The sequence below is a fragment of the Nerophis ophidion genome, linkage group LG14 (assembly GCF_033978795.1).
Source record: "Nerophis ophidion isolate RoL-2023_Sa linkage group LG14, RoL_Noph_v1.0, whole genome shotgun sequence".
Classification (NCBI taxonomy): Eukaryota; Metazoa; Chordata; class Actinopteri; order Syngnathiformes; family Syngnathidae; genus Nerophis; species Nerophis ophidion.
Window position 1 is genome coordinate 45,045,277 of NC_084624.1, and position 62,151 is coordinate 45,107,427.

Consider the following 62,151-nt stretch of genomic DNA (forward strand, 5'->3'; position numbering starts at 1 on the left):
GGACTCTCACACTATTATGTTAGATCCACTGTAGACTGGACTTTCACACTATTATGTTAAATCCACTATGGACTGGACTCTCACTATTATGTTAGATCCACTATGGACTGGACTCTCACAATATTATGTTAGATCCACTGTGGACTGCACTCTCACTGGTATGGTAGATCCACTATGGACTGGACTCTCACACTATTATGTTAGATCCACTATGGTCTGGAATCTCACTGTTATGGTAGATCCACTATTGACTGGACTCTCACACTATTATGTTAGATCCACTATGGACTGGACTCTCACTATTATGTTAGATCCACTATGGACTGGATTCTCACACTATTATGTTAGATCCACTATGGACTGGACTCTCACTATTATGTTAGATCCACTATGGACTGGACTCTCACACTATTATGTTGGTTGCACTATGGACTGGACTCTCACAATATTATGTTAGATCCACTATGGACTGGACTCTCACTATTATGTTAGATCCACTATGGACTGGACTCTCACTATTAAGTTAGATCCACTATGGACTGGACTCTCACACTATTATGTTAGATCCACTATGGACTGGACTCTCACACTATTATGTTAGATCCACTGTAGACTGGACTTTCACACTATTATGTAAAATCCACTATGGACTGGACTCTCACTATTATGTTAAATCCACTATGGACTGGACTCTCACTATTATGTTAGATCCACTATGGACTGGACTCTCACAATATTATGTTAGATCCACTGTGGACTGGACTCTCACTATTATGTTAGATCCACTATGGACTGGACTCACACTATTATGTTAGATCCACTATGGACTGGACTCTCACACTATTATGTTAGATCCACTATGGACTGGACTCTCACTATTATGTTAGATCCACTATGGACTGGACTCTCACACTATTATGTTAGATCCACTATGGACAGGACTCTCACACTATTATGTTAGATCCACTATGGACTGGACTCTCACACTATTATGTTAGATCCACTATGGACTGGACTCCCACACTATTATGTTAGATCCACTATGGACAGGACTCTCACACAATTATGTTAGATCCACTATGGACTGGACTCTCACACTATTATGTTAGATCCACTATGGACTGGACTCTCACAATATTATGTTAGATCCACTGTGGACTGGACTCTCACACTATTATGTTAGATCCACTATGGACTGGACTCTCACACTATTATGTTAGATCCACTATGGACTGGACTCTCACACTATTATGTTAGATCCACTATGGACTGGACTCTCACTATTATGTTAGATCCACTATGGACTGGACTTTCACACTATTATGTTAGATCCACTATGGACTGGACTTTCACACTATTATGTTAGATCCACTATGGACTGGACTCTCACTATTATGTTAGATCCACTATGGACTGGACTCTCACTATTATGTTGGTTGCACTATGGACTGGACTCTCACAATATTATGTTAGATCCACTATGGACTGCACTCTCACTGGCATGGTAGATCCACTATGGACTGGACTCTCACACTATTATGTTAGATCCACTGTAGACTGGACTTTCACACTATTATGTAAAATCCACTATGGACTGGACTCTCACTATTATGTTAAATCCACTATGGACTGGACTCTCACTATTATGTTAGATCCACTATGGACTGGACTCTCACAATATTATGTTAGATCCACTGTGGACTGGACTCTCACTATTATGTTAGATCCACTATGGACTGGACTCACACTATTATGTTAGATCCACTATGGACTGGACTCTCACACTATTATGTTAGATCCACTATGGACTGGACTCTCACTATTATGTTAGATCCACTATGGACTGGACTCTCACACTATTATGTTAGATCCACTATGGACTGGACTCTCACACTATTATGTTAGATCCACTATGGACAGGACTCTCACACTATTATGTTAGATCCACTATGGACTGGACTCTCACACTATTATGTTAGATCCACTATGGACTGGACTCCCACACTATTATGTTAGATCCACTATGGACAGGACTCTCACACAATTATGTTAGATCCACTATGGACTGGACTCTCACACTATTATGTTAGATTCACTATGGACTGGACTCTCACAATATTATGTTAGATCCACTGTGGACTGGACTCTCACACTATTATGTTAGATCCACTATGGACTGGACTCTCACACTATTATGTTAGATCCACTATGGACTGGACTCTCACACTATTATGTTAGATCCACTATGGACTGGACTCTCACTATTATGTTAGATCCACTATGGACTGGACTCTCACACTATTATGTTAGATCCACTATGGACTGGACTCTCACAATATTATGTTAGATCCACTATGGACTGCACTCTCACTGGTATGGTAGATCCACTATGGACTGGACTCTCACACTATTATGTTAGATCCACTGTAGACTGGACTTTCACACTATTATGTTAAATCCACTATGGACTGGACTCTCACTATTATGTTAGATCCACTATGGACTGGACTCTCACAATATTATGTTAGATCCACTATGGACTGGACTCTCACACTATTATGTTAGATCCACTATGGACTGGACTCTCACTATTATGTTAGATCCACTATGGACTGGACTCTCACACTATTATGTTAGATCCACTATGGACTGGACTCTCACACTATTATGTTAGATCCACTGTAGACTGGACTTTCACACTATTATGTTAAATCCACTATGGACTGGACTCTCACTATTATGTTAGATCCACTATGGACTGGACTCTCACAATATTATGTTAGATCCACTGTGGACTGCACTCTCACTGGTATGGTAGATCCACTATGGACTGGACTCTCACACTATTATGTTAGATCCACTATGGTCTGGAATCTCACTGTTATGGTAGATCCACTATTGACTGGACTCTCACACTATTATGTTAGATCCACTATGGACTGGACTCTCACTATTATGTTAGATCCACTATGGACTGGATTCTCACACTATTATGTTAGATCCACTATGGACTGGACTCTCACTATTATGTTAGATCCACTATGGACTGGACTCTCACACTATTATGTTGGTTGCACTATGGACTGGACTCTCACAATATTATGTTAGATCCACTATGGACTGCACTCTCACTGGTATGGTAGATCCACTATGGACTGGACTCTCACACTATTATGTTAGATCCACTGTAGACTGGACTTTCACACTATTATGTAAAATCCACTATGGACTGGACTCTCACTATTATGTTAAATCCACTATGGACTGGACTCTCACTATTATGTTAGATCCACTATGGACTGGACTCTCACAATATTATGTTAGATCCACTATGGACTGCACTCTCACTGGTATGGTAGATCCACTATGGACTGGACTCTCACACTATTATGTTAGATCCACTGTAGACTGGACTTTCACACTATTATGTAAAATCCACTATGGACTGGACTCTCACTATTATGTTAAATCCACTATGGACTGGACTCTCACTATTATGTTAGATCCACTATGGACTGGACTCTCACAATATTATGTTAGATCCACTGTGGACTGGACTCTCACTATTATGTTAGATCCACTATGGACTGGACTCACACTATTATGTTAGATCCACTATGGACTGGACTCTCACACTATTATGTTAGATCCACTATGGACTGGACTCTCACTATTATGTTAGATCCACTATGGACTGGACTCTCACACTATTATGTTAGATCCACTATGGACAGGACTCTCACACTATTATGTTAGATCCACTATGGACTGGACTCTCACACTATTATGTTAGATCCACTATGGACTGGACTCTCACACTATTATGTTAGATCCACTATGGACTGGACTCCCACACTATTATGTTAGATCCACTATGGACAGGACTCTCACACAATTATGTTAGATCCACTATGGACTGGACTCTCACACTATTATGTTAGATCCACTATGGACTGGACTCTCTCACTATTATGTTAGATCCACTATGGACTGGACTCTCACACTATTATGTTAGATCCACTATGGACAGGACTCTCTCACTATTATGTTAGATCCACTATGGACTGGACTCTCACACTATTATGTTAGATCCACTATGGACTGGACTCTCACACTATTATGTTGGATCCACTATGGACTGGACTCCCACACTATTATGTTAGATCCACTATGGACAGGACTCTCACACAATTATGTTAGATCCACTATGGACTGGACTCTCACACTATTATGTTAGATCCACTATGGACTGGACTCTCACAATATTATGTTAGATCCACTGTGGACTGGACTCTCACACTATTATGTTAGATCCACTATGGACTGGACTCTCACACTATTATGTTAGATCCACTATGGACTGGACTCTCACACTATTATGTTAGATCCACTATGGACTGGACTCTCACTATTATGTTAGATCCACTATGGACTGGACTCTCACACTATTATGTTAGATCCACTATGGACTGGACTCTCACAATATTATGTTAGATCCACTATGGACTGCACTCTCACTGGTATGGTAGATCCACTATGGACTGGACTCTCACACTATTATGTTAGATCCACTGTAGACTGGACTTTCACACTATTATGTTAAATCCACTATGGACTGGACTCTCACACTATTATGTTAGATCCACTATGGACTGGACTCTCACACTATTATGTTAGATCCACTATGGACTGGACTCTCACTATTATGTTAGATCCACTATGGACTGGACTCTCACACTATTATGTTAGATCCACTATGGACTGGACTCTCACAATATTATGTTAGATCCACTATGGACTGCACTCTCACTGGTATGGTAGATCCACTATGGACTGGACTCTCACACTATTATGTTAGATCCACTGTAGACTGGACTTTCACACTATTATGTTAAATCCACTATGGACTGGACTCTCACTATTATGTTAGATCCACTATGGACTGGACTCTCACAATATTATGTTACATCCACTATGGACTGGACTCTCACACTATTATGTTAGATCCACTATGGACTGGACTCTCACTATTATGTTAGATCCACTATGGACTGGACTCTCACACTATTATGTTAGATCCACTATGGACTGGACTCTCACACTATTATGTTAGATCCACTGTAGACTGGACTTTCACACTATTATGTTAAATCCACTATGGACTGGACTCTCACTATTATGTTAGATCCACTATGGACTGGACTCTCACAATATTATGTTAGATCCACTGTGGACTGCACTCTCACTGGTATGGTAGATCCACTATGGACTGGACTCTCACACTATTATGTTAGATCCACTATGGTCTGGAATCTCACTGTTATGGTAGATCCACTATTGACTGGACTCTCACACTATTATGTTAGATCCACTATGGACTGGACTCTCACTATTATGTTAGATCCACTATGGACTGGATTCTCACACTATTATGTTAGATCCACTATGGACTGGACTCTCACTATTATGTTAGATCCACTATGGACTGGACTCTCACACTATTATGTTGGTTGCACTATGGACTGGACTCTCACAATATTATGTTAGATCCACTATGGACTGGACTCTCACTATTATGTTAGATCCACTATGGACTGGACTCTCACTATTAAGTTAGATCCACTATGGACTGGACTCTCACACTATTATGTTAGATCCACTATGGACTGGACTCTCACACTATTATGTTAGATCCACTGTAGACTGGACTTTCACACTATTATGTAAAATCCACTATGGACTGGACTCTCACTATTATGTTAAATCCACTATGGACTGGACTCTCACTATTATGTTAGATCCACTATGGACTGGACTCTCACAATATTATGTTAGATCCACTGTGGACTGGACTCTCACTATTATGTTAGATCCACTATGGACTGGACTCACACTATTATGTTAGATCCACTATGGACTGGACTCTCACACTATTATGTTAGATCCACTATGGACTGGACTCTCACTATTATGTTAGATCCACTATGGACTGGACTCTCACACTATTATGTTAGATCCACTATGGACAGGACTCTCACACTATTATGTTAGATCCACTATGGACTGGACTCTCACACTATTATGTTAGATCCACTATGGACTGGACTCCCACACTATTATGTTAGATCCACTATGGACAGGACTCTCACACAATTATGTTAGATCCACTATGGACTGGACTCTCACACTATTATGTTAGATCCACTATGGACTGGACTCTCACAATATTATGTTAGATCCACTGTGGACTGGACTCTCACACTATTATGTTAGATCCACTATGGACTGGACTCTCACACTATTATGTTAGATCCACTATGGACTGGACTCTCACACTATTATGTTAGATCCACTATGGACTGGACTCTCACTATTATGTTAGATCCACTATGGACTGGACTCTCACACTATTATGTTAGATCCACTATGGACTGGACTCTCACAATATTATGTTAGATCCACTATGGACTGCACTCTCACTGGTATGGTAGATCCACTATGGACTGGACTCTCACACTATTATGTTAGATCCACTGTAGACTGGACTTTCACACTATTATGTTAAATCCACTATGGACTGGACTCTCACACTATTATGTTAGATCCACTATGGACTGGACTCTCACACTATTATGTTAGATCCACTATGGACTGGACTCTCACTATTATGTTAGATCCACTATGGACTGGACTCTCACACTATTATGTTAGATCCACTATGGACTGGACTCTCACAATATTATGTTAGATCCACTATGGACTGCACTCTCACTGGTATGGTAGATCCACTATGGACTGGACTCTCACACTATTATGTTAGATCCACTGTAGACTGGACTTTCACACTATTATGTTAAATCCACTATGGACTGGACTCTCACTATTATGTTAGATCCACTATGGACTGGACTCTCACAATATTATGTTAGATCCACTATGGACTGGACTCTCACACTATTATGTTAGATCCACTATGGACTGGACTCTCACTATTATGTTAGATCCACTATGGACTGGACTCTCACACTATTATGTTAGATCCACTATGGACTGGACTCTCACACTATTATGTTAGATCCACTGTAGACTGGACTTTCACACTATTATGTTAGATCCACTATGGACTGGACTCTCACTATTATGTTAGATCCACTATGGACTGGACTCTCACAATATTATGTTAGATCCACTTTGGACTGCACTCTCACTGGTATGGTAGATCCACTATGGACTGGACTCTCACACTATTATGTTAGATCCACTATGGTCTGGAATCTCACTGTTATGGTAGATCCACTATTGACTGGACTCTCACACTATTATGTTAGATCTACTATGGACTGGACTTTCACTATTATGTTAGATCCACTATGGACTGGACTCTCACACAATTATGTTAGAACCACTATGGACTGGACTCTCACACTATTATATTTGATCCACTATGGACTGGACTCTCACTATTATGTTAGATCCACTATGGACTGGACTCTCACTCTTATGTTAGATCCACTATGGACTGGACTCTCACACTATAATGTTAGATCCACTATGGACTGGACTCTCACTATTATGTTAGATCCACTATGGACTGGACTCTCACTCTTATGTTACATCCACTATGGACTGGACTCTCACACAATTATGTTAGATCCACTATGGACTGGACTCTCACACTATTATGTTAGATCCACTATGAACTGGACTCTCACTATTATGTTAGATCCACTATGGACTGGACTCTCACTCTTATGTTAGATCCACTATGGACTGGACTCTCACACTATAATGTTAGATCCACTATGGACTGGACTCTCACACTATTATGTTAGATCCACTATGGACTGGACTCTCACTATTATGTTAGATCCACTATGGACTGGACTCTCACAATATTATGTTAGATCCACTATGGACTGGACTCACAATATTATGTTAGATCCACTATGGACTGGACTCTCACTATTATGTTAGATCCACTATGGACTGGACTCTCACAATATTATGTTAGATCCACTATGGACTGGACTCTCACACTATTATGTTAGATCCACTATGGACTGGACTCTCACTATTATGTAAGATCCACTATGGGATGGACTCTCACACTATTATGTTAGATCCACTATGGACTGGACTCTCACTATTATGTAAGATCTACTATGGGATGGACTCTCACACTATTATGCTAGAGACACTTGACGTCCATTGCACTGGTCGACCACATCTGCGGTCCCCTCCAAGGTTTCTCATTGAGCCGAGGATGTCAATGTGGCTTGTGCAGCCCTTTGAGACACTCGTGATTCAGGGCTATATAAATAAACATTGATTGATATATGTGCCCAAGCTGGGCTATAGGCCTTTAGCAGTTAGCTTTATTTGGATTACGCAACTCATCGACGCCTTTTGATGGATGTAACATTTACTTTGCCGCCAGTTTGAACTTGGTTATTGAGCTAAAAGTTTTTGTTGAGCACTAAAATAACATTTGGGCATAGGAATAAGACTAAAAGCAAACCTTTATGATGTGACGCTATCATGCAAGTATCCACATGTCTCCGGGTGAGAATTATACATGTTTCAATATAATTGCTAAGGCTGAAAAAGCCTGTGTGGCCCTAATTAGTTGTGATTTTAAGGAGTGGATACTGTTCCACACGCAAAAATAACACGGTTATGAACAATTTGCCGTTATAAATACGGCGCTAAAACAATCACTAGGATGAATTTAGCCCGCGGGCTTCTTGGGAGGTCCTCTCGCCCCCGGACCGGAGTGCGAGAAAAATTCCCAGTTGCTTATCTGGCAGGGCTGAATCCCCACAAGACGTTATTAAAGTGTGTTCTGCGACAGCTTTTAAGACAACGTGTCAAATGTTTACCTGCCCGGCGAGGTCACGTGACGCCCCGCAGACGCGAAAGTGTGTGTCCAAGGTCGGCTCAATGTAACACTCAGCTCCGGCGCGCTTTAAGATAATATTGTTGTACAGTCTGGAAAAGTCAGGACCACACGCACCACGCTCAGACCCCCCCCCCCTGAGGAAGTCAGTGGCTTCACCTGTCAACGGTCTGCAGGGTGACTCAGCCGTCAAAGGGACCGCCGGGCGACCTGTGCGCACGCGTGCCTGAGGGGACCGGTGGCGTTGACGTCACGCCGGGGGTTACCGGAAGGGTTTCCTCCGTTGCTAGGCGACCTGCAGGTAAACACCGGGTAAGGGGAGTCCTTGTCACGGCACACCTGTTGCCTCATCTGCCTGTGTGTTGAGCAACGCTTATTTTCCACCAGGTGATAACATCTCTTTCTTAACCGTGGACATAAAATCATTTGTGTGTGTGTGTGTGTTTGGTTACCTTGGCAACCAAAGAAGAAGCCTTGATTAGACACCGTGAATCACTCTGGATGATCGCGGTATCTGCTTTTGAAGTGAAGTTAGTCAAAGTGTTGTTTTTTTTTTTTAAAACATAAAACTCCAGGTACAGCAGCATATGATGCAAGCAGCTCAAGCATGGGGTGTAAAAAGGAATAATTTTTTGTTTTTAGTTAAAAAAACTAAACATTCACACACAATTTGCTTTGTACGGAGCCCCTAAAGCAGGGGTCACCAACCTTTTTGAAACCAAGAGCTACTTCTTGGGTACTGATTAAAGGCCTACTGAAAGCCACTACTAGCCACCACGCAGTCTGATAGTTTATATATCAATGATGAAATATTAACATTGCAACACATGCCAATACGGCCGCTTTAGTTTACTAAATAACAATTTTAAATTTCCCGCGGAGTTTCTTGTTAAAGGGGAACATTATCACAATTTCAAAAGGGTTAAAAACAATAAAAATCAGTTCCCAGTGGCTTGTTGTAATTTTTGAAGTTTTTTTCCAAATTTTACCGGTCTCGGAATATCCCTAAATAAAGCTTTAAAGTGCCTTATTTTCGGCTCTCTGCGAAGACACTGGCCATTTCCCTGTGACGTCACACAGTGCTGCCAATGTCAATCAATCAATCAATCAATCAATGTTTACTTATATAGCCCTAAATCACTAGTGTCTCAAAGGGCTGCACAAACCACCACGACATCCCCGGTAGGCCCACATAAGGGCAAGGAAAACTCACACCCAGTGGGACGTCGGTGACAATGATGACTATGAGAACCTTGGAGAGGAGGAAAGCAATGGATGTCGAGCGGGTCTAACATGATACTGTGAAAGTTCAATCCATAATGGATCCAACACAGTCGCGAGAGTCCAGTCCAAAGTGGATCCAACACAGCAGCGAGAGTCCCGTTCACAGCGGAGCCAGCAGGAAACCATCCCAAGCGGAGGCGGATCAGCAGCGCAGAGATGTCCCCAGCCGATACACAGGCGAGCAGTACATGGCCACCGGATCGGACCGGACTCCCTCCACAAAGGAGAGTGGGACATAGAAGAAAAAGAAAAGAAACGGCATATCAACTGGTCTAAAAAGGGAGTCTATTTAAAGGCTAGAGTATACAAATGAGTTTTAAGGTGAGACTTAAATGCTTCTACTGAGGTAGCATCTCGAACTGTTACCGGGGAGGGCATTCCAGAGTACTGGAGCCCGAAATGAAAAAGCTCTATAGCCCGCAGACTTTTTTTGGGCTTTGGGAATCACTAATGTAAACAAACAATGGGAATACCACAGCAAGATATAGCGACATTAGCTCGGATTCAAACTCGGATTTCAGCGATTTAAGCGATTCAACAGATTACGCATGTATTGAAACAGATGGTTGGAGTATGAAAGTATTGAAGAAGAAACTGAAGCTATTGAGCGAATAGCTATTGACGCTATTCATAGCCATAGCATGGCCGAAATAGCTGCGTTAGCATCGCCGGTAAAATGTGCGGACCAAACGATCAGGACTTTCGCATCTTTTGACACTGGAGCAACTTAAATCCGTCGATTGGTAAGTGTTTTTTTTCGCATATGTGGGTGGAAGGAAACGTAATATAGTTGCAAATGCATCTACAGGTTATCCATACATCTCTGTGCCATGTCTGCTTTAGCACCGCCGGTAAATAGCATGTTAGCATCGATTAGCATAGCATGTTAGCATCGATTAGCTGGCAGTCAACATCAACAAAACTCACCTTTGTGATTTGGTTGACTATTGTTGCAAATGCATCTGCAGGTTATCCATACATCTCTGTGCCAAGTCTGCCTTAGCATCGCCGGTCAAATGTGGAGACACTCTGACACATTCAATGGGGGTCTGGCGGCAGACACTTTGGCATCTTCGGGCCAGTGGTGCAACTTGAATCCCTCCCTGTTAGTGTTGTTACACCCTCCGACAACACACCGACGAGGCATGATGTCTCCAAGGTTCCAAAAAATAGTCAAAAAAACGGAAAATAACAGAGCTGAGACCCGGTGTTTGTAATGTGTTGAAAATGAAAATGGTGGGTGTGTTACCTCGGCGACGTCACATTCTGACGTCAACGCCTCCAGCGCGATAAACAGAAAGGCGTTTAATTCGCCAAAATTCACCCATTTAGAGTTCGGAAATCGGTTAAAAAAATAAATGGTCATTTTTCTGCACCATCAAGGTATATATTGACACTTACATAGGTCTGCTGATAATGTTCCCCTTTAAAAAAGGTGGCGGAATGATGACGCGTGCGCGTGACATCACGGACTGTAGAGGACATATTACCGCAGCACCATTTGCGGCTAAAAGTCGTCTCTTTTTATCGCGCAATTAAACAGTATTCTGGACATCTGTGTTGCTGAATCTTTTGCAATTTGTTCAATTAATAATGGAGAAGTGAGAGTAGAAAGATGGAGGTGGGAAGCTTTTAGCCTTTAGCCACACAAACACATGAGGTTTCCTTGTTTAAAATTCCCAGAGGTGAAGCTTTCAATCATTAATCAATCAATGTTTACTTATATAGCCCTAAATCACTTGTGTCTCAAAGGGCTGCACAAACCACTACGACATCCTCGGTAGGCCCACATGAGGGCAAGGAAAACTCACACCCAGTGGGACGTCGGTGACAATGATGACTACGAGAACCTTGGAGAGGAGGAAAGCAATGGATGTCGAGCGGGTCTAACATGATACTGTGAAAGTTTAATCCATAATGGATCCAACACCGCAGCGAGAGTCCCTTTACTTTACTTTACTATGGATCAGAGCGGTCAAGCGAACATGGATCCCGACCACTTGTCAACCGGCAGGTTTCGGTGAGAAAATTGTGGTAAAAAGTCGCCTCTTACCGGATATCAGCTTAGCTTGCGCCGTCCATGCATCTGCCATCGACTTCCCTCAGAAACTGGCGTCAAGACACCCGTGGACACACCCTTCAGACTATCAGGTACTATTTAATCTCACTAAAACACTAGCAACACAGGAGAAAGATAAGGAATTTCCCAGAATTATCCTAGTAAATGTGTCTAAAAACATCTGAATCCGTCCCAATGCAATCACCTTTTTTTTTTTCTAGTCCTTCGCTATCAATATCATCATCCACAAATCTTTCATCCTCGCTCAAATTAATGGGGAAATTGTCCATTTCTCGGTCCGAATAGCTCTTGATGCTGGAGGCTCACATTAAAAACAATGTGAGGATGTGAGCAGCCCTCACCCTTGTGACGTCATTGTCTGCTACTTCCGGTACAGGCCAGGCTTTTTTATTAGCGACCAAAAGTTGCGAACTTTATGGTGGATGTTCTCTACTAAATCCTTTCAGCAAAAATATGGCAATATCGCAAAATGATCAAGTATGAAACATAGAATGGACCTGCTATCCCCGTTTAAATAAGAAAATGTCATTTCAGTAGGCCTTTAATGCAAAGGGCTACCAGTTTGATACACACTTAAATAAATTGCCAGAAATAGCCAATTTGCTCAATTTACTTTTAACTCTATGTTATGTTAATAATTTAATATATTTATCTTTGTGGAAACACTGATCATCTTAATGATTTCTCACAATAAATATGTATACAAACAGATACATATATAAAAAAAAAAGGGTATTTCCGTCTGTCATTCCGGCGTACATTTTTTTTCCTTCTGCGGAAGGTTTTTTGTAGAGAATAATGAAAAAAACACTTAATTGAACGGTTTAAAAGAGGAGAAAACACAAAAAAAATTCAAATAAAATTTTGAAATATAGTTTATCTTCAATTTCGACTCTTACAAATTCACCCGGCCGTGGACGTACACTTCCGACTTTCAGGCACTGTTAAACTCACTAAAACACTAGCAACACAATAAAAAGATAAGGGATTTCCCAGAATTATCCTAGTAAATGTCTCTAAAAACATATAAATCCGTCTCAATGAAACGCGATCACAATCGCGTTTTTTTTCTTTCTAGTCCGTCGCTATCAATTATATATATAAATGATAAATGGGTTGTACTTGTATAGCGCTTTTCTACCTTCAAGGTACTCAAAGCGCTTTGACACTACTTCTACATTTACCCATTCACACACACATTCACACACTGATGGAGGGAGCTGCCATGCAAGGCGCCAACCAGCACCCATCAGGAGCAAGGGTGAAGTGTCTTGCTCAGGACACAACGGACGTGACGAGGTTGGTTGTAGGTGGGATTTGAACCAGTGACCCTCGGGTTGCGCACGGCCACTCTTCCACTGCGCCACGCCGTATCTTCAAACATGAATCTTTCATCCCTGCACAAATTAACGGGGAAATTGTCGTTTTCTCGGTCGGAATAGCTGTTTTTGTTGGAGGCTCCCATTAATATCAATGTGAATATATGAGGAGACGTCGTCGTCTGCAACTTCCGGTAGAGGCAGGGCTATTCTCCAGTTGCGAACATTATCCTGGATGTTCTCTACTAAATCCTTTCAGCAAAAATATGGCAATATCGCGAAATGATCAAGTATGACACATAGAATGGACCTGCTGTCCCCGTTTAAATAAGAAAACCTTATTTCAGTAGGCCTGTGAAGGGGAACTATAATTAGAATTTTGCCCAATATTCACAATCCTCATGTGAAACAAAGACAAATATGTCTTTCTTTTTTTTAGGCATTCTAATGTGTAATATGTAGCACAGGGGTCGGGAACTTTTTTGGTTGAGAGAGCCATGAAAGCCAAATATTTTAAAATGTATTTCCGTAAGAGCCGTATAATGTTTTTAACACCGAATACAACTGTCAGGTTCAAACACTAATGACATCTATTAAACAGACAAGAAGCAAGGAATTAAACAGAGACAGGATTCAATTTAGCTCAATGAGGAGAAACCCGTAGACCTGTACCCTTGTACATTGTCGTCCCAGGCTCTGACAAGAGAATTCTACACCTCCTTTTTTATTTGGACTTTCCCTGATTACAACAACTAAATGCGTGCATCTCTTATTCTTTTTAATAACATTGTTATTCTGAAGCTAACCAATAATAAATAAAATACTTTTGACATCTTGAACAGGTGCGATAGAAATGGATGGATGGATTCAAATGCATGAGAATGTTTTACATTTTGAACGTTATTTTTAACACTGTGATTACTAGCGGAATTACTAATTACTTATCGTGTTAAGCAACGTCAACTAAGATTTATCAGAGAGCCAGATGCAGTCATCAAATGAGCCACATCTGGCTCTAGAGCCATAAGTTCCCTACCCCTGATGTAGCAGGTACAAGGTGGTTAACAATGAAGCTAATAAGAGTCATCGATTGGGGCAATAAAGCCCCATGAAGAAAAACTTTCAAAACGTGCCAACAATACTCCATTTACATGTCGTGGCCTGAATCTTAACCACGTTTTAGCAACATTTTAATCATAATTGCTAAGAGGAACAACTCTTAGAGGCGCCGTGATCAGAGAGAAGTATTTAGTTTATGCAGCTATTGACTTACTGAGCTGCTGCATCGGTGACAGTTAATCCTTGATTATATATCATGCCTCTCACTTGTATAGTTGAAGGTTGTGGCCATAAATCGAGAAGTAGTCAGTTGGAAGTGTGTCTTAATGAAATCAAACAATGGATGTCCGCAAATTTTTTGCAACTTAACGCCAAAAAACGGAAATGCTGATTATCGGTCCTGCTAGACACCGACCTCTATTTAATAATACAACTTTAACATTTGACAACCAAATAATAAAACAAGGTGACTCGGTAAAAAATCTGGGTATTATCTTCGACCCAACTCTCTCCTTTGAGTCACACATTAAAAGCGTTACTGAAACGGCCTTCTTTCATCGCGGTAATATCGCTAAAATTCGCTCCATTTTGTCCACTAAAGACGCCGAGATCATTATCCATGCGTTTGTTACGTCTCGCCTGGACTACTGTAACGTATTATTTTCGGGTCTCCCCATGTCTAGCATTAAAAGATTACAGTTGGTACAAAATGCGGTTGCTAGACTTTTGACAAGAACAAGAAAGTTTGATCATATTACGCCTGTACTGGCTCACCTGCACTGGCTTCCTGTGCACTTAAGATGTGACTTTAAGGTTTTACTACTTACGTATAAAATACTCCACGGTCTAGCTCCATCCTATCTTGCCGATTGTATTGTACCATATGTCCCGGCAAGAAATCTGCGTTCAAAAGACTCCGGTTTATTAGTGATTCCTAGAGCCCAAAAAAAGTCTGCGGGCTATAGAGCGTTTTCCGTTCGGGCTCCAGTACTCTGGAATGCCCTCCCGGTAACAGTTCAAGATGCTACCTCAGTAGAAGCATTTAAGTCTCACCTTAAAACTCATCTGCATACTCTAGCCTTTAAATAGACCTCCTTTTTAGACCAGTTGATCTGCCGCTTCTTTACTTTTTTCTCCTATGTCCCCCCCTCCCTTGTGGAGGGGGTCCGGTCCGATGACCATGGATGAAGTACTGGCTGTCCAGAGTCGAGATCCAGGATGGACCGCTCGTCGGGACCCAGGATGGACCGCTCGCCTGTGTATCGGTTGGGGACATCTCTACGCTGCTGATCCGCCTCCGCTTGGGATGGTTTCCTGTGGACGGGACTCTCGCTGCTGTCTTGGATCCGCTTTGAACTGAACTCTCGCGGCTGTGTTGGAGCCACTATGGATTGAACTTTCACAGTATCATGTTAGACCCGCTCGACATCCATTGCTTTCAGTCCCCTAGAGGGGGGGGGGTCCTCTCCAAGGTTTCTCATAGTCAGCATTGTCACTGGCGTCCCACTGGATGTGAATTCTGCCTGCCCACTGGGTGTGAGTTTTCCTTGCCCTTTTGTGGGTTCTTCCGAGGATGTCGTAGTCGTAATGATTTGTGCAGTCCTTAGAGACATTTGTGATTTGGGGCTATATAAATAAACATTGATTGATTGATTGATTGATTGAAGTTGGTCAACTTTGACATTTAACTTAACCCCGAGACCATGAGAAAGTCATAAAAAGGCGCTCGTTTGAATTGTGTGAGGATTATTATTATTTTTCATCCAAACAGGACGATATGAACAACCATCAGTCCGTGTCCCGGTGAGTGCAGACATTGTAAAGTCCATCCATTTCCATCCATTTTCTACCGCTTATTCCCTTTCGGGGTCGCGGAGGGCGCTGGCGCCTATCTCAGCTACAATCGGGCGGAAGGCGGGGTACACCCTGGACAAGTCGCTACCTCATCGCAGAGCCATTGTAAAGTCATTTATCATAATTTACTATGAGGGACTGTTACACTGCTACCTCTCCATCTGCCTTATCTATCACCACCCCCTGGTCCCTTTACAAACTTTAGCAGCGAATTCTCAAGAGTGTGTTGCTGATCTAGTGACGCATGCAGATAATATTGTTGTGGACAATTTTAAAATGTTATACTCAGCCAATAAACAGATTCTGATGAAAAAAACAAGAAAAATGCGTATGATTGGGAGTGATGGACAAAAATTCCAAAAACGGTGCCGTTCCCCTTTAAGCGCAACACCTGCGTAACGTGTCGTCACATGGTGAGACGTTTTCCGGCGACCCCGAGAGGGACAAGCGGTAGAAAATGGATGGATGGGATGACCATTAATGAGGTTGTTTGCAACCTTTACTCGGATACCTAGAGGTAGCTAACTCTCCAATGTATTTAAGCATTATTTAACACAAGAAATATGTGCGGGTATTGCATGACTCGGATACGCTCTCAGGATTATTATCACCTTCAGACAGTAGCGATAGAAACAGACAAGTTATGTTCAGTATGTCTCATGTGGGCCGCAGAAATAGCGCCGTGTCATACAAGCTCAAGATCTGAGGATATGCTTGTGAGACTCAAGTCGAGATACCGGCTTGCAAATGAGCAAAAGAACAAAGACATTCCACAAAAGACGACTCCCTCGGGCCTATTGCGATCTGATGAAGTACCTGGAACACCTCCAGCCTAAACAGACACAACAGGTGCATTGAAAGAACATTCATTAATTATCTAATTAAAGTAGAAACCACATACGCTACCAAAACATTAGGCACAGTCTACCCAGAAGCTGTTCTGAAAAGAATATTTTGAATGACAGTCCGTAAGGTATCAACTTGCTAATGTACAATTATTGTGCACCATTACCTTTGTGATGACAGAATATGACATGGGACCAGGTGCTCCTAATGATGTGCGCTGTCATTGCAGCGATATCGAACCCGCTCATTAGTGTGTCGCGATCACATGACCTAAAAGGCAACGTCTCTGTGAGGTCACCGTGCTCCGACATGGATCTCAGCACAAAAGCCACACAGCATCCCTGCGATCACAACTTGACTCCTCCTTTTTTCCAGCTCCGTGCCTGCTGACCAAGCACAAATCGGCGCTATACGATATCACAGGTCAGGGCGGTTTAGGGAGATGCATCTTCGGAACGGACCCCCGGGACCGGTACAAACTCCGTTTCCATACGAGTTGGGAAATTGTGTTAGATGCAAATATAAACGGAATACAAGGATTTGCAAATCCTTTTCAACCCATATTCAGTTGAATATGCTACAAAGACAACATATTTGATGTTCAAACTGATAAACATTTTTTTTTTTTTTGCAAATAATCATTAACTTTAGAAATTGATGCCAGCAAAACGTGACAAAGAAGTTGGGAAAGGTGGCAATAAATACTGATAAAGTTGAGGAATGCTCATCAAACACTTCACTTATTTGGAACATCCCACAGGTGTGCAGACTAATTGGGAACAGGTGGGTGCCATGATTGGGTATAAAAACAGCTTCCCAAAAAATGCTCAGTCTTTCACAAGAAAGGATGGGGCGAGGTACACCCCTTTGTCCACAACTGCGTGAGCAAATAGTCAAACATTTCAAGACCAACGTTTCTCAAAGTGCAATTGCAAGAAATTTAGGGATTTCAACATCTACGCTCCATAATATCATCAAAAGGTTCAGAGAATCTGGAGAAATCACTCCACGTAAGCGGCATGGCCGGAAACCAACATTGAATGATCGTGACCTTCGATCCCTCAGACAGCACTGTATCAAAAACCGACATCAATCTCTAAAGGATATCACCACATGGGCTCAGGAACACTTCAGAAAACCACTGTCACTAAATACAGTTGGTCGCTACATCTGTCAGTGCAAGTTAAAGCTCTACTATGCGAAGCGAAAGCCATTTATCAACAACATCCAAAAACGCCGCCGGCTTCTCTGGGCCCGAGATCATCTAAGATGGACTGATGCAAAGTGGAAAAGTGTTCTGTGGTCTGATGAGTCCACATTTCAAATTGTTTTTGGAAAATTCGACATCATGTCATCCGGAACAAAGGGGAACCAAACCATCCAGACTGTTATGGGGCGGTATAGCTCGATTGGTAGAGTGGCCGTGCCAGCAACTTGAGGGTTGCAGGTTCGATGCCCGCTTCCGCCATCTTAGTCACTGGCGTTGTGTCCTTGGGCAAGACACTTTACCCACCTGCTCCCAGTGCCACCCACACTGGTTTAAATGTAAAAAATAGATATTGGGTTTCACTATGTAAAGCGCTGAGTCCCTAGAGAAAAAGCGCTATATAAATATAATTCACTTCACTTCACTTATCGACGCAAAGTTCAAAAGCCAGCATCTGTGATGGTATGGATGTGCACTCGTGCCCAAATCATGGTTAACTTACACATCTGTGAAGGCACCATTAATGCTGAAAGGTACATACAGGTTTTGGAACAACATATGCCGCCGTCTTTTTCATGGACGCCCCTGCTTATTTCCGCAAGACAATGCCAAGCCATGTTCAGCACGTGTTACAATAGCGTGACGTCGTGAAAATAAGAGTGCAGGTACTTTCCTGGCTTGCCTGCAGTCCAGACCTGTCTCCCATGGAAAATGTGTGGCGCATTATGAAGCGTAAAATACGACAGCGGAGACCCCGGACTGTTGAACGCCTGAAGCTCTAAATAATGGGTTGTACTTGTATAGCGCTTTTCTACCTTCAAGGTACTCAAAGCGCTTTGACACTACTTCTACATTTACCCATTCACACACACATTCACACACTGATGGAGGGAGCTGCCATGCAAGGCGCTCACCAGCACCCATCAGGAGCAAGGGTGAAGTGTCTTGCTCAAGGACACAATGGACGTGACGAGGTTGGTACTAGGTGGGGATTGAACCAGGGATCCTCGGGTTGCGCACGACCACTGCGCCACACAGAATGGGAATGAATTCCACTTTCAAAGCTTCAACAATTAGTTCCCTCAGTTCCCAAACGTTTATTGAGTGTTGTTAAAAGAAAAGGTGATGTAACACAGTGGTGAACATGCCCTTTCCCAACTACTTTGGTTGCAGCCATGAAATTCTAAGTTATTTATTATTTGCAAAAAAAAATAAAGTTTATGAGTTTGAACATTAAATATCTTGTTTTTGTAATGCATTCAATTGAATATGGGTTGAAAATGTTTCCAAATCATTGTATTTCGTTTATATTTACATCTAACACAATTTTCCAACTCATATGGATACAGGGTTTGTACATGGCTTCAAATGATAAGTCTGCAGGTGTTTTCTCTAAATATACATTTAATGATTAAAGGACGTGGTTACACATGGAATAAAGAGAGGTATATTTGTCAGGGATCATTACCATGCAATCTCAATGTGATCATTTATATTTTACGCACATCTGATGGCGTTGCACCACAGAGAGAAACAATGATTGGCTTTCATACGTGTAACGAATAACACTGACCTCATCGATATGTATCAAATATATACAGAAACTCAAAGAGGTGAGGGTGTGTGTGACAGCAAAAGAGTGAATTGTATCACTTTTCTGACCTACTGATGACGCTGCATGTAAACATGACTCCTGTTTGACACGGACGCTTTCCTCCGAAAGACTCTTTCCTCCGTAACGTCCCTCACCGGACTCTTCATCTAATGTGTTGTAATGACTGGGAAAATGAACAAAAAAGACTCGACAGTCCTGTGGTCTCTTCATGGACACATGCCAGCGGTCTGACTCTGCCCCGCCCCGGTTGAGGCGTCGCCTACTGGGTGCGGAGCTGGTAATCTGCAGAGGAAATGGACAGGACTTAATTAAATATGGTGATGAATAAAACAAGAGGATTGTGGAGAAATCAAGTGGCTGCTTCTTTCCACCCGGCAGGAGGACTGGAATACAAAGGAAATGAGGAGGATGTTGGCCAATTAGAGGCTGCATCAACCAAAAGACCACGCAAGTGCAACCTTTCCACATTATTAGCAAGGAGTTAAAAAAAAAAAAAAAAAAAAAAAAAAATCACTTTCACATATTTTACCGGACATTGCCTCATGTGTTATTTTTTTTTCTTCTTCTTTTGAATAGAAAAAGCGCATCAGTTCCCACCACATTGCAGGCCATTGCCTAACTCTTGCCTAATGCCAGCACAAAAGCACGGTGAGTGAGTGTGTGTGTGCAATGACCTCCATTCTGAGTGATGTAGCGCACCCACGGCAGGGCCTGGTAGCCGCTCTTCTCGATGATCTTCAGGTAGCGCACCTACGGACAAATACACCGTTACCAACACAACGTTCAAAGTTCATGCAAATACCGTATTTTTCGGATTATAAGTCGCAGTTTTTTCCATAGTTTGGCCGGAGGTGTGACTTATACAAACCCCGTTTCCATATGAGTCGGAAAATTGTGTTAGATGTAAATATAAATAGAATACAAAGATTTGCAAATCATTTTCAACCCATATTCAGTTGAATATGCTACAAAGACAACATATTTGATGTTCAAACTAATATTTTTTTTTTTTTTTTTTCCAACTAATCATTAACTTTAGAATTTGATGCCAGCAACACGTGACAAAGAAGTTGGGAAAGGTGGCAATAAACACTGATAAAGTTGAGAAATGCTCATCAAACACTTATTTGGAACATCCCACAGGTGTGCAAGCTAATTGGGAACAGGTGGGTGCAATGATTGGGTTTAAAAGCAGCTTCCATGGAATGCTAAGTAATTCACAAACAAGGATGGGCCGAGGGTCACCAATTAGTAAGCAAATTGTTGAATAGTTTTAGAACAACATTCCTCAACAAACTATTGCAAGGAAATTTAGGGATTTCAACATCTACGGTCCAAAATATCATCAAAAGGTTCAGAGAATCTGGAAAAATCACTGCACGTAAGCGATGATATTACGGACCTTTGATCTCTCAGGCGGTACTGCATCAAAAACCGACACCAGTGTGTAAAGGATATCACCACATTGGCTCAGGAACACTTCATAAAACCACTGTCAGTAACTACAGTTGGTCGCTACATCTGTAAGTGCGAGTTAAAAACTCTACCATGCAAAGCCAAACTCATTTACCAACAACACCCTGAAACGCCGCCGGCTTTGCTGGGCTCGAGCTCATCTAAGATGAACTGATGCAAAGTGGAAAAGTGTTCTGTGGTCTGACGAGTCCACATTTCAAATTATATTTGGAAACTGTGGACGTGTTGTCCTTCGGATTCTTATAGGCGCAAAGTTCAAAAGCCAGCATCTGTGATGGTATGGGGGCGTATTAGTGCCCAAGGCATGGGTAACTTACACATCTGTGAAGGCACCATTAATGCTGAAAGGTACATACAGGTTGTGGAGCAACAGATGTTACCATCCAAGCAATGTTATCATGAACCCTCCTGCTTATTTCAGCAAGACAATGCCAAGCCACGTGTTACAACAGCGTGGCTTCGTAGTAAAAGAGTGCCGGTACTTTCCTGGCCCGCCTGCAGTTCAGACCTGTCTCCCATGGAAAATGTGTGGCGCATTATGAAGCGTAAAATACGACAGCGGAGACCCCGGACTGTTGAACGACTGAAGCTCTACATAAAACAAGAATGGGAATGAATTCCACTTTCAAAGCTTCAACAATTAGTTTCCTCAGTTCCCAAACGTTTATTGAGTGCTGTTAAAAGAAAAGGTGATTTAACACAGTGGTGAACATGCCCTTTCCCAACTACTTTGGCACGTGTTGCAGCCATGAAATTCTAAGTTAATTATTATTTGCAGAAAAAAAGAAAGTTTAGGAGTTTGAACATCAAATATCATGTCTTTGTAGTGCATTCAACTGAATATGGGTTGAAAAAGATTTGCAAATCATTGTATTCTGTTTATATTTACATCCAACCCAATTTCCCAACTCATATGGAAACAGGGTTTGTACTCCGGAGCGACTTGTGTGTGAAATTATTAACACATTACCGTAAAATATTAAATAATATTATTTATCTAATTTGCGGAATAGACGAAGAAAATGTCAGCAACGGTCACATACACGTCAACCAATAAGAATTTGGCGGGGGAGGGTCATGGCAAGAGTGCATTGTTGGTCATGGGATGCTAACTGCTCAATGCTATATGTTACTGCCGTAGCTATTAAAGTGGATCATTTCAACGTTGGCGGTAACTTATAAAAACTGAGAAGGGCTGAACAAAAATGGCAACAAAAAGGAAATCATGTACTGCAGATTACAAGCTGGATGTAGTGATTTATGCAGCAGAAAACGAAAAGAGGACGGCAGAGTTGTTTAGAAGCGACATCGAGGAAGAAGATTTCATGGGATTTATGGATTAGGAGTGACAGATTGTTTGGTAAAGGTATAGCATGTTCTATATGTTATAGTTATTTGAATGACTCTTACCATAATATGTTATGTTAACATAGCAGGCACCTTCTCAGTTGGTTATTTATGCCTCATATAACGTACACTTATTCAGCCTGTTGTTCACTATTCTTTATTTATTTTAAATTGCCTTTCAAATGTATATTCTTGGTGTTGGATTTTATCAAATAAATGCGACGTAAATATATTTTTTTCCTTCTTTACTATGCATTTTCGGCCGGTGCGACGTATACTCCGAAGCGACTTATACTCCGAAAAATACGGTACTAAATAAAAAACAAAACTTTTAATCATTTTAAATCCTACCACACCAAATGTGAAGTCCTGTAAATAATCTACGACACGGGATCTTTCTGTGTGGAGTTTGCATGTTCTCCCCGTGAATGCGTGGGTTCCCTCCGGGTACTCCGGCTTCCTCCCACCTCCAAAGACATGCACCTGGGGATAGGTTAGTTGGCCACACTAAATTGACCCTAGTGTGTGAATGTGAGTGTGAATGTTGTCTGTCTATTTGTGTTGGCCCTGCGATGAGGTGGCGACTTGTCCAGGGTGTACCCCGCCTTCCGCCCGATTGTAGCTGAGATAGGCGCCAGCACCCCCCGCGACCCCAAAAGGGAATAAGCGGTAGGAAATGGATGGATGGATAAAAATACATAAATAATAATCGTGATAACTAAGTAACTAATAACAATGATAACTGAAGGCTGTCTTTACATTAACTAACTACGCTTTGCATTTGGTATTAGTGACACAAATACTAACTTGTGACTGAGGTGCTGTCCACACAGAAACATTTAAGTTTTGTTTTGCTGCCAGGTAGAAAAAAAATAAACGCGTCCACATTGTGTTGTATCAACGACGTGAGGAAGAATTAGCATGCTAACGTGATGAATACCAGCTAGATAAAATGACGCAAAGAATAGAAGCTCAGGCATGTTATGTTTTACTTTAACGCCAAAATTACAATTACGGCAGCAAATTAATCAAACCTCATTAAATACACACTTTACAACTCCAAAACACTTTGGGTAATTTGTGATCACGTTTTATTGATTTATTAAGCATCTTTTTTAATTGATTATTTATATTTAGGTCTTTTAAACCACTGATTGCATTTATTTGCATGTTTTTTAAAGAACAGTTGTAATTTGAGTTGCAGGTTTTGCAACAGTAAACTGCATTAAGAACTGCAATTAATTTATGTGTTTAGAAATAATTTAGTTATTGATTTGTATACTTTAAATACACACAGTATGCTCCACTTTTCATTTTCACTATCCAAATATTTTATATATACATATGCATATTGTTTGAAAGTTACTCTTATTTTTTTATTTCAAAAGTAACACATTTTAAGAGCTGTAATTAAAATACTGTAGCATAAAACCACAGATCTTTTTGCCAAATGTTATCATACCATGGCCCATGCCTTCACAGGTGACAGCACTGGTTGCTAAGTGGTCAATATTTGACACTAGAAAGGACAAAAACAAACACACATGCTAATATTTGTTCCAGTGCCTTAGCTCTTGAGCAAGGGTCTACAACCTGTCTCTTCAGTGCCTCCTTAGAGCTTTTCAAAAATGTATGAAAATAGAAAAAGTTGTTTCTTTAGGAGGACAATCCCACTATTTATATTAAACATGCTTTTCTGATGACAGTATTTGGCGAGTGCCATTTTGTCCTACTAATTTTGGCAGTTGAGGCGGGGGGTGTATATTGTAGCGTCTCGGAAGAGTTAGTGCTGCAAAGGGTTCTGGGTATTTGTTCTGTTGTGTTACGGTGTAGATGTTCTCCTGAAATGTGTTTGTCATTCTTGTTTGGTGTGGGTTCACAGTGTGGCGCATATTTGTAACAGTGTTAAAGTTGTTTATACGGCCACCCTCAGTGTGACCTGTATGGCTGTTGACCAAGTATGCCTTGCATCCACATGTCTGTGAAAAGCCGTAGATATTATATGATTGGGCCGGCATGCAAAGGCTGTGCTTTTAAGGTTTATTGGCACTCTGTACTTCTCCCTACATCCGTGTACCATTCCGTACAATGGCGTTTTAAAAAGTCATGAATTTTATTTTTTGAAACAGATATAAATAATTTCTGATATTAAATTGTAAAGCATTTATCGGCCGATAATATCGGCAGTCCGATATTATCAGACATCTATGAGGTAAATATTAATATTTATTATCAATAGTGTTAATTCTATCGGTATTTTTATGGTTCCATTTGTAGAGCAATAATGTTTATTGTCATTTCGGTGTTATTACTATCTACTTCACTAACTGCTTCTTTGCTATCATTTTTGGTATCAAATTTGTACATATCGTATTCACTGATTTTTGTTGTTGTTGTCTCTCTGTCTTGTCCCTGCATTTCCCCCCTTTGTCTTCCTTTTTTTCTTCTTTGCATCCACTCCTGCTACGGACAGGCTGCGCCAAACCGAAATACATCCATTTAATAAAGTCAAATACAAATAAGTAGGGGTGTAACGGTACACAAAAATTTCGGTTCGGTACGTACCTCGGTTTAGAGGTCACGGTTTGGTTCATTTTCGGTACAGTAAGAAAACAACAAAATATACATTTTTTGGTTATTTATTTACCAAATTTGTAAACAATGGCATAACATACATATACACACAGGGTCCAATGCCAAAGTTAATGTGGTCAACATATATATATAAATATATATATACATATTTATATATACATACATATATATATATATATACACACATAAATATATATATATATACATACATATATATATATTTATATATACATACATATATATATATATATATACATACATATATACATACATATATATATATATACATATATACATATATACATACATATATATATATATATATATATACATATATACATACATACACATATACATACATATATATATATATATAAACTAAATAAGATAAGGCTCAGAATGGTTTCTTAACAAAACCTTTCTACATATAAAGTGCTTTTTCTGATTGATTGAGATGTTTATTAATCGATTGCAAAGTACAGTACATATTCCGTACAATTGACCACTAAATGGTAACACCCCAATAAGTTTTTCAACTTGTTTAAGTCGGGGTCCACGTAAAACAACATTAAACTGCCTCCAGTTGTTGCTCAGAAGAAATAAAATGACAAAACTTTTCTTCTATATATAAAAAGTGCAACATTAAACAGTTTCAAGTCAACTCAGCCTCAGATTAACTCCCCCCCCCAGCCTGGCTAACTTGGTAGTAAGAGGATAGATGGGCTTATTGTTCTTCCACCATAGAAGTGGGTCAAAATCTAGTTTTAATGCAATACAGCAACCCCCCCGCTTGACCTCGAACGGGACAAGCGGTAGAAAAAGGATGGATGGATGGTCTTAAATGTGCTGCTATAAAAACATTTGTTATTGCTTTAGCCCTGCCTGGCTGGCCGAGGAGAGGCTGCTTGAATGCGGTGTTTGCACCACGCTCCTGTTTCTCTTCCTTAAAGCGAGGTTGACTTGGCGGTGGTGCCGCTTCAAAAGAGTTAGCATGTAGAAGCATACCCTACTGCTGCTCAACTATGTCGGCAAACCTCCGTCCTGAATTGTTGTATTGCACCGCCAAGCCGAAGTGTTCCCAAAGGGGAGATGTTAACAAGGCAGGAAGGTCTTCCAGCTATGGCTTTTGCATATTGTCCTAGCCCGGTTGCTGCTAGCCTGCCGTGTGTTGTGCCTCGCTCTGCATTGTTTACACAACGTGCGGTGCCCTACATAATATATACATGTGGAAACTCGTTCGTTCACCTCCGAACCGAACCGAAACCCCCGTACCGAAACGGTTCAATAAAATATACGTACTGTTACACCCCTACAAATAAGGCAACAAGAGAAGTATCCTGGTCTTCTCTTAGTAAAGTAAATCTGTACAGAAGATATGGGCGTCCACATCAACTATATGATTTGCCCAAGTGGCTGGCAATCAAGTGTAAAATAGAATGAGAAGTTTCTAAAGTTCTGCAGGTATTCAAAATGCAGTACAATGTTTCTGCTGTCCAAACCAGCGATTTAGGGAAAAAAAAAAAAAGCCCTCGAGTCAAGAGGAGTTAATATTGCACCGGCCCGAGATACGAGCCGCACACTTGAGGAAGCAGCAGCATGACTCACAAGAAGGGGGGGTTGAGGCTGCAGAACGGTCGTTCAAGGGAAACGCACATTTCTTTGACAGGACTGTGTTTTTTACACGATTCAGCACAAACCCCCTATGGCTTTCACAAGGCCGTTAACCGAACAAGTGTTACCACATCGCTGGACTTCGAGTAAGGCCAAAAATAGCCATCACCAGAATTCTGTAGCGCTGGGATGACATGGTGGATTGTCACAACATGTATAGAAGGTTCCATGTGATGTGTCAAGGATGTAAACAGCACACTTGTGCATACTCCCAAATGAGGCCTAAAGTGCGCATTTGACCACCGTAAGGCTGACGTGACCCTTTTTCTGGGGGGGGTTTAAGCCACCATGTCTCAGTCACACTGGCTTCCAGATGACAGCGGAAAGGGAGAGCGCAGGAATTTTTGCTGGTGGATTGGCTCCGGTCCTCGGCTGTGGTCGCCTTGTATTTAACTTTATGCGCCCCAGCAAGATCAGAGAATGCCTTGGGCTTGAGACTCGGGGGCTGGCACAGTAAAACCGTGTCCACGCTGTCAACAAAAAGACCATCAATCATCTGCTGGATAGCATTCTAGTGTTTTGGAATGGCGGATGTTTGTTTGTGAACATCAGGTTATACTTGCCTTGTCACCTTAGCAAGTGTCAATTAGCACACGCCATAAGTGTGGTCCTGCGTCAATTATCCGTGCACTTCAGTACGTTGTGCTCACTTCTAATGTGTACTACCTCTGCAATTAGTTGCACAATTTAGAGCAGGGGTCACCAACCTTTTTGAAACCAAGAGCTACTTCTTGGGTACTGATTAATGCCAAGGGCTACCAGTTTGATACACACTTAAATAAATTGCCAGAAATAGACAATTTGCTCAATTTACCTTTAATAAATAAATCTACATATATAAAAAAATGGGTATTTCTGTCTGTCATTCCGTCGTACATTTTTTTTCCTTTTACGGAAGGTTTTTTGTAGAGAATAAATGATGAAAAAAACACTTAATTGAACGGTTTAAGTGAGGAGAAAACACGAAAAAAAAGAAAATTAAATTTTGAAACATAGTATATCTTCAATTTCGACTCTTAAAAATTCAAAATTCAACCGAAAAAAATGAAGAGATAAACTAGCTAATTCGAATCTTTTTGAAAAAAATTAAAAAAATAATTTATGGAACATCATTAGTAATTTTTCCTGATTAAGATTAATTTTACAATTTTGATGACATGTTTTAAATAAGTTAAAATCCAATCTGCACTTTGTTAGAATATATAACAAATTGGACCAAGCTATATTTCTAACAAAGACAAATCAATATTTCCTCTAGATTTTCCAGAACAAAATTTTTTAAAAGAAATTTAAAAGACTTTGAAATAAGATTTAAATTTGATTCTACAGATTTTCTAGATTTGCCAGAATAATTTTGGGGAATTTTAATCATAATAAGTTTGAAGAAATATTACACAAATATTCTTCGTCGAAAAAACAGAAGCTAAAATGAAGAATTAAATTAAAATGTATTTATTATTCTTTACAATAAAAAAAAATACTTGAACATTGATTTAAATTGTCAGGAAGGAAGAGGAAGGAATTTAAAATGTAAAAAGGTACAAGTGTTTAAAAATCCTAAAATCGTTTTTAAGGTTGTATTTTCTCTCTAAAATTGTCTTTCTGAAAGTTATAAGAAGCAAAGTAAAACATTTTATGACTGTATTTAAACATCTGAAGACCAAGTCTTTAAAATATTTTCTTGGATTTAAAAAATAATTTATGGAACATAATTAGTAATTTTTACTGATTAAGATTAATTTTACAATTTTGATGACATGTTTTAAATAGGTAAAAATCCAATCTGCACTTTGTTAGAATATATAACAAATTGGACCAAGCTATATTTCTATCAAAGACAAATCCTTATTTCCTCTAGATTTTCCAGAACAAAAACATTTAAAAGAAATTCAAAAGACTTTGAAATAAGATTTAAATTTGATTCTAAAGATTTTCTAGATTTGCCAGAATATTTTTGGGGAATTTTAATCATAATAAGTTTGAAGAAATATTACACAAATATTCTTCGTCGAAAAAACAGAAGCTAAAATGAAGAATTAAATTAAAATGTATTTATTATTCTTTACAATAAAAATAAAAAATACTCGAACATTGATTTAAATTGTCAGGAAGGAAGAGGAAGGAATTTAAAAGGTAAAAAGGTATATGTGTTTAAAAATCTTAAAATCGTTTTTAAGGTTGTATTTTCTCTCTAAAATTGTCTTTCTGAAAGTTATAAGAAGCAAAGTAAAACATTTTATGACTGTATTTAAACATCTGAAGACCAAGTCTTTAAAATATTTTCTTGTATTTAAAAAATAATTTATGGAACATCATTAGTAATTTTTACTGATTAAGATTAATTTTACAATTTTGATGACATGTTTTAAATAGGTAAAAATCCAATCTGCACTTTGTTAGAATATATAACAAATTGGACCAAGCTATATTTCTATCAAAGACAAATCCTTATTTCCTCTAGATTTTCCAGAACAAAAACATTTAAAAGAAATTCAAAAGACTTTGAAATAAGATTTAAATTTGATTCTACAGATTTTCTAGATTTGCCAGAATATTTTTGGGGAATTTTAATCATAATAAGTTTAAAGAAATATTACACAAATATTCTTCGTCGAAAAAACAAGCTGAAATGAAGAATTAAATTAAAATGTATTTATTATTCTTTACAATAAAAATAAAAAATACTCGAACATTGATTTAAATTGTCAGGAAGGAAGAGGAAGGAATTTAAAAGGTAAAAAGGTATATGTGTTTAAAAATCCTAAAATCGTTTTTAAGGTTGTATTTTCTCTCTAAAATTGTCTTTCTGAAAGTTATAAGAAGCAAAGTAAAACATTTTATGACTGTATTTAAACATGTGAAGACCAAGTCTTTAAAATATTTTCTTGGATTTAAAAAATAATTTATGGAACATCATTAGTAATTTTTCCTGATTAAGATTAATTTTACAATTTTGATGACATGTTTTAAATAGGTAAAAATCCAATCTGCACTTTCTTAGAATATATAACAAATTGGACCAAGCTATATTTCTAACAAAGACAAATCCTTATTTCCTCTAGATTTTCCAGAACAAAAACATTTAAAAGTAATTCAAAAGACTTTGAAATAAGACTTAAATTTAATTCTACAGATTTTCTAGATTTGCCAGAATATTTTTGGGGAATTTTAATCATAATAAGTTTAAAGAAATATTACACAAATATTCTTCGTCGAAAAAACAAGCTGAAATGAAGAATTAAATTAAAATGTATTTATTATTCTTTACAATAAAAAAGAAAATTACTTAAACATTGATTTAAATTGTCAGGAAGGAAGAGGAAGGAATTTAACATGTAAAAAGGTACATGTGTTTAAAAATCCTAAAATCGTTTTTAAGGTTGTATTTTCTCTCTAAAATTGTCTTTCTGAAAGTTATAAGAAGCAAAGTAAAACATTTTATGACTGTATTTAAACATGTGAAGACCAAGTCTTTAAAATATTTTCTTGGATTTAAAAAATAATTTATGGAACATCATTAGTATTTTTTACTGATTAAGATTAATTTTACAATTTTGATGACATGTTTTAAATAGGTAAAAATCCAATCTGCACTTTCTTAGAATATATAACAAATTGGACCAAGCTATATTTCTAACAAAGACAAATCCTTATTTCCTCTAGATTTTCCAGAACAAAAACATTTAAAAGTAATTCAAAAGACTTTGAAATAAGACTTAAATTTCATTCTACAGATTTTCTAGATTTGCCAGAATATTTTTGGGGAATTTTAATCATAATAAGTTTAAAGAAATATTACACAAATATTCTTCGTCGAAAAAACAAGCTGAAATGAAGAATTAAATTAAAATGTATTTATTATTCTTTACAATAAAAAAGAAAATTACTTAAACATTGATTTAAATTGTCAGGAAGGAAGAGGAAGGAATTTAAAAGGTAAAAAGGTACATGTGTTTAAAAATCCTAAAATCGTTTTTAAGGTTGTATTTTCTCTCTAAAATTGTCTTTCTGAAAGTTATAAGAAGCAAAGTAAAACATTTTATGACTCTATTTAAACAAGTGAAGACCACATCTTTAAAATATTTTCTTGGATTTTCAAATTCTACGAGTTTTGTCTCTCTTAGAATTAAAAATGTCGAGCAAAGCGAGACCAGCTTGCTAGTAGATAAATACAATTTAAAAAATAGAGGCAGCTCACTGGTAAGTGCTGCTATTTGAGCTATTTTTAGAACAGGCCAGCGGGCGACTCATCTGGGCCTGACGGGCTACCTGGTGCCCGCGGGCACTGCGTTGGTGACCCCTGATTTAGAGGAACTTTCCCATGCCCTGATAGTTACACGACTTAATTAAACTCCACTGCCTCTCCTCATGCGTTGGACAGTAACATGGGTGGCCGACTGCACCCAGGTGAGATAAACGCTGACAAATGTCGGAATTAAGTCACCTCATGGCACTAAAAAGCCCTGAAAATATGACCGCTGGCGGTCTGCTGTGACAGATTTGTGTTCATTCCCGCATATTGGCGTCTCTCTGCTAGTTGACGTCTTCATCCGCGCTCGCTTTTGAGCACCAGCCGGTGAGTCAGTGCAAAAGCCAAAGTGAGCGAGGCGGAGAGGGTCAAGAAAAGGGCAGAATGAAGCGGCTTCCAAACTGCTTAAATGAGCTTGGATGCGAGCGTGTCGTTTCCAAGTGGGATGGACGACATCCATGCCAACCTAATCATGTTTTGTTGGCGAATGTGGCAATGCTGATGAGGTTTCAGCGCTCTTAATGAAAGTCATTCAAAAGTCTCATTAAAAAGTAGCGTGACTATACTTTGACCCTTTGTTGCTCATGAACAGTAGCAATTATGAATGACTGAAGTTCAGAGGATGGTAATTGTACAGCGTAGATAACTATAACATGTGAGAGCACCTTGAACTCACCAGATAGTGAGTCAGACCCGGTGTATTCATAATAAAACATCAATTATTAATAGTTAAATGTCAAAGATCATTTATAAAACAGTCATGAAACTTCGCCTTCTGGAAAAATGCCATCAGTTTATTTGTGCAAGATGTAGGCGCAAAGAATGGGAATTCATTCCAAACCTCGATAATGCGCATATTGTTTAAAGGGGAACATTATCACCAAACCTATGCAAGCGTCAATATATACCTTGATGTTGCAGAAAAAAGACCATGTATTTTTTTTAACCGATTTCCGAACTCTAAATGGGTGAATTTTGGCAAATTAAACGCCTTTCTGTTTATCGGTCTTTTAGCGATGACGTCAGAACACCCGCCATTTTCATTTTCACATGACAAACACCGGGTCTCAGCTCTGTTATTTTCCGTTTTTTCGACTATTTTTTGGAACCTTGGAGACATCATGCCTCGTCGGCGTGTTGTCGGAGGGTGTAACAACACTAACAGGGAGGGATTCAAGTTGCACCACTGGCAAGAAATCTGCCGCCAGACCCCCAATGAATGTAAAAAGTGTCTTCACATTTTACCGGCCATGCTAAGACAGACATGGCACAGAGATGTATGGATAACCTGCAGATGCATTTGCAACTATAAAGTCAACGAAATCACAAAGGTGAGTTTTGTTGATGTTGTTGACTTATGTGCTAATCAGACATATTTGGTCACGGCATGACTGCCAGCTAATCGATGCTAACATGCTATGCCAATCGATGCTAACATGCTATTTACGCTAGCCGTATGTACATTTGAAACTAGATACCCACATTTAATGCAAAACAAAAACTTACCAATCGACGGATTTAAGTAGCTCCGGTGTCACAAGATGTGAAAGTCCTGATCGTTTAGTCCGCACATTTTACCGGCGATGCTAATAAGGCAGCCATGCTATGGGGCACTTCATTAGGTACACCCACGCTATGGCCAAATAGCGTCAATAGCTATTCGCTCAATAGCTTCAATTTCTTCTTCCATTTCGTTTTCGCTATCTGCCTCCATACTCCGACCATCTGTTTCAATACATGCGTAATCTGTTGAATCGCTTAAGCCGCGGAAATCCGAGTCTGAATCCGAGCTAATGTCGCTATATCTTGCTTTGGTAACCGCCATGTTGTTTGTATTGGCAGCCCTGTATGACGTCACAGGGAAATGGATAGTGGTTTCGAAGATAGCGAAAATAAGGCACTTTAAAGCTTTATTTAGGGATATTCCGGGACCGGTAAAATTTTGAAAAAAACTAAAAAAATACAACAAGCCACTGAAAACTGATTTTTATTGTTTTTAACCCTTTTGAAATTGTGATAATGTTCCCCTTTAACTCAGTAGACGAGCACCATGTAACCGAGCAGCTTCTCTAGTTGTAGATAAAATATGTTAGAGATGCAATTGTTTAAAGATTGTGATTAAAATTCACAGAAGTACGTAGGGATGGTTACCGATTTCTGTGCTTTTACAGCTACCGAGCAAATTCAGTCTGTTTTATCGGGTACCAAATCATGTAAAATGATTTGGTACCTGAGGGACGGGGAGGCGCAGTTGGGAGAGTGGGCCAGCCAGCAACCTGAGGGTTCCTGGTTCAATCTCCACCTTCTACCAACCTCGTCGTGTCTGTAGTGTCCTTGAGCAAGACACTTCACCCTTGCTCCTGATGGGTGGTGGTTAGGGCCTTGCATGGTAAGCTCCCGCCATCAGTGTGTGTGAATGGGTAAATGTGGAAAGAGTGTCAAAGCGCTTTGAGTGCTTTGAAAGTAGAAAAGCGCTATACAAGTATAACCCATTTACCATTTACTAGGGGTGTAATGGTACACAAAAATGTCGGTTCGGTACGTACCTCGGTTTAGACGTCACGGTTCGGTTCATTTTCGGTACAGTAAGAAAACAACAAAATATAATTTTTTATTTACCAAATTTGCAAAATCTTTCACCAAAAATATTTTTGTTAGTGGAATAGTTGATGTAAAGTAATCGGAAACTTGGATAGGTCAATAATTCATAATAACATTGATTTTGATTCAATATTATGTTTTGAGCAATGACAGTTTGAAAGAAAAAAAACAGCTTTCTTTTATTAGTCAACATTGCAACTTTTTCTAAATTATATTTAACCTTGAAGCTTTTTTATTTCACTTTTGTTATGTTTTTGTTTATTTTAATAGTATTTTTAGAATGTTCCGTGGGCCTTTGAAACATTAGCTGTGGGCCGCAAATGGCCTCCGGTGCACACTTTTGACACCCCTGCAGTAGATAATAAAAAATTAAATCTGATAAATCAATGGATAAAAAGCAGAGCCTGCAGACCCATGCGCGTTTATCATAACTCTCTCGCTCTCTGCCCCTCCCTCATGAATGCTGCGCGCACAATTTGTTTTGTTTTTAACCCCTTCTTAAACCTGAACGTATATTGTTATTACACGCAACCATAACTCAAAATGCCGGACATTTGAGGCATTTAAGAAACTCCACCCGGACAGCCCCGCAAAAGAGGACATGTCCGGTGAAAAGAGGACGTATGGTCAGTCTATCCTAGCCCGATCGCTGCTAGCACCGGACATGTCCTCTTTTGCTAGCAGAGTTTCTTAAATGCCTCAAATGTCCGGCTTTTTGAGTATTGTTTACGCTACTTAATACGTCCATGTGGAAACTCGTTCGGTACACCTCTGCACCGAACCGAAACCCCCGTACCGAAATGGTTCAATACAAATACATGTACTGTTACACCCCTACCATTTACCATTTAAAATCAAGTGGTACCATATTTCAATACCTTTATTGCTTGTGACTTCATGTCCAGTTGCAGACCCGCAACTAACTCAAGGACTAAGAGAGGACTCAGCTGGTCTGCCTCTATGTAATGTTACAATTTTCCATGCCAATAAAGCAAGGATGCCTGATAAAGCATGTTTAAAAGTAAGGTTCCACTTTTAAAAATTATAATTTACATTGCCAAATGTCATATACATGCTACTGATTAAAATTAGCGATTTTACGTGGCGATTTAAACACCTCCAAATTTGGCAATGAAAAATACAACCAAGATGCACGCTGCAATTTAACTGCTGGTGTTTAATAAGTACAATACTTAAAGTACAAACACTTTGTGGGACTCAACAAAAGACAACACTGTCACATTTAACTTAAAAGCAAATACTACTTTGTGACTACAGCAACACACCCAGGACAAACGGAAATGAATGCCTAGTCAGAAGTGTACAAAAACAAGAAAGAACAACTGATCGGCATAATTATAATGTGCATCTCATTTTTAAACATAAGTACCAAATATTTGAGCTCATTTCCAAATATAGAGGATTCTCCATGGGCTCCAATATACGCAAATGCCCCCAGGTCTACCAATGGTAAAGTGTCTTTACATCACATGAGCCTGCTCCGTGCACTCAATTGTTAAGAAAGTGAGAATTACAGCAGGGGAACTTCTGTTAAGGACATTGAAACTTCAGTTGTGGTGGCGAGAGTCACACACCCAAACTTGTTTACAAAGACAATTCAAAACGGTGTGGTAGCATTTTGGATTCAAGGCAGACGGAAACAAACACTTGCAGAGGTACATTCTAATGTGTGTCTTTGTGGCATCGCGAGGCAACACCACTAATCTATTCAACGCCATTTGCTGCACAGGTGCACAATGCACAAACTGAAATCTAAGTAAGATTAAATATCTCAAATTAGGGTGATATTTGCTTATTTTCTGTCTCATTAAGCAGATTTTATGTTAGTGTTTTACTTGTTTTCAGTGTTTTGGTCCTAAATGATCTCAGTAAGATATTACAGCTTGTTGCTGAGATTTTATGACCTATATTGAGTAAAACATGCTTGAAAGTATTTTTTTGCAAATGTCCAAAACACACCCAGCAATGGTGCACAGGAAGGCGTGGACGAAGAGGGGAAAAGGCAGCCAAAATGGTCAAAAGTCCCATTTTTGTCCAAAATACCTCCCTGGGTTCCAGTCCCACGAGTCCCGCCAAAGCGAAAAATGTCCAAAACGCACCCAGCAAAGTCCCACGGGAAGTGGGGGAGAAAAGTGACAAAAGTCGTCAAAAGTCCCCAAGAATTTTCAAAATACCTACCCAGGTTCAAGTCCCGCCGCGCAAATTCCTAGATGCCCAAAATGTCCATAAAACACCCAGCCCAGTCCCACTGGGTGGTGGGGGGGGTAAAAGTTGGAAAAGTCGGCAAAAGTCCCAAAAATGTTCTAAATACCGACCCGGGTTCGAGTCCCACATGGAGAGTGATTTTTTTAACATTTTACCGACTTTTCTCACTTTTATCCCCGCCTTCCTGTGGGACTTTGCTGGGCGCGTTTTGGACATTTTGGGCATCCTGGACTTGTGGGACTCGAACCTGGGTAGATATTATGAACATTTTTGGGACTTTTGCCGACTTTTCCAACTTTTTTCATATTAGCAAATGGACTTTTGCAGTTTTATTTTCAACGAAACAATAGAAAATGCATACTCATATAGTAGTACAGTTGTTATTAGTGAGAATATACTTATTTTAAGGTATTTTTGGGGTCGTTGAGGTTAGCTCATTTTAATTGTTTTGTAAAGTCTTGACAAGCCGAATTTTCTTGTTCTATTGCCAGATAATTTTGCTTTGTTCGAATAAAATACCCCTAATTTTTGTATTTGTTTTTCTTGTTTTTGAACACTGACTTTTTGCAGTGCAGTATAGTGAAATCCTACAAAGCAAAGGCAAGAAACAAAAACAGACATCGATATCTGCAAGCGTAAGTCGGACACGTTTCCAGTGAGGGTTGGACTCCGCCAAGGCTGCCCTTTGTCACCGATTCTGTTCATAACTTTTATGGACAGAATTTCTAGGCGCAGTCAAGGAATTGAGGGGTTCCGGTTTGGTCGCCGCGGGATTAGGTCTCTGCTTTTTGCAGACGATGTGGTCCTGTTGGCTTCACCTGGCCGGGATCTTCAGCTCTCACTGGATCGGTTCGCAGCAGAGTGTGAAGCGGCCGGAATAAGAATCAGCACCTCCAAATCCGAGTCCATGGTTCTCTCCCGGAAAAGGGTGGAGTGCCATCTCCGGGTTGGGGAGGAGACCCTGCCCCAAGTGGAGGAGTTCAAGTACCTAGGAGTCTTGTTCACGAGTGGGGGAAGAGTGGATCGTGAGATCGACAGGCGGATCGGTGCGGCGTCTTCAGTAATGCGGACGTTGTACCGATCCGTTGTGGTGAAGAAGGAGCTGAGCCGGAAGGCAAAGCTCTCAATTTACCGGTCGATCTACGTTCCCATCCTCACCTATGGTCATGAGCTTTGGGTCATGACCGAAAGGATAAGATCACGCGTACAAGCGGCCGAAATGAGTTTCCTCCGCCGTGTGGCGGGGCTCTCCCTTAGAGATAGGGTGAGAAGCTCTGCCATCTGGGAGGAACTCAAAGTAAAGCCGCTGCTCCTTCACATCGAAAGGAACCAGATGAGGTGGTTCGGGCATCTGGTCAGGATGCCGCCCGAACGCCTCCCGAGGGAGGTGTTTAGGGCACGTCCAACCGGTAGGAGGCCACGGGGAAGACCCAGGACACGTTGGGAAGACTATGTCTCCCGGCTGGCCTGGGAACGCCTCGGGATCCCCCGGGAAGAGCTAGACGAAGTGGCTGGGGAGAGGGAAGTCTGGGCTTCCCTGCTTAGGCTGCTGCCCCCGCGACCCAACCTCGGATAAGCGGAAGAAGATGGATGGATGGATGGATGGATATCTGCAAGCATTTACGATAACCACTCTAAATACACAATGTTCCTGCAGCTCGGTCTACTTTAGGGATGTAACGATAAAAAGTAAAAAGGATGAAAGCGGTAAAACTGTCGGTTAGCATTACCGTTTTGAATTAAAATGATCGAAAAAATCTGATTGGTAACTGCACTTTGACAAACTTATGAACTGACTGGCACCAGCTTAACGTATTTCCACATTAAGAAACGACATACCCCAATCTAAACTTCAAAAAACACATTGCTGTCTGAACAACTTAGATATTCAATTGTACACATCGAACCTACACGCTATGTTCTCTTAGAACAAAGTGAGCGTTCTATACCCAAAAGAATACGAGACGGAGGTGTATTTACAGTGCATTCAAGGACTGCTGTACAGAGAAAGATGCTGTTACACCCGCCAGGAATAATAAGTACTAATAGATTGTATTTGTTGCTCACTTCTCCTTTAAATAAATCTTAAAAAATAAGCGATAATCATGATAACTGTGATCATTTTGGTCACGATAACAGTGATATGAAATGTTCACATTTGTTACATGCCTACTACAGTATATTTGAATGACCATTTGAATGTGTTTGGATCGTAAACATTTTGTGGAAAAAATTGTGCCAAAAATGTTGATTTGACATTTTTGCCAGAATGGTGTAACCCTAATATTCAGTATATATAGCACATGTATGGTTAAAGGGGAACATTATCACAATTTCAAAAGGGTTAAAAACAATAAAAATCAGTTCCCAGTGGCTTGTTGTATTTTTTGAAGTTTTTTTTCAAAATTTTACCGGTCTCGGAATATCCCTAAATAAAGCTTTAAAGTGCCTTATTTTCGGCTCTCTGCGAAGACACTGGCCATTTCCCTGTGACGTCACACAGTGCTGCCAATGTAAACAAACAATGGGAATACCACAGCAAGATATAGTGACATTAGCTCGGATTCAAACACGGATTTCAGCGACTTAAGCGATTCAACAGATTACGCATGTATTGAAACAGATGGTTGGAGTATGAAAATATTGAAGAAGGAACGGAAGCTATTGAGCGAATAGCTATTGACGCTATTCATAGCCATAGCATGGCCGAAATAGCTGCGTTAGCATCGCCGGTAAAATGTGCGGACCAAACGATCAAGACTTTCGCATCTTTTGACACTTACCAATCGACGGTGTCGATTGGTAAGTGTTTTTTTCGCATTAAATGTGGGTGGAAGGAAACATAATATAGTTACAAATGCATCTACAGGTTATCCATACATCTCTGTTCCATGTCTGCTTTAGCACCGCCGGTAAATAGCATGTTAGCATCGATTAGCGTAGCATGTTAGCATCAATTAGCTGGCAGTCAACATCAACAAAACTCACCTTTGTGATTTCGTTGACTATCGTTGCAAATGCATCTGCAGGTTATCCATACATCTCTGTGCCATGTCTGCCTTAGCATCGCCGGTCAAATGTGGAGACACTCTGGCACATTCAATGGGGGTCTGGCGGCAGACACTTTGGCATCTTCAGGCCAGTGGTGCAACTTGAATCCCTCCCTGTTAGTGTTGTTACACCCTCCGACAACACACCGTCGAGGCATGATGTCTCCACGGTTCCAAAAAATAGTCAAAAAAACGGAAAATAACAGAGCTGAGACCCGGTGTTTGTAATGTGTTGAAAATGAAAATGGTGGGTGTATTACCTCGGCGACGTCACATTCTGACGTCATCGCTTCCAGCGCGATTAACAGAAAGGCGTTTAATTCGCCAAAATTCACCCATTTAGAGTTCGGAAATCGGTTAAAAAAATATATGTTTTTTTTTCTGCACCATCAAGGTATATATTGACACTTACATAGGTCTGCTGATAATGTTCCCCTTTAAGTTGTTCCGAGTAATAAAGTTCCAATATCAAATGCTGCAGTCCCTTTCCAGGCCTAATCTTTTATGATACACTTCTCTTTATGTATATTATTTATGTTATTACTTCATGAGTTAAGGAGAATCTCTTTACATTTTGGTGTGGACAATATATTTTACAGGTGAAAACAGGCCTTTGCTAACATGTCTGCTTCTTCATATATTTTTAGTTTAGTAATGTTTAAGTGTTTTGATCTGTCCTGTAAAAGACAAAAAACAGACAATAACAGAGGTTGGGAGTTCAGCCGTTTCTTGCAGTGAAACAACAGTCAAGCATGCACTTTGTGACTAAGATCATTCATCAGTTCTGCAGCTCTTGCTCCGGTGATTTTCTTTTTGTCAGAGAAGTACATTGTTCGGCGCTGGTTTGAAGTGAAATGCAAATGTGCAATTAAGGGAACCTGATGCAAACTATTTTTATTTGTCTTTGAATACGCATGCCAAGTGGCATTTGCATGCTCTCGTCAGGACATGGGAAAATGTCATGTTGCGTTCCTGCAACGCGTATAATCACTGTACAACTGCCGTTGTGCAGTCAGTGCAAAGCTCTGCTGTGCCAGCATTCCAAAGGGGAGGAAGAGGAGGAGGACGAACATTTACATCTTTTTTGGGTTCCAAATAGGAATATTTTTAAGTGTGCACATTTTTTGAATGATAAACACATAAGCACTCAGCCAAGTTGGTGTTTTTTTATCCATCAACAAGTGAGCCTTTACAGATGCTACACTGCCCCCTGTGGCCAAACTTAGATTGCATTTAAATGATCAGAATTCCAAAGTGGAGAGAAGTGAAACGCAAAACAGGAGACCATGTTTTGGAACTTAAGCTGAATCTTTCACCTTCTATCTGCGGATTAAAGGCCTACTGAAAGCCACTACTACCCACCACGCAGTCTGATAGTTTATATATCAATTATGAAATATTAACATTGATACACATGCCAATACGGCCTTTTTAGTTTACTAAATTGCAATTTTAAATTACCCGGGACTTTTTTCTTGAAAACGTCGCGTAATGATGACGTGTACGCGTGACGTCACTGGCTGTTATGAACATGAGCGCTGCGTACACACACAGCTAAAACTTGTCTGCTTTAACTGCATAATTACACAGTATTTTGGACATCTGTGTTGCAGAATATTTTGCAATTTGTTCAATTAATAATGGAGAAGTCAAAGTAGAAAGACGGAGTTGGGAAGCTTTAGCCTTTAGCCACACAAACACACGGTGATTCCTTGTTTAAAATTCACGGAGGTGAAACTTTCCTATGGATCACAGCGGACATGGATCCCGACTACATGTCAACCAGCAAGTTTCGGTGAGAAAATTGTGGTAAAAAGTCGCCTCTTACCGGATATCAGCTGAGCTTGTGCCGCCCATACAGCTGCCGTCGACTTCTCCGAGACACTGCGCGTCAACACCCGGCCGTGGACGTACACTTCCGACTATCAGGTACAGTTAAAATCACTAAAACACTAGCAACACAATAGAAAGATAAGGGATTTCCCAGAATCATCCTAGTAAATGTCTTTAAAAACATATGAATCCGTCTCAATACAACGCGAGTGCAATCGCGTTTTTTTTTTTTTCTAGTCAAACGCTATCAATATCCTCAAACACGTATCTTTCATCCTCGCTCGAATTAATGGGGAAATTGTCGTTTTCTTGTCTGAATAGCTGTTTTTGTTGGAGGCTCCCATTAAAATCAATGTGAATATGTGAGGAGCCCTCAACATGTGACGTCATCGTCTGCGACTTCCGGTAGAGGCAGGGCTTTTCTCCAGTCGCAAACTTTATCGTGCATGTTCTCTACTAAATCCTTTCAGCAAAAATATGGCAACATCGCGAAATGATCAAGTATGACACATAGAATGGACCTGCTATCCCCGTTTAAATAAGAAAATCTCATTTCAGTAGGCCTTTAAGTACCGTACTTTTCAGAGTATAAGTCGCACCTGCCGAAAATGCATTATGAAGAAGGAAAAAAACATACAAGTCGCACTGGAGTATAAGTCACATTTTTGGGGGGGAAATGTATTTGATAAAATCCAACACCAAGAATAGACATTTGAAAGGCAATTTAAAACAAATAAAGAATAGTGAACAACAGGCTGAATAAGTGTACGTTATATGAGGCATAAATAACCAACTGAGAAGGTGCCTGCTATGTTAACCTAACATATTATGGTAAGAGTCATTCCAATAACTATAACATATAGAACATGCTATACCTTTACCAAACAATCTGTCACTCCTAATCCATAAATCCCATGAAATCTTATACGTCTAGTCTCTTACGTGAATGAGCTAAATAATATTATTTTGATATTTTACGGCAGGGCTCTCAAACTCAATTCACCTGGGGTCCACTGGATCCAGAGTCTGGGTGAGGCTGGGCCGCAAGAAAAGATTTCTTAAAAAAAATGTTGCATACTCCTCAGCATGTTTAGTTGTATAACGACGTTTCAAATTGTATTCCTTGTGCACCGCAACTTTTTCTGTGCAAATAAGACATGTCGGGGTGCCCCTGTGCTCAACAAATAAATATTGCATCTCCCACTTTCCCTGGAATTGTCTTTGCTCATCGCAAACCTTTCTCTTCATCTTTGAAAAAGACATGTTTGGGGTTGTGGACTATATTTGTAATTAACCGGCGCACGGAGTATAATGTTATTTCCGCAATGTGTGTCGTTCCACTCTTCCTCCCTACAGCAACACGGCGGTCGGCGGATAATAGTTATAATAGTCCCTGATGACCTGGACCAATTCAAACAGTTATTAGTTTTTTTTTTATTGTTTAATTTGCATTGCCTCACACGATGAACACTACATATAGCAAGCGCAAAAAAGTGACAGCTCCCGGAGTGTTATCCGGCGTCATATAGAAATATATGTAGTGTTCATCGTGTGAGGCAATGCAAATTAAACAATAAAAAAAACAAATAACAGTTTGAATTGGTCCAGGTCATCAGGGACTATTATTACTGACGGACAGGTGTCGCGGTGTGACTGCAGCCAGGCATGTAAGAAAACCCTTGTCTCCATGGCAACGTCTCTGTCGCTTTCACTCGTTTGCGGCTTTTCCACTAATGCAGGGGTAGGCAACCCAGAACGTTGAAAGAGCCATTTTGGACCCAAATAACACAATGCTGTCAAGCGCCATTCATATAAAACTTGAGGGCCGCACTAACATAAAACTTTCATATCAAGGTGGGGGCCGCAAAATAACGTCTTGCGGGCCGCGTGTCTGAGACCACTGTTTTACAGTAATGTGTTAATAATTTCACACATAAGTCGCTCCTGAGTATAAGTCGCACTATGAAAAAAACTGCGACATATAGTCGGAAAAATACGGTACATTACAAATGCACCCAAGCGTGCGTACCTGGATGCCAGAGGTGGTGAAGTAGGGGATCTCGAACTTGACACTGATGGGGGGCTTGCCCTCCTTATCTTCGGCTTCCACACTTGGAAGGCCAAAGTGGGCTCGCATCAAATACTCCTTCCCACCCTGTCGCAAATACATCACAGTTGCATTGTAAGACAATAAAAACGGGTTAGTTTGGACCACAGTGAGTCAGACAGAAGGGGAAAAATAATGAGTAAGTTTAAAGCCCATAAATCATTTGCTTTGTTATGCACTCATGAGTCACAGGCGGCGGCGGCGGCGCTCACGGGGAAGGACTTTATGGACCAGACGATTTCGCTGTTCTCAGGCACCCACTTGACGCTGCCAACCGTGGTCTTAAACTTGGGAGAGTCGGCGTCTGTTGGCACTGGAATGTGGATCTCCACGTTGTTGGCGGTGGAGCGCCGCTTGAACTGACTTTTGGCCTGGCGGGATGGAGGGGAGGGGATAAGTTTGATGCGGCACAGTGCGGATGACAAACCAGTTATGAATTGACAACCGAACACGGTGTAGTTTACAGTCACTAAGGTGGCTGACTATTTCATTAATTAAATTAGTCGTTATCTTCAAAACTCAACAAAGATACGAAGGCAACCCAATCAATCATCATCTTGATGTGTACACCTGTGAGTTGGCTGGAGTGCCTTTAGGTTTTAGAGGTTGGAGTTTAGCTCATGAAAATTTGGAGAAAACAAAAGTGTTTGTTTATATTTTTGTTGAACATATATTTATTGTATGCAAATGTCACAGAGTGGGAACCTACCTTGATCATGTACTCAATGCGACTATGAGAATGCTTCTCAATGACGGATTCAATCCAGATCAGCGGCTTTACCTGAGACATAAACATTATCACATTTCATCTGCAAGCAAAAAGTCACCAGGTTGCATTCCTCAGTTTTCCCAACCCATTTTTGATTACGGTACCCCGGCACCCCCAAAGCCCTCTAATCTAGACTCCAAAGATCCCAGAACAAGCTAGTCAGGTTACTTCTAGACCTCCACCCCAGATCACACCTCACTACTACCCTCTTCTCCAAAGTGGGCTGGCTCAGGGTGGAGAACAGAGTAAAACAACTTGCACTGGGCCTAGTCTATAAAATCTGCTACGCCTCCCTGACACCGAAGTACATGTCAAACTACTTCCTTAAAGGCCTACTGAAATGAGATTTTTTTTATTTAAACGGGGATAGCAGGTCCATTCTATGTGTCATACTTGATCATTTCGCGATATTGCCATATTTTTACTGAAAGGTTTTAGTAGAAAACATCCACAATAAAGTTCGCAACTTTCGGCGCTAAGAGAAAAGCCCTGCCTCTACCGGAAGTCGCAGACGATGAAGTCACATGTTTATGGCTCCTCACATATTCACATTGATTTTAATGGGAGCCTCCAACAAAAAGTGCTATTTGGACCGAGAAAACGACAATTTCCCCATTAATTTGAGCGAGGATGAAAGATTTGTTTGGGGATATTGATAGCGACGGACTAGAAAAAACAAAACCAAAAAAAAAGTTTAAAAAAAAAAATTTTTTTAAACTTTAAATGTGTTTTTAGACACATTTACTAGGATAATTCTGGGAAATCCCTTATCTTTCTATTGTTTTGCTAGTGTTTTAGTGAGTTTAATAGTACCTGATAGTCAGAGGTGTGTCCACGGGTGTGTTGATGCGCAGTGTCTCAGGGGAGTAGACGGCAGCTATGGACGGCACAAGCTCAGCTGATATCCGGTAAGAAGCGACTTTTTACCACAATTTTTTCACCGAGACCTGCTGGTTGACATGTAGTCGGGATTCATGTTCGCTTGACCGTGCTCTGATCCATAGTAAAGTTTCAACTCCAGGAATTTTAAACAAGGAATCACCGTGTGTTTGTGTGGCTAAAGGCTAAAGCTTCCCAACTCCATATTTCTACTTTGACTTCTCCAATATTAAATGAACAAATTGCAAAAGATTCAGCAACACAGATCTCCAAAATACTGTGTAATTATGCAGTTAAAGCAGACGACTTTTAGCTGTGTGTGTGCGCAGCGCTCATATTTCCTTAAAACCCGTGACGTCTTGCGTACATGTCACCATTACACGACGTTTTCAAGACGAAACTCCCGGGAAATTTTAAATTGCAATTTAGTAAATTAAAAAGGCCGTATTGGCATGTGTTGCAATGTTAATATTTCATCATTGATATATAAACTATCAGACTGCGTGGTGGGTAGTAGTGAGTTTCAGTAGGCCTTTAACCGCCATGACCACAAGACCAGGGGGAGCTTCACAAACCACGTTAAACCCAGACTCTGATCTAACAAAGGTCTTAACTCATTCTCCTTCTATGCCACAACAGTATGGAATGCACTACCAACAGGTGTAAAAGAAAGTGCATCTCTATCCTCCTTCAAAACCGCACAAAAAGAACACCTCCAGGCAACTAGAACCCTAGACTAACACCCTCCCACCTCCACATCCCACCTCCCCGGATTGTAAATAAATGTATATACCGTATTTTCCTTGAATTGCCGCCGGGGCGCTAATTAATTTAAAACCTCTTCTCACTCCTGCGCTTATCAAAGGCATGCGGTAAAAGTAAGCATGCGCTAATTATTTTAAAACTTCTTCTCACTCCGGCATTTACCAAAGGTATGCAGTAAAAATTTGAGTGTGATGTAAGCTTGGACCTTAAATCCTACTGAATAGCTCTTAATCTTCTTCCCTTTGTGCGATTTCAAATTACTGGTATTGAAATCAGTCTCCTCCATTTTTTTAAATGATGACAAGGGAAGTCTCACTCGTGACATCACGAGTTTGACCAGGCAGTAATACTAAGCATGCGCTAATTAATTTTGGAAGCGAGTTTGACCCAGCAGTAATTCAAGGCAGGCGCATACTATATGCCCTGCGGCAATTCAAGGAAATATGGTACTTGTTCTTATGCTTTCTGAACTCACTATGGTCCCTGCTTGCTGTACATATCCTACCAAGTCAGACCTACACTGGTTCCACGTCCATTTCTCAGATGATGCAATTGTTGATGACTGGAGTGCTGATATCAACCAAACCTAACCCCCTTCCTCCACATCTCTCCCCCCAGATTGTAAATAATGTAAATAATTCAATGTATATACTCTGACGATTAACTTGTGCGATGACAATATTGTGCTGATAGTATATATTTGTACCATGAATTGATTGACGTGGATCCCCAATTAAACAAGTTGAAAAACTTATTCAGGTGTTACCATTTAGTGGTCAATTGTACGGAATATGTACTGTACTGTACAATCTACAAACAAAAGTTTCAATCAATCAATCAATTCCTCTTAGCAAAACCACTGCCTCCCTCTAGTGGACAACAGACATCACTACACCGTGAAGCATCAGGAATGATAGTCTTCCCTTGTACTTCATCCATTTTCTACTGCTACCTCAAAACTCAAAAAACTTACATGGGTGTTGAGGCGGTAAGACATAAGCTCAAACTCTCCGTCGGGCGGGATGAAGGAGATGGTGCGGTCGTTCTCAAAGCGAGACAGACGGACACACTGATGGAATTTGACATCCTCCAGCTCCACTGATTTACTCTTCCCTCCTGCAGGAAGCCACCATTTTACCAGAAAATGTAAAAGACAGATTGTACAGTTTTTGGTACAAAAAGCAATAGAAAATGGCTGTTTTTGCAGCAACTCACGTCCAGTATTTTCAAACAGAACCTTGTCGTTGAGGCCCAGTCGCAACTCGGGCATTCCTGACAGGAATACGCGCATCTTGATAGAGCCGACAATCTCGCTGCGTAGAACGTTGCCGTTGGCGCTGACCTGAGGAGGAGGAAGAAAGGAGCCAATCAAAAGCTGTGCTGGACACATGCAAAGCAACATTAGCCATGTTGACACTATGTGGAGGATGTTGACATGCACACAGGAAGGAACTTTAGAGTCAGTCTGAATGGCAGTCTTTGATCAGCGCACACAAACAAACGCACAGACATGCACACACACTCTTCTAAGACAATTAGTTCCTACTAGCAGGTTGACCGACTCAATGACGTCCAGGAAGACTTCGTTTTTCCTGTACTTGATGCCCTCTGATCGCCATGAGACGGCGTTGGTGACTGTGGCGGGAGGGCGGGGGGCGCCTGTGTCGAGCTTGTGGCCCTCCTGAGTTATATATCTGACAGGAGGAAAACAAAAGCAAAAAAACAAACGAGTAATTAACAGCAAATTTGTTAGTTAAGGTGGTGTCTCTCCAGGGGGAAGGGGATTGGCGGACGGACAGGGAAGGGGCAGGGTGGGTGTAAGGGACAGTGTAATTTGGCCTGTCGCCACCATCACGTCTCCATCTCATCGCTGCTGCTTGAGGGGGCAATAGACTACAGACTGTGGTGAAGTAGGCCGGCTTCGTCGCATGAAAAAGGTTACAATTTTTGGTTGTGTTTTACGCTCCATTTGCTGAATTAGTTTAGGCTGTGGCTCTTTGTTATTAAGGCTACCGCCATAACAACAAAACGCTTCGGGAAATCCTGCATGTATTCATGCTCTCCATTGTCTGTTCTGTTGTTGACGTTCCACTGCACAGCATTTTGTGTCCAACATTTGACTAACTTACTAAACTAAGTACATTGTTTCCCATACATAAATCATTTATTTGTGGCAGATGCATTTAAATTGCCACAAATTGATACGGCACAACCTGTTGCCCTCCCCCATAACCACATTATAATTGGACTACGTGTGTAAGGGACAAGCGGTAGAACACGGATTAATGGACGTTTCAACTAGCTGTGTTATGATCCTATATTGATATTGGTCTATATCAGTAAAAAAAATAAGTAAGGATTGTTTGGGCTTGCATGCAAAATGTCCGATATAATCTCAAATACAAGAAGTCCTGCAGTATGTTTACTTGTACAAAGTTGGACAGCCATTTAACATCTGAATGTCCTTCAAAAAGCACACAAGGTGGGTCTTTTCAACAGGTAAACGAGGTCAGCTATAGGCTACTAGGAGCTAGTTGCTACACAGCAGCTACAGTTGTGATCAAAATTATTCAACCCCCACACAATTTTGGTGTTTTAGCAAGTTGGACATTTATTCCATATTTTGTTTATAGTCATATCAAATAAAGATGTGTCAAATAGAGAAATGCAACTTAAATTGTAACACTGTATTTTACAAAATACCAAAAAAGGACATTTTTCTCAATATCTCATTGACAAAATGATTCAACCCCCTAGTTACATGCATCTTTAGTACTTAGTAGAACACCCTTTGGCAGTAATTACATCCTTCAAAGGTGATACATAACCGGACACAAGCTTCTTGCAACCATCTACAGGTATTTTAGCCCATTCCTCTTGGGCAAAGGCCTCCAGTTCATTCATATTCTTGGGCTTGCGTGCTGCAACTGCCTTCTTCAAGTCCCACCACAGCTTTTCTAGAGGATTTAGGTCTGGCGACTGTGAAGGCCACTCCAGAGTCTTCCAGCCCTTCTTCTGCAACCACTCTGATGTTGATTTGGAGATATGCTTGGGATTGTTGTCCTGTTGGAAGGTCCAACGTCTCCCAAGCCTCAACTTTGTCACTGACTTCATGACATTTGCGGCTAATATATCCTGCTAGGAAATAGAATTCATAATGCCTTGAACGCGCTGGAGATTCCCGGTACCTGAGGCAGAGAAACAGCCCCAGAGCATGATTGACCCCCCACCATGCTTAACAGTAGGCAAGGTGTTCTTCTCTTTGTAAGCTTCATTTTTTTCTCCTCCAGACATAATGTTGATTCATAGGCCCAAAGAGTTCCACTTTTGTCTCATCACTCCATAGAACAGTTTCCTAAAACTTTTGGGGTTTGACCAGATGATTTTTGGCATACTGGAGTCTATTTTCTTGTGCCTGGTAGTCAGAAGTGGGGTGCGCCTGGGATTTCTGGCATGAAAGCCTTCATCTCGTAGTGTGAGCCTTATTGTATGGGACGAAACCTGCGTTCCCCCACCTGCAATGTCCTATTGTAGTTCCTCAGCTGTTACCCGGGGGTTTTCCACCACTGTACGCACACAGCATCCTCTTTCTACCACGCCCAGGTAGTGTTTCCACTGTGCCTTTAGCTTTAAACTTATGCTCCCAACTGTGTCTCCTGGAATGTGTAATGTCTTTGCAATTTTCTTATATCCATATCCTTTCTTATGAAGAGAAATTACCTCCTCTCTTGACTTCTTTGACCACTCCCTGGACTTCACCATGTTGCAAATACACCATTGACCATCTACAAGAAGCTGAGCGTCACAGTCTTTTTCAATCCGTTTAATTGTTGCTCGTTATGGTTCTAATCACATCTACGGGTGTTTTCCACACCGGATTGAAAAGACCTTATTCAAATTCTGTTTTTAAGAGTTATGATCTTCAAGGGGTTGAATAATTTTGTCAATGAGATATTGAGAGAAATGACACTGTTTGGTATGTTACAAAATATAATGTTGTAATTCAAGTTGCATTTGTCTATTTAATGCATCTTTATTTGATATGACTATAAACAAAATACGGAATAAATGTCCAACTGGCAAAAACACCAAAATTGTGTGGGGGTGGAATCATTTTGATCACAACTGTAAGCTCACAAATGAGCACAAGCTAAACATATATAATAGGTGTCCTTCATTGAACAATATTGCAGTCTAAAACCGCACTTTATTTGGTATAAACAAGTATTAAATAATTATAGTTGTATATTACTTAAACATACACAATATCCAAGGCAGAAAGTCTCCAATAATAACTGTGATTGGAATTAGGCACGAGGTGTCACCAAAAAAACAAGAACCACTCGACTTCAACTTAAACAAAGGATGAGTCCCTTCCAGATGGTTAATAATATATAGGTTAGTGTTTACATAACTACCAATGTTCTCTGACTAATTTCATTTGCTTAAATCTATTCTAACATTCCACACGGCAAAACAAAATGATGAATGATTCATCCTGAAATCATATCTGATCAATATCAGTATCAGCCAATACTCGAAGCTCCAATATTGGTACTGTAGCGGAAGTGAAAGTTTTGTAGCCCGTAGTTCCAACTCTGCACAGCAGATGACATACTAACTCTGCTTTAACAGACCACATACATATGCTATGTTGGGCCCTATTTTCCTATTTGCCTAAGTATTTTTTTACCTGCTTTACTAACACATGTGAATGCCACTGAAATCCATTCAAAATATTACCCTTTAAATTCAAAAAGGCTGTATCAATCTTGGCAGTGTGTGTCATTTATACGTGCGTCGCCATGGTGACGTAGTGTGTGCATGAGTTTGCATGCGCAACAATGTGTCTTCTTCCTGGCTGCATGTAACTTTGGGCATGAAACTTTGTTGATTTGTTATTATACCCACCTTGATGTTATTTGGGATGTTAAGAGTTGTATTTAGTACAAGTGTTAGAGGCCTACTGAAAGCCACTACTACCGACCACGCAGTCTGATAGTTTATATATCAATGATGAAATATTAACATTGCAACACATGCCAATACGGCCTTTTTATTGCAATTTTAAATTTCGCGCTGAAGTATCCTGCTGAAACGTCGCGGTATGATGACACGTGCGCGTGACGTCACGCATTGTAGAGGACATTTTGTTCCAGCACCGTTTCCAGCTGTAAGTCGTCTGTTTTCATCGCATAATTCCACAGAATTCTGGACATTTGTGTTGCTGAATCTTTTGCAATTTGTTCAATGAATAATGGAGACGTCAAAGAAGAAAGCTGTAGGTGAGAAGTGGTGTACTGCGGCCGCCTTTAGCAACACAAACACAGCCGGTGTTTCATTCTTTACATTCCCGAAAGATGACGGTGAAGCTTTACTATGGAACAGAAAGGTCAAGCGAACAAGGTTGGATTGGACCACACACACACAAAGTAAAGTGTATTATGCAGCAATCATTTCGAAAGATCGTGTTTCGAAGTGGGTCCCTTGCGAAGGGCAGAGATGGGCATCGCCACCACCCGTCGACTGGTGCTGAAGAAAGGTGCGGGGCCGACCTTCAGGTTGTACAGGTACGACCATATAATCTCACTAAAACACTAAAAAAAAAATAAGCAGATAAGGGATTTTCCAGAATTATCTTAGTAAATTTGTCTAATAACATCTGAATCGCTCCCACTGTATAGTCTTTTTTTTTTTCTTACTAGTCCTTCACTCTCACTTTCCACATCCACGAATCTTTCATCCTCGCTCAAATTAATGGGGAAATCGTCGCTTTCTCAGTCCGAATGGCTCACGCTGCTGGTGGCCATGATTGTAAACAATGTTCAGATGTGAGGAGCCCTACAACCAGTGACGTCACGCGCACATCGTCTGCTACTTCCGGTACAGGCAAGGCTTTTTTATCAGCACCAAAGTTGCGAACTTTATCGTCGATGTTCTCTACTAAATCCTTTTAGCAAAAATATGGCAATATCGCAAAATGACACATAGAATGGACCTGCTATCCCCGTTTAAATAAGAAAATCTCATTTCAGTAGGCCTTTAGTGAAACCACGATGTGATAGGATGGGCTTAGAGTTAGACTGTTTGTGTCTCTTTGTGTGGTTGTGCTTGCGAGAGGGTGCGTGACAGCTTGATATCAACTGTCAAAAGAATAAATGGTGTCAATTTGCATTGAGGCCCCTGTTCTCTCCAACGTGGACATCACAGTCCAAAAAAAAGGCAACCTGCTGTCTTTGACATCCTCACGTGTGAAGTTGATGTTTTTGTCCACTGAGTCAATGTGCTCGGTGAAGGCTTAAACTTCTTGGCTTCTGATTTCAAGCCATGTCTCATCCACATATCTGTACCAATGACTTGGTGCTGTTCCCTTAAAGGAGCTCAGAGTTCTCTTTTCCGTGTCTTCCATGTAAAAGTTCGCTACGAATGAGGATACAGGTGATCCCATGGCTCAACCATGTTTTTGTCAATAAAACGATACAATGAATTGAAAGTACGTTGTATTAAAGCAAAGTTCCGGAAAAAGTTTAGTGTGGATCTATAAAATCTACCGGGACAACCATTCTCCCGAATTTCTCCCGATTTCCACTCAGACAACAATATCGGTGGCGTGCCTTAAAGGTACTGCTTTTAGCGTCCTCTACAACCTGTTGTCATGTCCGCTTTTCTGCCATACAATCAGCGTGCCGGCCCTGTCACGTAATATATGCGGATTCTACACACACACACACACACACACACAAGTGAATGCCACGCATACTTGGTCAACAGTCATACAGGTCACACTGAGGGTGGCCTTATAAATAACTAACATTGTTACAAATATGCACCACACTGTGAACCCACACCAAACAAGAATGACAAACACATTTCGGGAGAACATCCGCACTGTAACACTACATCAACACAACAGAACAAATACGCAGAACCCCTTGCAGCACTAACTCTTCCGGGACACTACAATATACACCCCTGCTACCAACAAACCTCGATTTTGCATGTCACTATAAAGTTATATAAGTCTTGCTTGTTCAATATTCAATGCAAAACTTGTTTGGGTCCCTATTAAAAGGTTAAGTTGTTCAACTTTGGCCCGCGGCTTTGTTCAGTTTAGAATTTTGGCCCACTTTGTATTTGAGTTTGACACCCCTGCTGTAAGGTGTGATCACCTAGTAAAGTCTCTACTGCTTCTTGGGTTGCAATACAGGTGAACAGGGATGTGACGTCATATGAAACCATAGTTTCATTGTTATCCAGTTTTAGATTTTGGATTTTCGCGACAAAGTCAATGGAGTTTTGGACTAAAAGTACTTAAGCCAATGGGAAAATACAAGAAAACCAAGATTTATGACAGGAAACTAGGGCTGGGCGATATATCGATATACTCGATATATCTCGGGTTTGTCTCTTTGCGATATAGAAAATGACTATCTTGTTTTCGAGTATACGATCTCACGCAGTTGCTTTCAGCTGCGGGCATTACACTACAGGTGTTTCCCACTCTTTCTTGTCTCACCTTCTCAAAGAGACTTAAAACAAGCGCACCTTCTTACATCAACACGTGCAAAGTCACACGCTCCCGTGGAGCAGACAGGTAGCAACATGGTAATGCTAGCTGTGATGCTAACGGTGCAGGTGGTAATACGAGAGAGAGAAGGTACAAATCTGGTAACAAATGAAGGAAGAATTAATTCCCAAGAAAACCAGCACAGGGTCCATCGTCTGGCGGTGGTTTGACTCCAAGCGGGAAGATTTTGAACAATTATGCGGCAGAAGCATTGCTACAAAAAGTAGCACCACGGCTAAAGTATCATCATTTGAAAAGTCACCCGCTAGATAATAAGGAGTGCTTGAAACTCCGCATGTCAATATCTCTGTTCGGTGCCACACCAACAAAATGCCGAAGCAACTATTTCCAGATCAACACCGTATGAAAAAAATAGTCAACAACAGAAGGAGATAACCTACCACATAGCGAAGGAGATTTCTTATTATGCAGCTCATTTTTATTTGACACTTATTGAAATATCTTGTGTGACATCATGCCCAAAAGTGCACTTTATTTGTTTTAAACTATGTAGTGGTTTTCGGTACAAAAAGTGCACTTTAATTTAGTGTTGTTTTGATATGTCATCTTAGTGACATCATGCACAAAAGTGCACTTTGTTTTAAACTATTGTAGTGGCGTTCTGTAACAGAAGTGCACTTTAATTTAGTGTTGTTATCATATGTCATCTTGGTGACATCATGCACAAAAGTGCACTCATAGCTTGTTTTAAAATGTCTCTGACAATCTTGCACTTTCTGTTTTGGAAATGACATGAATGTTTGTGCCACTGCTTAATAAATACAGTTTTGGTAAATTGACTTAGTTGTGATTTCCCTCTCTGCATGAAAGTTTAAAATGCACACATATTAATGAATATGAACAAGAATGTTTTAATGTAGACACATAGATCATAATGCTGTGATTATATTCATGAAGTGTTCATTCAAGGCTAAGGCAAAATATGGAGATATATATGGTGTATCGTGACATGGCCTAAAAATATCGAGATATTAATTAAAGGCCATATCGCCAAGTCCTACAGGAAACGCCCACATTTAAAGGCTCGCTCCATCTAAAGCGCACATCTTAGATGACGGCGTGCAGTAACAGCCCAGTTACAGTTGTGCATCTTTTTTACTTAAGCACATGGGAGAATAGGACCCGAAGTGAGTTTGTCACTGTATTAATTGAGTAGTCAGATCGATCTTGATCAGGGGTCTCAAACTCAAAGTTACCTGGGGGCCACTGGACGCAGAGTCTAGGGTGAGGTTGGGCCGCAAGAAAAGATTTCTTAAAAAAAATCTTTTAAATGTCTTTTTTTTATTTTCAACTCAAAATAAAATCTAAATACAAATGAATAAAATGAGAATCAAGAAATGTAAGGCAATGCAGGTGTCGCGGTGTGATTGCTGCCAGGCACGTAAGAAAACCCTCGTCTCCATGGCAACATCCCTGTCTTTTTCACTCATTTGCCGCTTTTCCATTAATGCAGGGGTAGGCAACCCAGAACGTTGACAGAGCCATTTTGGACCCAACTGACACAACGCTGTCAATCGCCATTCCAATAAAACTCGTGGGCCGCACTAACATTAAACTTTCAAATTAAGATGGGGGCCGCAAAATAACGTCTCAGTGTCTGAGACCCCTGATCTTGATTTTGTTAGTCAAAAGAGAGACCAGCAACAAATCTGACAACTACGCCAGTAAGGGTACTTTTTAGAGCATTCTGGTGGGGGGTGGAATGTCAAATTGAGGCGACTCACTCTTGCAGAATCTTGCTGTCGGTGGTCTGAGGGTAACCAAAGTCCATCAGCTCGTCCATCAGCTCATAAATGATGACAAAGTTATCTCGGATGCTTTCTTCCTCCAGTTCTTTGAAATACTCTGAGAAAACCTGCAGGGTACAACATTTATTTTATAAATAAATACCGCATTTTTCGGATTATAAATCGCTCCCGAGTATATGTCGCACCCGCCGAAAATGCATAATAAAGAAGGAAAAAAACATACATACGTCGCACTGGAGCAGGGGTCGGGAACCTTTTTGGCAGAGAGAGCCAAGAAGCCAAATATTTTAAAATGTATTTCTGTAAGAGCCATGTAATTTTTTTTTTAACACTGAACACAACTAAACGCTTGCATTTTTAAGTAAGACCAACATTTCCAGAGTATAATAAGTAAATAAATAAATAAATAAAATTGTTAGTCTGAAGCTAACTGTGGAGGGGGGGTGGCCTGCGGGCCTGCAGCGAAGCGGGGTGTTGCCAGGATCGGCCTCGAAATCAGCGACAGGTGCGTAAATGGCCCACCTGGGCCTTGTTATCTAATCACTTGTCGCTATGCTATAAGCAGCAGCCAGGAGGAGAGACGGGGTTGAGGCTGGAGCCAGAGTGTGAGCGAGAACGAAAGAGAAAAAGACAATTGCTGGAAAGCAACTGAGAGACTTATTGAAAAATAAAACAATATTGTAACCCTGAAACAGGCTCTCATGTCGGTGCTTGTTGGTCTGAAGAACCCCCAGGAGGGCAAGCCACACACTAACCAATAACAAATAAAAAAATTCTTACCAATAACGCAACTTCTTGAACAGGTGTGGTGGAAAACAGATGGATGGATTAAAAATGCACGAGAATGTTTTATATTTTGAACATTATTTTTAACACTGTGATTACAAGTGGAATGATCTATAACTTATCGTGTCAAGGAATGTCAGCTCAGATTTACCTGAGAGCCGGATGCAGTCATCAAAAGAGCCACATCTGACTCTAGAGCCATAGGTTCCCTACCCCTGCACTGGAGTATAAGTCACATTTTTGAGGGAAATTTATTTGATAAAATCCAACACCAAGAATAGACATTTGTAAGGCAATTTAAAATAAATAAAGAATAGTGAACAACAGGCTGAATAAGTGTACGTTATATGAGGCATAAATAACCAACTGAGAAGGTGCCTGCTATGTTAACCTAACATATTATGGTAAGAGTCATTCAAATAACTATAACATATAGAACATGCTATACCTTTACCAAACAATCTGTCACTCCTAATCCATAAATCCCATGAAATCTTCCTAAACAACTCTGCCAACTCCAAAGGTATGCGCCGCTTCCTCTTGTCGTTTTCTGCTGCATATTTCACTACGTCCAGCTTGTAATCTGCAGTACATGATTTCCTTTTCGGTGCCATTTTTGTTCAGCCCTTCTCAGTTTTTCTAAGTTACCGCCAACAATGAAATGATCCATTTTAATAGCTACGGCAGCAGCATATAGCATCCCATGACCCACAATGCACTTCTGCCATGACCCTCCCCCGCCGAATTCTTATTGGTTGACGTGTGTGTGACGATTGCTGACATTTTCTTCGTCTCTTCCGCGAATTAGATAAAAAATATTATTTAATATTTTACGGTAACGTGTTAATAATTTCACACATAAATCGCACCGGAGTATATTTCAACTATGAAAAAAACTGCGATTTATAATCCGAAAAATACGGTACTATCGTACAAAATGCAAAGTATAGCCTACCTGGACAATTTTGTACAAAAAGGAGAAAACCAAGGAAACGCTGGCATTTTTCTTGGATGTCGCGACCACTGAGGTGAGGGCAAGTTAAGAGATGTTCAATCATAAGCGGCGTCGGTAATCTACAGTCTGATCATTTAGTGTCGCCATGTTGCAAGAAGGATACAGTAGAGGTTATTGTGCTTGATCCACATGAAGCGCACTCCACCGTGGGCCAGAATGGGAGACAGCGTTCCCTCTTCCTCCTTATCCATCAGGAGGCTCATGAAGTGCTCGATCTCGGACATGTCCACATCGCCGCGGTAGTTCCGGCACACCAGCACCTGACACGTCACATCACAACAAACCACAGTTATTTTGAAGCCTTACTTAATAACCACTAACCACTGTGTCGCTCATATTAAGGAAAATGTCACGAAAAAAACACGGGCACATTTTTCATTATCTGAACTTTTATTCAGATTTGCATCAACATCAACACAGAGTCATACCAAAGACTATAAAAATAGGATCCATTATCTCCCTGCTGCCCTGGGGATAGGTTGATTGGCAACACTAAATTGGCTCTAGAGTGTGAATGTCTATGTGTTGGCCCTGCGATGAGGTGGCGACTTGTCCAGGGTGTACCCCGCCTTCCGCCCGATTGTAGCTGAGATAGGCACCAGCGCCCCCCGCGACCCCAAAGGGAATAAGCGGTAGAAAATGGATGGATGGATGGATACCCTGCTTGGCACTCTGCATCAAGGGTTGGAATTGGGGGTTAAATACCAAAACGATTCCCCGAGCATGGCCACCGCTGCTGCTCACTGCTCCCCTCACCTCCCAGGGGGTGGAACAAGGGGATGGGTCAAAATACGGAGGCTAATTTCACCACACCTTGAGTGTGTGTGTGACTATCATTGGTACTTTAACTTTTATAGGCTATCCCTGCCACGCGCCTCCACAACGTTTAATGAAACCCACTCAGTAGTTTGGGTGTGATACTACAACTATGCAATCAAGAAAACGCTATCAAACGTAATCAATATGACAGCAACAGCTCACAGCACAACTGGGCATGTAAAACACCTGTTTTTGTTTTTTTTAAATAAATGCTGTACATTATTGCCACATTGAGAAAGCTGTTGTGCGTGGGGAGGCGCAGCCGGCGAACGAGCAGCTGGGCGGGGCAAGCTGGGGCCCGGACCAAGATGGCGGCTGAGCGGAGAGCCGGGGCGTGCCGGGAGCGACGCTACGAGCGAGATCAGGTGCGTGGCTCGCACACCGAGAAACAATTAACATTTCTCCTTATGCTGCATAAAAGGGGAGAAGGAGGAGAGATCGGGTCAGACGGAGTTGGAGAGCCTAGAGCAGCAAATGAAGAGCGGAAACAACAGCAGACGAGGACGACGACGACGGCGGCTGAAAAGCAGACCGGTAATGAGCAGTGGAGGAAGGAGCTGAAAAGCGATCCGAACTGCAGCCAAGCTTTATTGCAAAATAAAGAAGTCAAAACCTGCTCAAGCGATCATGTCCTTCCTGAGTGGTCCATGGAACCCGAGCGACAGCGTGAGTTGTTTTCCAAAAAATTGTTGTGGATAGTAGAAACAACACTCTAGGGCAGTGGTTCTCAAATGGGCTTGCGTACCCCTGGGGGTACTTGAAGGTATTCCAAGGGGTACGTGAGATTTTTTTTAAATATTCTAAAAGTAGCAACAATTCAAAAATCCTTTATAAATATATTTATTGAATAATACTTCAACAAAATATGAATGCAAGTTCATAAACTGTGAAAAAGAATACAACAATGCAATATTCAGTGTTGACAGCTAGATTTTTTGTGGACATGTTTCATAAATATTGATGTTAAAGATTTATTTTTTTGTGAAGAAATGTTTAGAATTAAGTACATGAATCCAGATTGATCTCTATAACAATCCCCAAAGAGGGCACTTTAAATGGTAAATTTTAGTACTTGTATAGCGCTTTTCTAACCTTTTCTAATCTTGGGATGCAACTCAGTATTCTTATTCCTCCAAACACGACGAGTTGAGTTAATACCAAAATGGATACATGGATGATACAGCAGAGGATTGGGAGAATGTCATGTGGTCAGATGAAACCAAAATAGAACTTTTTGGTATAAACTCAACTCGTCGTGTTTCGAGGAAGAAGAATACTGAGTTGCGTCCCAAGAACACCATACCTACTGTGAAGCATGGGGGTGGAAACATCATGCTTTGGGGCTGTTTTTCTGCTAAGGGGACAGGACGATTGATCCGTGTTAAGGAAAGAATGAATGGGGCCATGTATCGTGAGATTTTGAGCCAAAACCTCCTTCCATCAGTGAGAGCGTTGAATTGTTGACCAAATACTTATTTTCCACCATAATTTACAAATATATTCTTTAAAATTCCTAGATTTTTTTTTCACATTCTGTCTCTCACAGTTGAAGTGTACCTATGATGAAAATTACAGACCTCTGTCATCATTTTAAGTGGGAGAACTTGCACAATCGGTGGCTGACTAAATACTTTTTTGCCCCACTGTATTTATAAAGGACTTTTGAATTGTTGCTGTTTTAGAATATTTAAAAAAAAATCTCACGTACCCCTTGGCATACCTTCAAGTACCTCCAGGGGTGCGCGTACCCCCATTTGAGAACCACTGTCCTAGGGGGGGGAAGGAGTTGCCCACATATGCGGTCCTCTCCAAGGTTTCTCATAGTCATCATTGTCGACGTCCCACCGGGGTGAGTTTTTCCTTGCCCTTAGGATGTCGTTGTGGCTTGTGCAGCCTTTTGAGACACTTATGATTTAGGTCTATATAAATAAACATTGATTGATTGTTATTTATTTATATCTGCACCTTATTGCTTTATTTTTTTATCCTACACTAAAATGAGCGAAGGCAACGAAATTAGGTTCTTATCTGGACTGTAAAGTTCAAATTTGATTGACAATAAAAAGGAAAGTGCGATGAGATGGCGACTTGTCTTGCCTTCCGCCCAATTGTAGCTGAGATAGGCATTAGTGACCCCCAAAGGGAATAAGCGGTAGAAAATGGATGGATGGAATATTAGGAAAGTGGTGCTGTGAGAATAAACAGCTGTCAACCTGTAGGGTGTTTTTTTCTCTTTCTTAATATCACGTTCGCTGAATAAATACATCCAAACTTCCTGCTACTGACTTAAAAGTGTTCTAGCTTTATTTCCACACCTAAAAAAAAAAAACATAATCGCTGCTTGAGAGCTGAAGTAAGTGACCGTTAGCCGCCGCTAGCTGCTAGGCTAACGTTAGCCCGGCCCCGTTATTCGCTTCCTTACCTTCCCTTTTAAATCCAAGACGTAAACGGCGCTCGCAGACATCTTGGGACTTTTTATCTTCTAAAAAAATTACACCTTATCGACCGTGTTGGATGATTTCGTTGTTGGGGAGAAAAAATTTAATAATCAGACGTCCATTCATAATACTGTAGGGGAAAAAAAACTTGACTTCCGCATTTGACGCAGTCGTAGGAGATCCTGCAGCGCCCCCTGGTGACTTGGAAGACGCAGGACATCAGGACCAGATGAGTCGCCCGCTGGCCTGTTCTAAAAATAGCTCAAATAGCAGCACTTACCAGTGAGCTGCCTCTATTTTTTACATTTTATTTATTTACTAGCAAGCTGGTCTCGCTTTGCTCGACATTTTTCATTGTAAGAGAGACAATACTCAAATAGAATTTGAAAATCCAAGAAAATATTTTAAAGACTTGGTCTTCACTTGTTTAAATAAATTAATTTATTTTTTACTTTGCGTCTTATAACTTTCAGAAAGACAATTTTAGAGAAAAAAATACAACTTTAAAAATTATTTTAGGATTTTTAAACACATATACCTTTTTACCTTTTAAATTACTTCCTCTTCTTTCCTGAAAATTGTAATCAATGTTAAAGTAAAAAAAATTATTTAATTTTTTAAATTTTTAGAATATTAAATTAATTTTAATTTAATTCTTCATTTTAGCTTCTGTTTTTTCAATGAATAATATTTGTGAAATATTTCTTCAAACTTATTATGATTAAAATTCAAAAAAAATATTCTGGCAAATGTAGAAAATCTGTAGAATCAAATTTAAATCTTATTTCAAAGTCTTTTGAATTTCTTTTAAAACTTTTGTTCTGGAAAATCTAGACGAAATAATAATTTGTCTTTGTTAGAAATATAGCTTGGTCAAATTTGTTATATAGGCCCTGTGATGAGGTGGTGACTTGTCCAGGGTGTACCCCGCCTTTTGCCCGATTATTGCTGAGATGGGCACTAGCGACCCCCGCAACCCCGAAGGGAATAAGCGGTACAAAATGGATGGATGGATGGAATTTTTTTATTTATTCTAACAAAGTGCAGAGTGGAATTTAACCTATTTTAAACATGTCATCAAAATTCTAAAATTAATCTTAATCAGGAAAAATTACTAATGATGTTCCATAAATTATTTTTTAAATTCTTTAAAAAGATTCGAATCAGCTAGTTTTTCTCTTCTTTTTTTCGGTCGAATTTTGAATTTTAAACAGTCGAAATTTAAGATAAACTATGTTTGAAAATATAATTTTCATTTTTTTTCCTGTTTTCTCCCCTTTTAAACCGTCCAATTAAGTGTTTTTTCGATAATTTATTCTCTACAAAAACCTTACCTAAAAGGAAAAAAAATGTACAACAGAATGACAGACAGAGATCCCCATTTTTTTATATATATATATAGATTCATTTATTAAAAGTAAATTTAGCAAATTGGCTATTTCTAGCAATTTATTTAAGTGTGTATCAAACTGGTAGCCCTTCGCATTAATCAGTACCCAAGAAGTAGCTCTTGGTTTCAAAAAGGTTGGTGACCCCTAGTTTAGATAGCTTCATGATACATCATCCATCCATCCATTTTCTACCGGTTGTCCCTTTTGGGTTCGTGGGGGGTCGCTGGAGCCTATCCAAGCTGCATTCGGACGGAAGGCAAGGTACACCCTGGAAAAGTCGCCACCTCATCACAGGGCCAACACAGATAGACCGATACCGATTTATACAGTCGCGGAATTAACACATTATTATGCCTTATTTTGTGGTGATGCCCTACTGGATGCATTAAACAATAAAACAAGGTTTTCCCCAAAAAATCAACTCAAGTTATGGAAAAAAAATGCCAACATGGCACTGCCATATTAATTATTGAAGTCACAAAGTGCATAATTTTTTTGTAACTCAAAACAGCAGCTTGAGGAGAATGAGTTGGGCGGGGTTGGGGGGAGGGGGGGGGGGGGTTTATGGGGTAACAGGGGTGTATATTGTAGCGTCCAAGAAGAGTTAGTGGTGCAAGGGGTTCTCTGTATTTGTTCTG

General features: G+C 40.4%; 1 protein-coding gene across 1 annotated transcript; it reads right to left on the reverse strand.

The window, feature by feature from the left end:
* Nucleotides 1-19,929: 19,929 nt before the first annotated feature.
* Nucleotides 19,930-60,306, reverse strand: ap1m1 (adaptor related protein complex 1 subunit mu 1). The gene is made up of 12 exons (XM_061920849.1): nucleotides 60,107-60,306; nucleotides 56,969-57,125; nucleotides 56,806-56,873; nucleotides 55,041-55,171; nucleotides 47,275-47,422; nucleotides 46,944-47,070; nucleotides 46,702-46,844; nucleotides 44,025-44,096; nucleotides 43,528-43,686; nucleotides 43,238-43,363; nucleotides 20,835-20,910; nucleotides 19,930-20,442 (listed from the first exon to the last, which is right to left on the reverse strand). Exons 1-12 carry the CDS (start codon nucleotides 60,146-60,148, stop codon nucleotides 20,420-20,422), a joined length of 1,272 nt encoding a protein of 423 aa, XP_061776833.1. The 5' UTR covers nucleotides 60,149-60,306; the 3' UTR covers nucleotides 19,930-20,419.
* Nucleotides 60,307-62,151: the final 1,845 nt, after the last annotated feature.

What these genes read in the sequence shown, in the direction of transcription:
- ap1m1 (XM_061920849.1), bottom strand. Translation starts at nt 60,148, where the DNA reads ATGTCTGCGAGCGCCGTTTACGTCTTGGATTTAAAAGGGAAG. An exon ending in CAAGCACAATAACCTCTACT is followed by an intron (nt 56,874 to 56,968) that starts GTATCCTTCTTG and finishes CCCTCACCTCAG; the next exon opens with TGGTCGCGACATCCAAGAAA. An exon ending in TCTGTTTGAAAATACTGGAC is followed by an intron (nt 46,845 to 46,943) that starts GTGAGTTGCTGC and finishes GGCTTCCTGCAG; the next exon opens with GAGGGAAGAGTAAATCAGTG.